This window comes from Danio rerio, chromosome 11 (assembly GCF_052040795.2).
Source record: "Danio rerio strain M-AB ecotype USA chromosome 11, GRCz13ab, whole genome shotgun sequence".
Classification (NCBI taxonomy): domain Eukaryota; kingdom Metazoa; phylum Chordata; class Actinopteri; order Cypriniformes; family Danionidae; genus Danio; species Danio rerio.
Window position 1 is genome coordinate 36,658,265 of NC_141031.1, and position 60,948 is coordinate 36,719,212.

General features: G+C 34.2%; 3 protein-coding genes and 1 long non-coding RNA gene across 15 annotated transcripts; 2 read left to right on the forward strand and 2 right to left on the reverse strand.

Annotated features, from left to right (window-relative positions):
- The first annotated feature begins 8,776 nt into the window (after positions 1-8,776).
- spoplb (speckle type BTB/POZ protein like b) lies at positions 8,777-34,870 on the forward strand. 4 transcript variants are annotated; one of them, XM_087272505.1, is made up of 14 exons: positions 8,777-8,958; positions 13,126-15,581; positions 16,047-17,616; positions 18,814-19,338; positions 21,681-21,805; positions 23,102-23,223; positions 24,816-24,967; positions 25,052-25,179; positions 26,774-26,951; positions 27,132-27,187; positions 27,378-27,500; positions 27,583-27,725; positions 31,255-31,308; positions 33,911-34,870. In XM_087272505.1, exons 5-14 carry the CDS (start codon positions 21,728-21,730, stop codon positions 34,053-34,055), a joined length of 1,179 nt encoding a protein of 392 aa, XP_087128631.1. In that variant the 5' UTR covers positions 8,777-8,958; positions 13,126-15,581; positions 16,047-17,616; positions 18,814-19,338; positions 21,681-21,727; the 3' UTR covers positions 34,056-34,870.
- Positions 34,871-38,749: 3,879 nt separating this feature from the next.
- On the reverse strand, positions 38,750-50,095 carry nxph2b (neurexophilin 2b). Its single transcript, NM_001326406.1, is given in 3 exon segments — positions 38,750-39,745; positions 47,816-47,937; positions 49,702-50,095. Coding segments are annotated over 2 exon segments (798 nt in total). The 5' UTR covers positions 47,867-47,937; positions 49,702-50,095; the 3' UTR covers positions 38,750-38,998.
- LOC147841836 (uncharacterized) lies at positions 38,917-43,408 on the forward strand. The gene is made up of 3 exons (XR_015502784.1): positions 38,917-39,864; positions 41,837-41,946; positions 42,079-43,408. It is a non-coding gene; the product is annotated as an uncharacterized LOC147841836 (long non-coding RNA).
- Positions 50,096-52,992: 2,897 nt separating the features above from the next.
- On the reverse strand, positions 52,993-60,734 carry si:ch211-227n13.3. Of its 9 annotated transcripts, none has more exons than XM_087273954.1 (7): positions 58,181-58,266; positions 57,946-57,994; positions 56,951-57,011; positions 56,251-56,821; positions 56,074-56,152; positions 54,339-54,449; positions 52,993-53,810 (listed from the first exon to the last, which is right to left on the reverse strand). In XM_087273954.1, the coding sequence occupies exons 4-7, from the start codon at positions 56,774-56,776 to the stop codon at positions 53,183-53,185; spliced, it is 1,344 nt and encodes a 447-aa protein (XP_087130080.1). In that variant the 5' UTR covers positions 56,777-56,821; positions 56,951-57,011; positions 57,946-57,994; positions 58,181-58,266; the 3' UTR covers positions 52,993-53,182. The 9 variants fall into 9 exon arrangements, with proteins under 9 accessions (XP_087130080.1, XP_087130081.1, XP_087130078.1 ...); XM_087273955.1 differs by having other exon boundaries at positions 57,867-57,994; XM_087273952.1 differs by having other exon boundaries at positions 58,154-58,266.
- Between the last annotated feature and the right edge of the window lie 214 nt (positions 60,735-60,948).

The following is a 60,948-nucleotide window of genomic DNA, read 5'->3' on the forward strand; positions in this document are numbered from 1 at the left end:
TTTGTCCGATCTAATTCGTACATTTTAGTACGATTTGCTCATCCCCCAATGACGGTTGGGTTTAGGGGTGGGGTTAGGTGCCAAGCCTCCTTTTTAAAATCGTACAATTTCTTCGAATTCGCACGAATTAGCCACTAAACTGCCAAAACGTAAAATACTTAAGTTTTCTCGTGAGATCAGGCTGCCAAAACACACACTTGGCCGACAGAACAGTTGATTTAGGATTGAAAACAATTATTATTGTTGTTAATGTTCTTTTCTGCTTCTAATTGTAAACAAAATACTATAAAATATGATTGTTTTAATAATGCACGAAAGACTTTTTGTAATTATTTACAAAAAAGTGTAGTACACAACGTGACTGTAATGCATTGTTATAAATTTTATTAAAAGACTGTCTGCCACAATACATTTATGGCAAGGAATCCTATCTTGGTGAGTGGTTTAAGAGTAATTTTTTTATAGGTGAACTCAAAAAAGAATTCAGTTTTAAATACAATCTATCATAGTTATACTACACGGCTGTATTTGTGTTAATGGCCTTGTTGTTTAAACTGGAAAAAAGTGTGGATGACATTAATCTTTCATTGCAAAAATGGTCGGTGCAGTTTGACTTTGTGGAATCCCTCTTGTAGACCGAGTGTTAATCACTTTTTTCTCTATCCTTTCCCCCCATCTCTCTCCATCCCTCTCTCTGTTGCCAAAGGTTTTAAAACTCATTACTATTTCCCGGATTAGAATTCAGAACTCAAACAATGGAGTTAATTACGACAGATGATTACGGCTGTAAGAGCTCTTGAGTTCTTAAGACATTAGTTGCCAGGGGGCTATTTTGTAGGAGTGTGCTGCAACTGAAACCACACAGCTCAGCTAAAACTACTCTCAACTATTTACTTTTTTCTCAAAACAGAAAAATATATATATTTAGCAGTAGTGCGTAATTAAAGATGACATATTTTTCACCGGGCTCAGTGGTTAGCACTTTCGCCTCACAGCCAGAAGGTCGGTTCAATTCCCAACTGTGTCAGTTAGCATTTCTGTGTAGAGTTTGCATGTTCTCCCCATGTTGGCATGGGTTTCCTCTGGGTGCGCGGGTTTCCCCCAGAGTCCAAAGACATGTGCTATAGGTGAATTAAATAAACTAAATTGGCCACAGTGTATGAGTGTGAATGAGTGTGCACGGGTGTTTCGAAGTAATGGGTTGCAGCTGGAAGACTATCAAGTTGTGTAAAACATATGCTGGATAAGTTGGTGCGCGGTTTATTCCGCTGTGGCAACCCCTAATATAAAAAATAACCCTGAATAATAGGATTAAGCCAAAGGAAAAGGGATGGATGAATGAATGAATGAATGAATGAATGAATGAATGAATGAATGAATGAATATTATTCACCATAAGATCTGAAGAAACAAGCTAACATGGGATGGTCGTTGGTGTCTGATGGGCTGGTCTGAATATTTTTGATCTGCATTTTCACACACAACTGTTCTTAGATTTGAAGCGAGTTGTCCAAAAAAGAGATCATAGTCAGAGATAAGCAGTTTTAGGTGAAGCTATGCCACTGGTTTGAGCTTGTTATAACTATATAGCATAACTACTTCCAGCCATAGTCTAAATAATAGCATCTCTAAATGCACAACATGTCAAAACTTGAAGCAGATGAGCTACAGCAGCAGAAAAACGAGGCAACAATTCAAGCTCACCTAAAGTGTACAGTAGAAGACAGTAGTACACTGTAAAAAAAATCTGGTAGTTAACAGTTTCTGTATTTTTTTTTATTCACAATTGTTTATTTATGGTTGTGAATTGCATTATGGGATGTTCTCTGCTCTGTTGGATTTTGATGTTGAAAATACAACTCTACTGTTTAACAAAGAGACTTCTAATGGCATTTTAGTAGTTTTAAATAATACAATCAGGGCTTTACATTATCCACAGTTCTGCTGCTCTTAAGAGCTCAAGATTGAAATGTATATATATATATATATATATATATATATATATATATATATATATATATATATATATATATATATATATATATTTGTAAGCAACAGCAACAGTCACTGCTTTCTTTTTAATTATTTTCAAGCACGTGATCATCCTTTCATTATCACTCATGGTATATGTTATCTGTTTCTTTTGCTTACAGTTATTTTTGTTAATATAGTTTAATTATCATCCTTTACAATAACATTTGTTTATTATGAGATTAACTCCTTATTTGTGTGTAGTAACTGCTGATCTGGGACCTTTAGCCAGGACAGATTACTGTGCATATTTTAGATGCATGACAATAGATATTTTTAAATGTTAATTAAAAAAAAAAAGTTTTGTTGAAAAAAAAGTGCATGTATACAGCTATATATTTGCTTGTTTTGACACATTTAAATATGTGGCTAAGAAATAATTATTTCTTTTTGGTGTGGTTAGAGATGAATTTGGTAAAACCTTTATTCTGAGCCTTAAAAAGTCATGTGAAATAAAAACCAATTGCAACACATTTGCTCATGCACAGTGAGCAAGCTCATACACAACACACACAAACAGTGAAATAAATGAGGAGGCATGTGGACAACACAACATTTAAATCAAGTCATTTTAGCATGTCAAAGTCACATTTATTTATATAAAATATATTTTCCAAACAACAAAATTGTGGCTAGTGAAAATTGCAAGTGGCTAATAAAGTTGGAAATCTACTAGCCACAGTGGCTGGTGATCAAAAAAGTTAATGTAAAGCCCTGAATATAATGTATACAAATGTTTTTATTGTTTTTTATTATTAGTGAAATAAAATAACAGAAAATGTTCTGCCAGATTATTACAATGTTTTTGAGAGTAATATACTGTACAACGTCATCCCAGACAACATATCATTTTAAACTATTAAAAGTGCACATAAAAGTCTGAACTTTTCAAAGTTAAAAGTTATTAAGAAGAAAGATGACGATCCAATAATGCACTTCAAAAACAAATACAGTAAATGAGCAAAAAATAAAAACATGAATCACAAAATAACACAGCTACTTTACAGATATTTTTTCTGTGTAAGCAACATTTTTAATTACAGACCTGTGCCAAGAATCGAAACCAAAGTTCTCAACAAGATTTCATCTACAATTCTCGGGAGTTGAATTAAATAAATTAAATAAATCGGGCTAAAACCCTTGTAATTTGAGCCTGACTGAATAGTACTTTTACTTGAGTGTGATTTATCAGTAATCTTTTCACCACAGCGTAAGTGGGCATATTTAGGGTGTATCTGCCTGCACACCCCTACAAAGTCAAAATTCCCTGTTTGATGCAGCATTTCAGCTGTTCTGTCTGATGAAACTGGCCGATAGCTGTTTCCCAGTATGTGAACATCAGTGCTTTAACATAAACCTGACAAAAATGCAAAAGAAATGCCAATTATAGCAAGCTTTCAACTATTATGGATGTAGTAACAACACTGATGCTGGAAAATGTGATCAAGCATCTTTCCCGTCAGTCTCTAGACTAGCAGAACATGTGCCCACTTCCTGACAGGGAATTTCTGTTTCATAATTGGGAAAGCCAGAGGGGTAAACTCAACAGAGACACCACAGAAACATCATAGAGTTGTTTCTCGTTACTCTCTTCCTTCTTTTTCTCTCTATCTCTCTCATTGGCTCCCGTTCTCTTTCATGTTTCTTACTTAGTTTCTTGTTTTTAATTCATGGAAAAGAAGAAAAAACTGGTAGATATGCTTGGGAAAAAAATCTGTTTAAAATCTAATGATGTTTTAAGCATTTCTAGAAGCATTTTGGTGCCTGTGTATGATGTACTTCCAGTATGTGTGTCAGTAAAGTTTGAATGAAAGACAGTTGTAATGTTAAAATTTTATTCTGATATATTAAATGACAAAAATTTAGAGTGGAATACATTATTGGTTGATCTCATGTGAATGACAGGTAAGTTATTTTCTATAATGGTTATGAGGACACATTAAAAAATAATTATGTGTACAGATAAATGTAGATAATAAACATTGTAATATTCATTCATTCATTCATTCATTTTCTTGTCGGTTTAGTCCCTTTATTAATCCGGGGTCGCCACAGCGGAATGAACCGCCAACTTATCCAGCAAGTTTTTACGCAGCGGATGCCCTTCCAGCCGCAACCCATCTCTGGGAAACATCCACACACACACATTCACACACACACTCGTACACTACGGACAATTTAGCCTACCCAATTCACCTGAGATCGTGTTGCAGTAAACAGAATAAATGTTTAGAAAAAATGACATATCATCAGAGAAAATTTTATCATGAGTGATTATATTCCGGAAAAAGTATGTCCAAATTAACAATACTACCCTGCAGACACAGGACATGAACATGACGTCAGACCTCAACGTTGTGGAAAATTGAGTTGACATCAATGTCCAACGTTCAACCTAAAATGAACCAAATATAAAGATTCTATGATGTTACAGCTTGACGTTGTGTAGACGTTACCACTATGACGTCTATCAAACGTTGGATTTTGGTTGCCATACCAGACAAATAAATTTCAGTATTTGACGTCAGTATGACATTGGTTTAGGATGTTGGCTTTTGGATTGTGGTCACTTTCCAACACAACCAAATATCAACGTCATTTAATGTCGTCATTGGATGTCAAAATTCTTAGAGGCTGGCTAGACATTGATTTTTGGTCACCATGTCACAACCTAAATCTTACCTAATATTAACGTCCTATGACATTGTGTGGCTGCTGTGCTACTAATACTAATAATAATACAAATATGTATGCTTCCATGAATTCAGTGATTTTGACTTTGAAAGTGTTTAATTAAAAATGATTTTTGCATGATAAATAAAAGAGGGAACTAATATTTGTGCCAATTATTGTAACTCAAAGTAGCCTTTGAACTTGTTTATACAAAACCTCTGTTGATTTCAGTCAATATAATGATTTGTATGCAGAGCTGTTGAACATGTAATCCAGATCTACATTTTACCACTGACACTGAATTATAAAAAGGCTTTTATTAGACTTTGGTCTGCGTTTGATAATAGAATATTTTTTCCACACAAATACCAGTTCATCCACTCTCATCTTTTTCATTTAGTTGATAATCCTCTTACTTTCAAACATTGATAGTGCCATGCAGCAGGTCACAGGGCATTGAGACTCAGGTTTTGTCATGGTAATGAAGCAAGTGAGACAGCTTTTAATTCACAGACGATGAGCTCACATCTTTTAACAGAAATAATAGCATTTTTTTTTCTTAAACTATTCAAATTGGCAAGTCACTTTTTCATCTGTTATTATTTCCATGAAGTATATCTCCCCTGGCTTAAAGGAACTGCCTTTCATTTTTCATGGAGTGAAAGCCTGGATTTGTTGAGGATCATTACCATTACAACAGCCCCTGCAAAAATACTGTTATCTTCTCCTGAGATATCAAAGGATGATATGTATTGGCATCTCATTCACTCTCACAGACATGATACAGATCAGCGAGGATATGCTAATGATGGAAAATATACATTTAGGTTAAGTTGGGAAAGGGGAATTGAGTAGTCATGCCTTCATCATGTACAGTTGAAGTCACAATTATTAGCCCTGCTGTGGATTTTTTTACTTAAAAAAAATAATTAAATCCCAAATGATGTTTAGCCGAGCAAGGAACTTTTCACAGTATTTTCTGTAATATTTTTTCTTCTGGAGAAAGTCTTATTTGTTTTATATATATATATATATATATATATATATATATATATATATATATATATATATATATATATATATATATATATATATATATTAGGGTCAATATTACTAGCATTATTTGTTTCAGATTGTCTGCAGAACAAACAACAACTTGCCTAATTACTAGAGATGTCCCGATCAGGTTTTTTGCTCTCAAGTCTGAGTAATTTAATTTGGAGTATCTACCGATACCAAAACCCGATCCGATACTTCTATAATACATAAAAAAGAATAAAGAAGAGCGAAGAAACAGATCAAGGATGTTCCTTATTTTTTTATTTAATTCACCTTATTTTAATATTCAACAACTCTGTTAACAAACAGAGCACTTCTTGAAGCTTGAACAATCAAGTAATAAATAACATCAATTCTTCATTTTTGGACTTTTGTGCAACAGTGAATTTAAAAAAAAGTAATATAAACACAAATAGCTCCTCAACTTAAAATACCTGGCAGGTAATCACAAGTTTACATTTCTCCCATGCTATGGCAATGTTGTCGTCGTCAACTTTACAATCCAGACCGCAGACATACTCTCGCTTTCCACTTCAAGCTGCTTCCGTGTCCTACTTTGCCACAATTTAACCAATAGTGTATGTATGTATATATATATATATATATATATATATATATATATATATATATATATATATATATATACATATATGTATATATATATATATATATATATATATATATATATATATATATATACACTATTGTATATATATATACTATATGTATATATATATATATACTATATGTATATATATATATATATATATATATATATATATATATATATATATATATATATATATATATATATATATTCTCATTTTTTGACTTAAACTGCTTGATCAGGCCCGATTTATAAATCATGTGATCGGATCTGGACATTTCTACTAATTAGCCTAATCTGCCTAGTTAACCTAATTAACCTAGTTAAGCATTTAAATGTCGCTTTAAACTGTATAGAAGTGTTTTGAAAAATATCTAGTAAAATATTATTTACTGTCATCATGGCAAAGACAAAATAAATCAGTTATTAGAAATGAGTTATTAAAACTACTGTGTTTAGAAATGTGTTGAAAAATTTCTCTCCTTTAAACATAAATTGGGGAAAAATATACAGGGGGGTTAATAATTCAGAAGGGCTAATAATTCTGACTATATGTTACTATATTTAAAAAGATTTTGATTTCATCAAACAAATACACTCTCAGAATTAAACGTGAGCTGTCACTAGGTTGGTATACCTTTGCAGAAGTTTCAAAGTTGTACCTTAAAGGTCCATATTAATACCTCAAGGGTTCATATCAGTACCTGAAAAGTACAAAAGTGTTCCTCTTAAAATTTGTACTAATATATACTTTTGAGGTACCAATATGGACCCATAAAGTACAAATGTGTACCTTTTGAAAATGTACCACCCCAGTGACAGCTTGCGTACCTTTATTTCTGAGAGTGTACCAAGAAAATATTATTGCTGAAAAGATATTTAGACTATAGAATATTACTTAAGTGTACTTATCCCGCATTATGTTATGTGTATTATTTGATAAACTAGGGGAGAGCGGGGACGAAAGTAACGTGGGACAAAAGTAACAAAGTGATTTTTTTCGAAGCGCTGACAGCATTTACTTTCCAGACTAACAGCACATTCAGAATGCAACCCTTGATGGAGCTGCCAAATATGTGATTTCAGGACAGTGTCCTGCTGTTAGGTCTAAATTTCTGTTTTAAGTGCAAAAATTAATATAACATCCTTAAGTTTGCAATCTCTGAGTTTTTCAGTTTAAAAGTAAATCAGGTTCAAATGTCAAGAGTTCCTGTGGGGATGAAAGTAACACTGTTATTTATGTCCCTCTGCTAATAGACATGCATTATTTTTCACTTCCACATAAATGTTGTCATATTTGGATTAAGATGATGAAAAAAATTATTACATATTGCCAATGATAATAAAAAATATTCAAAAATTGTAGAACATTTTGCTTTTGCTGAATTGCTTTTGAAACACTTGATGAAAGTTTATTTATTTATTTATTTGTATTTGTAAAAATATAGGACAAAATATGCTTGCAGTTAATATTAAGAAGGTCATAGTCAGATTAAAAAATAAACAAGATTAAGCCAGCAAATCTAGCAAATGTTGTGTTACTTTTGACCCAGCTGTGTTTTACTTTCGGCCCTGCTGACTTTGTCAAAAGTAACAATGTGCAACTTTTATTTAAAGTGAAGTTATATTGGAGTTGTTCTACATTTGTTCAAAATATCATCTGATTTTGACAGAGCACTCTTGTGAGTTAGTAACCACAGTAAAAATACATTTCTGCTAAAAACTTTATCTTTTAAAATTAGTGGGTAGCGCTTTTGCCTTACAGCAAGAAGATCGCTGGTTCGAGCCTTGGCTGGGTCAGGCGTTTCTGTGTGGAGTTTGCATGTTCTCCCTGCATTTGCATGGGTTTCCTCTGGGTTCTCTGGTTTCCCCCACAGTCCAAAGACTTGCTGTACAGGGTGAATTGGGTAAGTTAAATTACACGTAGTGTATGTGTGAATGAGAATGTATGGGTGTTTCCCAGAGATGGGTTGCAGCTGGAAGGGCATCCACTGCATAAAATATGCTGGATAAGTTGGTGGTTCATTCCGCTGCGGCAAGACCAGATTAATAAAGGGACTAAGCCAAAAAGAAAATGAATGCATGTGTTTTTTTTATGAAAAATGTTCTGTTATCTATATTTTCATGTATATAATTATATGGATAATCATATCTGTCGCTCGCTTCATGGGAACTGCTAGCACTTTTTTTCTAGCAACCGTGTAAGCTAACTTTGCAGTGCATCATAACATGTACTGCTTTACTAATGTCAGTCTTATGTAAGTAGTGACGGCAAGCCTAATTAAAAACATAACCATGATAATTAGAACATCAGTAGTGGAAAATCGAATAAGAATTTGGTGTACGCGGCAAACTAACTGCACGTTATTAGAACAGATGGTTGGAGAGGAAGTTCTGTGCGCATGCGCAGTGCGCCTGCCTAGAGCTGAAGCGCAGGCAGCGCTATGAGAGACCGAGAGAGAAAAACACCCCTTATCTGTAGAGAAAGGCTCAAAAGTTCACTCGTTTCGCACAAAATTCTTTCTGCGACTCACTCAGGTCACATATCGTACCGTGTTTCTATGTCTGTGATGCGGAGTGTCTGAGAGGTTTGTAAAATTATTTTTTCTTGCATTTTGAACACCGCTCTGCGCACTGACACAAAGACAGATGCTTACTCGATCTGCACTATATTGTGTTGCTCAGGGACAAACAAATCAGATCCGCGCGAGCTTTAGTAGAAGGACCTTTCGTTATTTCGGCCGTTAAGCAACATTGTTGGCTCGGCTTTGTTATGGTTCTGTCTCTTGTTTGGGCCGAGCGTGAAATGTAGGCCAGACGAGACGAGCCTTGCTGGGCTAACTTGGTTTCCTCGACTCTTTTTCTCTTCGTTTTCCGCATCAGTCGCACAACGAGCGAGTTTAACGGAATGGCGACAAGTGTTCGGCGTTCACATGTGTCTATAAAGTTGTTCGAACGCGGTAAGAAACACGGTTATCGATATATAACAAAAACTTGGGGCGGATGAGAATGATTTCGTAGCGCATTACAGCGATGTCTGATTCGCGAACGAATCCTTTCTTCTGAGTCGGATCTTTTCAGTGAATCCGGTTCGCATAACTCGTGCTAGGTTTCTTCGCTTACTATCGAACTTATTATCGAATTGTTTTATAGCGGTTCGCAACAGCTCACGCGTAGGGGTAGTTGTCTCAAAAAACGAATTGTGCTGTATATTTACTTGTCTCCATGTCATTCGACATGTAGGTGACTTTTATTTTCTTATGTAACGTAAACGTAAGTTACAACATTGAAGATTTTTAGCTGAATCCGGTGTCCTTTGTGTTTCCTATAAAACAGTTAATGACTACCAGTACTTTGAGAGTCAAATTAAACATATAAGTTACAGGCAACACAAAACTGATAACTTAACTGTTCATTTCATTGACCCTTGAACATTTCCTACTTGCTATCAAATTATTTCACTAACGTTATTTTCAACTGTTACAAGAGGTTAAAACACCTATCATAACGTTTTTTGTCATTATCTGGACCTTTTTGGATTCTCTGAAGTTATGGAAATTAAAAATGTAAAACAGGAAATACATTAGGACCACTGTTATTGTTTACATTCCTCAATATGGTCTACAGACATGTGAGCTACGTGTGTTATTTATATATTGTCTGTATATGTTTAAATGTATGGCTTCTGGTGAGTTTTAGGAAGCAAATCAATCTCTTGCAAGATGCTGAACATTATTACGACATTTATGACATTATTACCTGTAATCCTTAGCCTTGACAAACAGGCCTGAATGCATTCAGATGCCTGTCACATGACGCATAAACTAATACAAACTCATGCAATTGGATGCTATTTGTTTACTAAGGGGAGGGTTTGTTGTATTGTTAATCACGTTGATACTTGAGGTTATCCTGGATCCTTCAGTCTGTTTTAAAAAAGTGGGGCAAACTAGAGAAAACCCACACGAACTCTGGGAGAACATGCAAACTCCACACCAAAACGCCAACCAGTGACCTTTTTGCTGTGAAGCGACAGTGCTTACCACTGAGCCACCGTGACGCCCCGTATATAATTATATGTATATTATAGTTATATCTGCCTTGCTTTATGGGAGCTGTTAGCGCTTTTGCATCTGACTGAGTAAGCTAACTTTGCAATGCATCATAAAATCTACTACTGTACTAATGCCAGTCATACCCAAGTAACTGATTGCTGTCATATGACAATTACGCTGACACAAACTCCAATGCAAGCGGATGCTGTTTGTTTACTATGGGGAGGTATTGTATTGTTTATCATGTTGATACTTATGGATATCCTGGATGCTTCAGCCTGTGTTTAAAAGTTGTAAACAATCATTTGTTTGTCTGTTTGCACCCACATGTGTCAATGTGACAGAAAGCTTGTGCTTCAGACTGTTGTGAACGATCAGGACTGATCGGAGAGGCTATGGATTAAAGCTAATGACATTGTAAACATGTTCAGGTTTGTTATAGTTAACCCCAGTGTACCATCATGAGCCACAGATATTATTATTGTTTTGTCTTAGTTTTTTTTTACTTTAAAAGTGCAGGCGATCCTTTACTTTAGCTTATAGTTCACCACAGTTTCAGCTACAAATAAATAAATAAATAAAAAATCACTCGTGGTTAAATGATGGGGAACAAAAGTCAGCTACATCTAGTCATGGGTCGGTATAAGATTCTGGCGGTAGGATAACCTTGGATAAAAATATCACGATTTCACAGTATTGTGATAACTGCTCTAAAATATGTTCTATAATATAATGTCTGGGTAAAAACAAAAACTTTTTGTCCCCTTTGGAAACAATATATTTTATTTTAAGAAACATTTAAAATGTTCTGGAACAGTAAACAAATCAGGCTAATTAATTAAAATAAATCAATGACTTCTGCAGTCTTCATTAGTTTAAAAAGCACAGATTTCTTTACAATTTGATACGGATATCTGTTGCCCTAAAAAAATGTAAATAAAAAATCTTACACATACCTTAGGAACAGTATTGCACAATTTTTTTTTGACTGTTTTATAATCTTGACTTTTTCGAACTGCAGTATACCTTGAAAATGGTTATCGTCCCATGCTTAGCAACATCTTATGTTAAAGAAAAATTTCAGAATTGAGTATAAACCATGCCTTTAAATTTGACTACAGTAGTCCACATTTGAAGTGGATTCAAAAGTTTTTTAAAATCTACCAGTCAAGACAAGAATGGGTGTTGTTCTATAGGTTTAGGACAGCTTTAATGAAATGTTTTTCGCTATTTAGCTGTTGCCATTGCCTATAAATAGTGCATTTGCAGAGCTAGTGTTTCTTTCCATACCGATATACTTCCGGTGAATGTTTAATGTGACTTTTTCAATTTTATACAGTTCCTTTTACAGCATCGATGTTGCAATCTGATTAAAAGTTGATCCGTTAAAAAGACTTCATCATTCATTTAGTTGTTCAAGCGTAAACCGAGATAAAAAGCTGTTTACTCTCGTCCGTCAGGATCAGCAGACTAGCGCAGAAACACCACTGGAAATACTGGAGTAAAATACATTTAAATACTTTAAAGACATAGCGCGGGAAAAAGTAATTTAATGCAGCACTTCTTGCACATTCTGAGACTCACTTTATAGCATCATTAGGCAGTGAAAATTGTTGATTTTTAAAAAAAAGAAAACAGACCTTAAACGAGCCAATTTGGTAATGGCGTACAGTTCACTGGAATCGTTTGACCCAGGTTACTGACAAATTAAAAGTCCTTCTGCATGCTTCTGCATATACCCTATTGTACTTAACCAGTTAACCAGTTTTTCATTTTGAGGGATGTAAACAATAACAGTGGTCCTATTCTATTTCCTGTTTTACATTTTTAATTTCCATAGCTTCTGAGAATCCAAAAAGGTCCACATATTGATAAATAATGTTATGATAGCTGTTATTATGTTAAGATATGATTGAATTGCGTCTTGTTATGGTTGTGAAATAGTTCGACAACAAACTTCATGGGCCAATAACATCGTCACTTTGAAATGGTCTATAAAGGACTTTTGGAGTGGCATGGTAGCTCAGTGGTTAGCATAGTCTCCATACAGCTAGCAGGTTGCTGATTCGAGTCCCGACTGGGCAAGTTGACATTTCTGTGTGGAGTTTGCATGTTCACCCTGTGTTCGTGTGGGTTTCCTTCGGATGCTCCAGTCGAAAGACATGTGCTATGGGTGAATTGAATAAGCTAAAGCAGAAAATGTGAGTGTATGTAAGTGTGTATGAGTGTTTTCCAGTACTGGTGTACTACGTCCAGTACCGCTGCTTAAAACAAATACTGAAATAGATGGCGGTTCATTCCGCAGTGGTGACCCCTGATAAATAAGGGACTAAGCCGAAGGAAAATGAATGAAAAAAAGGACTTTTGAAAAAGCTCCTTCCTCAACTTCATTGTGTGTGTGTGTGTGTGTGTGCACGCGTGCTTGCGTGTGTGTGTGTTCTCTTCAAATGTTTTACAGTTGGCTTGTGTTTGTTTCTGCGTCGTTTCACCTTTCAGATGACAGAACGTTCCCAAACACCTCTTGTTTATTTTTCTTATTTAGTTCTAGATCATCTTGTTCACCTCCCTCAAATCTTTGATGTCCCTATCAGCATTTTGATGTCAGTAGTCTAAGAGAAACACGGGTTGCAGAGCAGTTGGGACAGAACTTGACGCTGTGCCAGTGTAGATGTGGTTTTAAAATGCAGTTCTCCCTGCCAGGGTTCATCGAGTCTGCTGAGAGTGGCATCCCACAGAAGCACCCTCATCTGCCAAGCTCTCCTCTCTGGAAGGCTCGCAAAACTCCCCCAAGTGAGATTCAGCATTCTTACTGAGGTCAGTGTGTGTATGCGTTTTCATACGGTCAGCTGGAGAGTTTAAATGAGTTTAATGAAGACTTGATTTGAAGCTCATATTGTTGATTAATACAGTAAATAACTTATCAGTAGGCCCACACAGAACTGTGCGTACAGAAATCCGCAGATTTTTTTGCACATCAATGAGTGTATGTAGTTACTTGTGTAAATGTGTGTGCATTTACATTTATTCAGTTTAAATTAAATTCAATAATAATATTGAATAATATGAAATGTTCATATGATTTATTTACAATACAGTTTGTAAAGTAACATTCTCTTTATTTTTGTAGATATATTATTATATGAGAGACTTTCTTTGTTTACCAAATATGTGGATCTAATTGGATTTGCATTGTAAACATAAAAGTTTAAAAGTTATTACTTTTTATTTCATATATTAATTTTTTAGTTACAGTACAATTTTTAAATTTTTATTTTTACAAAATTTTCTGCAAAAAAAGCAAAAAATGTCCGCAGATTCTGTCTGGCCCTACTTATCAGTAGGCCCAAACGGAATCTGCGCACGCAGAATCCCGCAGATTTTTAAATCATTAATTCTGTTTATTTACTTGAGTAAATGTGTGTAAATCTATATTTTTTTAGTTTTTAAATTAATTACAGTAATCTTATTGACTAATATGACGATGTTCATCTAATTTATGTATAATGCAGTTTCTACAGTAATATTTTCTGTCTTTAAGTAGATATATAAGAGACTTGCTTCGTTTACCAAATAAAGTGAATTTGCTAATTGGATAAGCATTGTAAAAATTAAATAAGTTAAAAAGGTTTTTTTTTTTTCACATATTAAGTTTTTAGTTACGATTCTCTCTGAATAACTTTGCAGAAATCTGCAGATTTTTAGCTAAATTCTCAGCAGAAATAGCAAAAAACATCCACAGATTCCGTCTGGCCCTACTTATGAGCTATACAGTTACAAGGCAAAGACATGGTGTTTATAGCCTCACAATACTATAATATGTAGTAGTGAAAAAATAGCTCTCTGACCTTGTCTTTCTGAAGGTATTTTGTTTTGTAATGATGGTCAGTTGAAATTTGCACAACTTTATAATGAATGGTTTCAAAAAATAGCAAGAAATCGCAAGTAGTCAGTTAGCTTTATATATATTTCATTGATTGATATCTTTTAAAGCTTTTGCAACGACAAAAAGATTACTTGAGTAATTAATAAGTAACAGTTATGGAAGAATTTGTATGTTTTAAAGGTCCCATAAAATTAAAATAGTTTTTTAGATGTTAGTATCAGTATGTACGTCTTTAAGGATATATATTAGCAAGTGTGGTCCAAAACTAGGGGTGTCAAATTAATTGTTTTTTCGATGCAGCGCGATGTGGACGTAAACAATTCGGTATCGATTCTGTAGTAATCATCAATCGGTTATTATGTACTGACGTTATTTATCACAGATTAGTTATATTGCGGTAGCTTACTATGGCGAGGGAGGAGACTGTGAGTATTTAAAACACTCCAACTACCTAAAAAGCAGACAGCTGTGCACAATTCACTGCTTGTTAGTTTGCTGGATAGTCTTTCACTGACAGGGAAGTACATCAGAACCCAGCTACGATTTAATGTAAGCTAAACTCTCTCTCTCTGTTGCCCCATTGACCTGCTGGCGTGTTCATGAGGTTACGTTTTATCTCCTCTCTTGGCTGTTAGAACAATACCGTTAATTGTGGATCTAAACACGAGCGTGTCTGCAGAGTGAGTTTTCTCCACCGCGTAGCCATCTATAATGGATCAGCTAATCGTCATGGCCGTTTAACATCAGTCGTGTCTGTGTTTGCTAAACAGTGCCAGAGCTGACCGTTAAAGCCAATCGCAGTATTTTCTGTTGAGCAAGTGATCAATCATAGGAGTTTAACAACTCGCTCAAAAAGCAAGAAGGATAATATTTACATTTGTTTATTCGCTATATCTGCATGTATTTTTAGTTTTGTTATATACATTCAAAAAGAGTGTTTTCTTTGAGTAGGTAAAATTAAAGGTACAGTACATTTATCTGACAGCTTCTATTATAGGGCAAAATTGTATTACAAATAATGTATAAATATATTTATAAAACTAAAATTTTAATACAGGAATTATTGTTGCTGAGTGAAATATCAAATTGTTTATGTAAAGGATCATCGATGCACCAATATATCGAATTGAACCGAATCGATGACATAATCGTAACCAAACCGAACTGTGAGACCAGTGTTGGTTCACACCCCTATCCAAAACAGTGACACAATTCATGCTCAGAATTAACTGATATAAACATGACAAGCTTGTAGTTTGTCACCTTCGCCTTAGTGCAGGGGTTCCCAAACTTTTCAGCCCGCGACCCCCAAAACAAAAAAGCCAGTGACTCGCGACCCCCAATATCCTCTGAGGTGGTTATAAATACAGAAACCTTGCATGCAATGACGCAGACACACCAATTAAATTTGTGTCAGTGCTTTAAATGTGCCAGAAAGTATAACCTGATGTTATAAAATCAAAATGCATCTGATGCTATTGCTGCCTTTAATATAATGTAATTACCCCAGGGGCGCAATCCAATAGAACTAGTAACTATAAGCTACTATAGTAACTATATAGTAAATAGTAACTATAAACGACTATTTTTATTTTCAGTATAGTTATGGATAAAATATGTTAATTCTTATGGTTTAATAAAAATAAATAGATTTTTGGAAATCACCAGGCGACCCCTCTTCATTGCCCCGCGACCCCTCGGGGGGTCCCGACCCCCACTTTGAGAACCACTGCCTTAGTGAATCAGCGGTTTTATTCACGTCACATACTTCAGTTTCTCAAATCATAACCAATCAAATGCTGTCTAGTATCTGACATGCCCCGCCCCCTTCAAGACACTTCTAAAAGGGAGAGGAGTTACATTATGTCCCACCCTCTCTTCGTGTTTCTGTTGATATTACGTCAAACATCGAATATAAATGCATATTTCAAAGCATTTCACAGGACCTTTAACACAATAATGAATTAAAGATTTTGCTATTCTTAGGATTTATTGTTGCTTACATTTCTGTTTTTATGTATGCTTTTTGCAAACTAATGGACAAAATTAAACTGTTGGAGGCTTTATGCAACAAACATTGTTTTGTACAAATGATTTTTTTTTTTTTCAAAGACAAAATGTGTGTGGTATATATGTTTTTTTTATACACTACCTGACAGAAGTCTTGTCGTGGATCTCAGTTGTAAGAGCAACAAATAATAACTTGACTTCTACTTGATCATTTGGAAAAGTGGCAGAAGGTAGATTTTTCAAATGAATAATCTGTTGAACTGCATCCCGATCGTCACAAATACAACAGAAGACCTACTGGAACTTGCATGAACCCAAGATTCTCACTGAAATCAGTCATATTTGGTGAAGGAAAAATTATGGTTTGGAGTTACATTCAGTATGGGTGTGTGTGAGAAATCTGCAGAATGGATTGCAACATCAACAACATGAGGTATCAAGACATTTGTGCTACCCATTACATTGCAAAACAGAGGAGAGGGCAAATTCTTCAGCAGGATAACGCTCCTTCTCATACTTCAGCCTCCACATCAAAGTTCCTGAAAGCAAAGAAGCTCAAGGGGCTCCAGGATTGACCTGCACAGTCACCAGACATGAACATTATTGAGCATGTGAGGTAATTGAAGATTAATCCAAAGGATCTTGATGAACTCTGGGAGTCCTGCAAGAACGCTTTCTTTGCCATTCCAGATGACTTTATTAATACGTTATTTGAGTCACTGCAGAGATGTATGGATGCAGTCCTCCAAGCTCATGAGAGTCATACACAATATTCATTCTTATTCCACTGCACCATGACTTTATATTCTATTCTGTACATTGTTTCTGTTAAGTGGCAAAACTTTTGTCTAAGCAAAGTCAGACCTTACTGTCCTAATTAAATAATTAAAAATCAAGGCATGATCATATTTTATTTTGGTAAAATGAGCGTAATCTAGAGGCCTTTGCCTTTTTTATAAATCACTTTTGATACCAAATGATCAACTAGAAGTCAAGTTATCATTTGTTGTTCCTAAAACTTGGACAAGCGACCAGCCTTTTGTCAGGTAATGTATATAGATCATATTTAATGGGCTGTATGGACATTTCAGAAACACTTGTTATTAGCGGTGCTTAAGTGAACTGCAGCCAGCCAATTATAGTTTGCGCTGGTGTTCATGTTCACATATGTGATTTAGTGCCCTGATATAATTGCAACAAAATACCTTTTTGCTCTTTAATTAGAAGTAAAATGAGTTTGCAGCGATACAGCTGTGCTTTCCTCTCAATAACAAAACTGAACACTTTATTATTAAAGGGCCATGAAACCCCCTCGTTTCAGCAGGGTGTTTTCACACCTCCACTTTGGAAAAAGTCAGAAAAGTGGGGGTGTCCAGCTCTGTTTAGGGGGGAGTGTCGGAGGAACTAAAGTGGGAGGGTGTGGGAGTGTCTATTTGGGCACGCGCGAGTTTCAGTCAAAATACACACACAGGAGAAAGAGATGGTGTTTAACCTACATGGACATCTGTAGTGGAATTATTTGCCAAATTATTAACTGGTGGACTTTAACTGCAGTTTGGCTCTTTCATTCAGGGAATTCATTCATGTCCCTCGCGACAAACGCGATATTTGATTCGAGGATCTGCTCTAAGCGTGTATTTTTCATGCAATGTTTGATACCGCACGGCGAATGAGAGAAAAAAACTCCGCATTTCCCGGAAACTTAGACGCACACGGCAGGTAACGTCAGAAAGCCGCGTGTGTTATTCCGGTCACAAAATGCGGTGCTAACATGTTTGCCCTCAGTGCAATAGTTAACTTAATTCGATACGAACAAACTGAATAAACAAAGAGCACTGGTCGCTCACTTACCAAATCTGTAGAGACAGGACAATCACCAGCAACTAGAGCCGCGTCTGAAGAGAAGACTACATCCGGAATCCGGATCTCAGCGTTTGCAGATGAGAACAGCTCTCAGGTAAACAATAATCCCCCTTAGACACGTAAGTTATTGTTGTCGCGCGTCGCGTACACTGTTAATCCACACGTGAGTCTGAGCTCTCACAGAGAGAAAATGAAAACGAAACTTAACTGCAGCAAAATTTAAAAGCAACACTTCACGCTTGTTTTGCCAACACAACGTGGCGTCTCTGTGGTGTAAAGACGGTGACACTAATGAATATTAATGAAGTTGCACAATAGAGCGCGCTGATTGGTTTGAACCAAGGCTTACTCATGCATTAATGCAGCACACTGTAAGACGTAATAAGGCACACTCTGGCACAGACGCCCAGTCTGCACGCTGGAATACAACGCTATTATGTCATGACCGTGACGCAGCTTCAAAAATTCGTTTCAAACAGGAAGTACGAATTTGCTTGAAATAACGCAAAAACAACCAATTTACACTTTTTAGTGAAATATAGGTGTCCTAATAGTGTTTTTAGCAGTGTGGGACACATATACGACTGTCAATAGCTCAAAAAATGTGTTTTGGTGTTTCGTGACCCTTTAAGGTTTAATTGAAAGTATACACTGTAGAATATATAGAGAGACAGACAGACAGACTACGTGCAGCTATAGTTAAACTTTCAAATACAGTTAATATATTTATAGATATATATAGTAAATATAGTTATACTTTCAAATTAGCATTCAATTCTTTGACACAATGTTCTACAAATTAGCTGTGTTTAGTGTAAACATACTCTACAGGCATTCATAGACAACCCAATAAGTCTGAGAAGCTCTCTCTCTCTCTCTCTCTCTCTCTCTCTCTCTCTCTCTCTCTCTCTCTCTCTCTCTTTTTTTTTTTAACAAGCTGTTCAAATTGCCCATTTAAGTGCTGTAGGTTTTGCTGGTGTTGATGAAATGCGTGTGTGTGTGTGGTAAGTTCTGTGTCTGTGTTTCTAGGATGGCTTGTTTAAAGGCTGAGCTCAGTATGTACTGTTAGTCATTGTTTCCAGTCACTGACGGCTGTGTCTCTGAGCTTGAGCACAGGGATGACATGGAAACACAACTTGCTGATCTCTGAAAACAAGGTATTTTTTGATCTTATACATTTTCAATGACTTTTGGTTTTGCTCTCCCTCCTTTCAATACAGTTATATACAGTTATATTTCTGCCACCGTTGGAACTTTATTTTTGACATAACCATACTAGCCTATATTTTGCAAATGGCAGCGGATATGTAGGGTATAGATTAGCCTTTTGAAAGAAATTAATATATATTAAGGATAAATCAAAGTAATCAAAGTGGCAGTAAAGACAAAAATAAAAATAAAAGAGTCCTAAAAATGTTTTGTGGGTTCTAAGTATTAAGCACCACAACTTTTTGCTGCATTGGTAATAATAAAACGTTTTTTTTTTTTTTTTTTTTTTGACAGCAATTTAGGATTTCTGACGAATCATGTGACATTGAATCATGTGAATCATGTGAAATTCAGCTTAGTCACCACTAGAATAAGCTGTACTATATATTGAAAGACATCTGTAAAAATATCCACTCACCGGCCACTATATTAGGTACACCTTACTAGTACAGGGTTGGACCTTCTTTTGCCTTCAGAACTGCCTTAATCCTTTGTGGGATAGATTCAACAAGGTACTGAAAATATTCCTCAGATATTTTTGTCCATATTGACATGATAGCATCACACAGTTTATGCAGATTTGTCGGCTGCACATCGATAATGCCAATCTACCATTGCACCACAACTCTATTGGATTGAGATCTGATAACTGTGGAGGCCATTTAAGTACAGTGAACTCATTGTCATGTTCATGAAACCAGTCTGAGAAGATTCACACTTTATGACATGGTGTGTTATCCTGCTAGAAGTAGCCATCAGAAGATGGGTACACTGGTCATGAAGGGATGGACATGGTCAGCAACAATACATCAATACTAGGCTGTGGCGTTGACACAATGCTCAATTGGTACTAATGATCCCAAAGTGTGCCAAGAAAAAAAACACCCCCCCCAATATTCCCCGTTCACTGCATATTTTTTCTTTTTCGGATCATTCTAGAGATGATTGTGCGTGAAAATCCCAGTAGATCAACACTTTCTAAAAAAACTCAGACCAGCTCATCTGGCACCAACAACCATGTCACGTTCAAATTCACTTAAATCACCTTTCTTCCCCATTCTGATGCTCAGTTTGAACTGCGGCAAATTGCCTTGACCATGGCTGCATCCGAAACTGCCTATTACTCAGTAGGTACTGCATTTGAATTTAAACGTACTACTCAGCCATTAGAAAAGTACGGTCTATACAGTATGAATGTGAAAAGTATGAATGGAGTTCGGACCTTCTATATCCGCCATTTTGTCATGGTCACGTGACCTACCTGCGTCAATTGCGTCGCTTTACTCCCATTCATGAATTCTCTCGCGGAGCTTCATGGGATAGCGCAGCATGTGGGGGATGCACACTCCAGAATCTCGCCGGAAGTAGTAAGTCATCCGGGTACTTCTCGCATACTGATTTTTAAATTCTCTGAATTCGGACGTACTACTCAGCTCGCATACTGTTTTTAGCGTACTATATAGTATGGAAGTATGCGGTTTCGGACACAGCCCATGTCTACATGCCTAAATGCATTGCTGCCATGGGATTAGCTGATTATAAATTTGCGTTAACAAGCAGTTGGACAGGTGTACCTAATAAAGTGGCCTGTGAGTGCATATATTTATTCAATTTTTTGGACAAAAATGGAATATTCTTAAAAAAAAAAAAGAATCTTACCAACCCCAAACATTAAACTGTATTGTGAACTTGGATCAAGTCAAACTATTTTCTATTGCTTATTTTGAGAGATTTTTTGACTTTGTGATTGGGTTTATGATTTCATCCTAATGAATAATAAAATAGCCACAAATTCAGTAGATTTACATAATTTAAGGGAATATCTTAGTAGTTTTGGAATAAAAAAAAATCCAATAACTATAGTAAACAGTGTTTTTCTGACTCTGTTCTTTGCTCCTGCTTTATTTATAACTTTTTTTTAGCAACATGGTGTCTAAAGTCACTTAATATTAAAATCTTGCTTGTTAAAATGTTTTAAAAAAACAATATTGCCAGTTAAAAATTATGGTAGAAGATTAGACATCCCTAAAACATCCATATATTATGCCGAAACACCATTCCTATTTGTTCCTTTTCTTCGTTGTAATTTGCATTGGTATAATTAAACACTTGCCTTTAGCAACCACTAAATATAAACTTTGACCTAATAGTCAACCTCGCTTGTGATTATTTATAGACATTTGAGCACACTGCCTTATGATTGTAACCAGTTCTTGAATTGGGAAATCATATTGACTGAGTGGCCTGTTTTGACTGCAGTTGTACAGTTTTGACTTAAATCTGTGTGTAGGCCGAGCAGTGAGCTAAATCAGGGACGTGGAAGGGTGAAAGCAGGCCATGTCACGGGTTCCCACCCCCCCTCCACCGGGGGAGATGACATCCGGACCTGTGGCGGAGAGCTGGTGTTACACACAGGTAAGAGAGCAAGAGACTGGCACTACGTGTGCTTGCATTTTAATAGTGTTTTAAAGTGAAATCAGCCTTTCAATATTGCCAATGTGTGTCATAAAACTTCTCCATCCACTAGGGATGTAACAAAACACTCAGCTCGCGATACAATGTGTATCATGAAATGTATCACGATATTTGGAATAAAAAGTGAAAATAAAATTGAAATGCAATAAAAGATTTATTTAAAAAAATACCAAGTAAACTGTTTTCAATGTATTTGTTTTGTTTCAACTTTTATTTAAACTGAACCTTCTTTAAAAAAAACAAATTAAATAGGCCTGTCTCTCGAAAATAAAATAATTTTCAACATAACAAAATATTTTTGATTGCAAAGCTTTGACACCAAATAATCATGCATTCTTAATTGTTGAAGGTTTTTCCTGTTGGTAAGAGGTTAACTAATTTTTCCTGTTGATCATGAGTTGGCAACTTTGAACCTTTAGATAGGCCTCTGCAAAAACGTCTGTTATATGGAGTTCTACAGAGTGTAACAGCAAATTATAGTGTGCATAAGTACACTTACAATGTTGTGAGAGCTGAGCTGCTTATTTAGATTTTCATAGATAGTCGTGTGTGTGTGTAAGAGTGTGAGACTTTGCACACTTACCTTGATATGTTATCCATATATCTCAATAAAAAAGCCAGAAACCAAGCTGTTTTGATTATGATGTTCAACAGCAAAAATGATCAATTGTATCCCCCCCCCCCCCAACAAGGAAAACCAGCAAGAATCAAGAATGCATGATTATATGCTGTCATGGCTTTGTAACGAAACTCATATCATTATAATAGAAGTTAGTGGGGCAAAAACAGCCACAAACCTAATGTAAGGGTAGTAAATTTGCCCAATGCAAAGACTTTTAAAAAATTTTCAAAGCATTTTTGTTACATTTATTATAAAATAAAATTATCACCAAAATCATTCCATTTGCTGAAACACAGAGACAGTTGCTGTCAAATTATGAATTACCTCAGAGTGGATTGAAACATCTCCAAATGCACACAAGAGTTAAATCTGATTCTACTCTTTGGCTTTTAACAGCATATGATATTCTTTGTTTGTTGCTGTATGTTTGTTGTACATGTCTTTTTGTTTTTGATTGTGTATGCTTTTACAGCACTTTGGTAAACACTTGTTTCTCTGAAAGCAAAACAGACTAGTGTTAAGAGCCTGAGCGAATAGAAAATGGATATTTCTTATCTGAGAGCGTGACTCATGAATATCTTTTTTTTTCCTGTTGTTATTCTTTTAATCTGCAGGTGAAAGTTGTAAAATTTTCTTATATGTGGACGATTAACAACTTCAGCTTCTGTCGGGAGGAGATGGGAGAAGTCGTGAGGAGCTCAACCTTCTCTTCAGGCCCCAACGACAAGATGAAATGGTGTGTTTCGCTGCGTTCAGAGTGTTGTCAAGTGGCCTCTCAAGTCCTCTCTCTAATGCTGTCAATCCTGCCCTACCAAACACACTCGCAGACACGCTCAAATACAGGCTTGACCTTTCCAAATATCATTGTCTGTGGATCCACAGTGGCCCATGTTGATTTAGGTTGGGTTCACTCTGAAATCTTCTGGGACACATTTTGGAGATGGCAAAAGATGTTTTACACTGACAACTGATTCATTGATTTTATGATGAATCCTAGTGTCCAATAAAGTTCAGACAATATCTAATATTTTTGCTCACAGTCTTGCCGCAGTGTCTTGTGCAGTCCTTAAAAAATGATAGATACAGTGCTCAAGATGTACAAATATCTCATTGACATTAATGCTTTCTACAGGAAACTTTACAATGTTATACAGTTAAAGTCAGAATTATTACCCCCCCCCCCCCCCCTTTAATTAATTAATTATTATTTTTTTTATTTCTAAATATTTCCCAAATTATGTTTAACATAGTAAGGAAATGTTCACAGTATGTCTTATAATATTTTTTCTTCTGGAGAAAGTCTTATTAGTTTTATTTCAGCTAGAATAAAACCAGTTTTCAATTATTTAAAAAACATTTTAAGGTCAATATTATTAGCCTCTTTAAGCTATATATATTTTTTCGAAAGTTTACAGAACAAACCATCGTTATACAATAACTTGCCTAATTACCCTAACCTGCCTAGTTAACCTAGGTAAGCCTTTAAGGTCATTAGATTAATCAGTACTGAAGTATTGGAGCTAATCTTACAAAATAACATATGATAGCAGTCCAAAATGAGTACACCTAAGTTTATATGCTGGGGGAAAAATATATTAAATAAAAAAATGTAAAGAGTAAATTTCAAGAGAAACAAAAAAATTATTTTTTCCAATATTTTGCATGAATTTGAATGCATTATCTTTCTATTTCTAAAGATAAAATAATATTTTAAAAATAGACCTGTTTAATAAATCTGTTTTTTTTCAAATACACCAAAATACATGACCTATATTCACTGAGAAATGGATAAAAATTCAAATTTTTTATGTTGAGCAGATAGATGGATTGACAGATGGATAGACGGATGAACGGATTAATAGACAGATGGATGGACAGATAGATAGACAGACAGATGGATACATAGTTGGACTGATGGACAGACCCAGACAGATAGATAGATAGACAGATAGATGGATGGATGGATAGATAGATTGATAGATATATTGATTAACAGATAGACAGACAGATAGATGGATGTACAGATTAATAGATGGACAGATTGAGAGAAATATGGATAGAGAGATAGATGAATAGGTAGATGGATGAACAGATGAATAGATTGATGGATAGAAATATGATCTAGTTTTATGATTTTCTTTTCTGATAGATGTTTTCTTATTCTTTTTAAGTGTCTGTATATATTTATGTCAGTAGTGTTTTTAGTAGTGTAGTTGTTTTTATGATTTTTCACACAAATCTTTTATTTCATATTTTAGTCAGTTATATTTTAGTTATTTTAGAAATGAAATGTTGTTTTACATACTATAGCTTTTTTTTTCTCTGCAGGTGTTTGCGAGTGAACCCAAAGGGTCTGGATGACGAGAGTAAAGATTACCTCTCACTGTATTTACTGCTTGTCAGCTGCCCAAAAAGCGAAGTAAGAGCAAAGTTTAAGTTTTCTTTACTGAACGCCAAAAGAGAAGAAACTAAAGCCATGGGTAAGACTTTCCTGGACATTCAGAGAATTGAATTTGGTTATATGGAAAAAGCCGTTTTAATCTTATTCGTGCATCAATTCTCAGAAAGCCAAAGAGCCTACCGCTTCGTCCAGGGAAAGGATTGGGGCTTCAAGAAGTTCATTAGGAGAGACTTCTTGCTGGATGAAGCAAACGGACTTCTTCCTGATGACAAGCTCACTCTGTTCTGTGAGGTAATGGATTGTTTCATGTAAACTTGGGCGATGGCTACATTAGTGTGCTACTGTTTTAAAATCCACCACTTTTAGTATTATTATTAGTAGTATTAATAGTAGCAGCAGTAGTAGTAGTTGTTGTAATATTATTATTATTAGTTGTAGTAGTAATAGTAGCAGTAGTAGTCGCAGTAAAAGTATTATTATTAGTAGTAGTAAAAGTAGTAATAATTATAATAGTAATAGTTGTAGTGGTTATAATAATAGCAACAGCAGTAGTAGTAACAGTAGTAGTTGTAATAACAACAATAGTAGTAGTTGTAGTTATAATAGTAGTAGTTGTAATAGTATTAGTAGTAGTAGTAATAACTAGCAGTAGTTGAAGTAGTTATAATAATAGTAGTAGTAGTCGTAGTAATAGTATTATTAGTAGTAGTTGTAGTAGTTATGGTAGTAGTAGAAGTAGCAGCAGTGGTAGTAGTAGTCAGTAATAGTATTATTAGTTGTTGTAGTTATAATAATAATAATAATAATAATAGCAATAGTGGTAGTAGCAGTAGTAGTCATAGTAATAGTATTATTATGAGTAGTAGTTGTAGTGGTTATAATAATAGTAGTAGTAGGAATAGTAGTAGTAGTCGTAGTAATAGTATTAGTAGTAGAAGTTGTAGTAGTTATAATAATAATAAGTATAATAATAATAATAAGTAATAATAATAATAATAATAAGTAAGTAATAATAATAGTAGTAGTGGTAGTAGCAGCAGCAATAGTAGTAGTAGTCATAGTAAGAGTATTATTAGTAGTAGTTGTAGTGGTTATAATAATAGTAGTAGTAGTTGTAGTAATAGTATTATTAGTAGTAGTTGTAGTTGTTATAATAGTAGTAGTAGTAGCAGCAGCAGCAGTAGTAGTCTTAGTAATACTATTTTTATTAGTAGTAGTTGTAGTGGATATAATAACAGTAGTAGTAATAATAGTAGTAGTAGTTATAATAGTAGGAGTATTGCAGTAGTAGTAGTAATAATAATTGAATTAATTTTGGGTAGATGTTTATATGCCTAGTATTCATACTCGACCTGTTTTTTTTCCTTATTTTCTGATTTGTTTACTTTTTATTTTAGAAATTTATTTTTAAATTCATTCATTAATTTCATGTTATTATTTTTAATACTGGTAAAAATGAGAACATTTACTGTCAACTCGAACCTGACATTTAAAAATAGACGTGTGCTGTTGATGACATTATAACAGTCAGATTTGTATTCAGTAACAGTGCACGATTTTGTACTATAATTAAACAATCACTAATATTTTATTATTTTATCTTGTTCTGTTCTGAATACAGGTACCATTTAAAGGCTTTTAACTGTCAACTTAAATGTGACACTTCTTTTTTATCGCAATTAATGCTTGTTTTTGACAACTTTCTATTTTTGTGTGTAGGCTACAGTTTTGTATTATACGTTTATACTTTTCAGTAGTGTAGTGTCGTTTTTTTCAGAAACTCTGGAAATCTTAGGGTCGTCTTAATTTTCTAATGCTGTAATAAAAGGAAAGTGTACCCTGAAAGTTTAGCCTCAGAAACATCCTTGCTGACTTGTTTGTTTAGGTGAGCGTGGTTCAGGACTCTGTGAACATCTCTGGCCAGTCGAACACAAACATGCTGAAAGTCCCCGAGTGCCAGCTTTCAGATGATCTGGGCAATCTGTGGGAAGGCTCCAGGTTCACTGACTGCAGTCTGTTTGTTGGAGGACAAGAGTTCAAAGCGCACAAATCCATCCTGGCAGGTGAGTTCAGTCACCGACAGATGCTCGAGGTCCACAGATTTTTGCCTCTCTAAAAAAGACAAGCTGCACAGACAACAATGGAGAACGTTCAGTCAAATGATAATGAGGCACATGATGAATTTGGCTGCACTTTACACACATGATTCACTCCAAACTGATGATTCATGTCTGCTTTCACAGCGAGGTCGCCAGTATTCAATGCCATGTTTGAACACAAAATGGAGGAGAGTAAAAAAGTGAGTGATAAGATAAAGTTAATCTCCATTCTTTACGATTACCGTTTACTGCGTTATGGATTGATGTATGGATGGATAGATATGGATGGATGGACAGATAAGCTGCAATCAATACTAGGATATTTTGTACAATTTTAAATCAGATTTTATTTCTGTCAATACACAAATCATATTCTCCACTCTTTCGCAGAACCGTGTAGACATCAGTGACGTAGAGCCAGATGTGTTTCGGGAAATGATGGTATTTATTTACACTGGTAAAGCTCCCAACCTGGAGAAAATGGCAGACAACCTGTTAGCTGCCGCAGACAAGGTTAGTGACTCTGAAGAGCTGCGGTTTTCTTCTTGTTTCTGCTGTCTGTGGTAGATCTGTAGTGTATTGTGTGTGTTTTCAGTACGCTCTGGAGAGACTGAAGGTATTGTGTGAGGAGGCACTGTGTAACAGTCTGTCTGTGGAGAACGTGGCTGATGTCCTCATTCTGGCGGATCTGCACAGCGCAGAGCAGCTCAAAGCACAAGCCATAGACTTCATCAACCGGCAAGTACACACTCGTGCTCACAAACTGAAAAAACAATCTTTTGTCCACTGGGGCTGGGCTGTGATATAGTCAATCAACAGAGATTGTTCAGTGTAGTTCATTTGCAAACATATCCATGTGCAATACCACAATGTTATACATGCTGTATATATCCATTAGAGCAGGGGTTTTCAAACTGTGGGTCGCGACCCACTACATTTACATTTAGTCATTTAGCAGACGCTTTTATCCAAAGCGACTTACAAATGAGGACAAGGAAGCAATTTACACAACTATAAGAGCAACAATGAATAAGTGCTATAGGCAAGTTTCAGGTCTGTAAAGTCTAAGAAGGAAAGTATTAGTAAAGTTTTTTATTTTTATTTATTTATTTATTTTTTTGAGTACAGTTAGTGGTATATCCAGAGAGGCAATTGCAGATTAGGAAGTGAAGTGGAGACTAAATAGTTGAGTTTTTAGTCGTTTCTTGAAGACATCGAGTGACTCTGCCGTTCTGATGCAGTTAGGGAGTTCATTCCACCAACTGGGCAGATTAATTGCGAGAGTTCGGGAAAGTGATTTCTTCCCTCTTTGGGATGGAACCACGAGGCGACGTTCGTTCACAGAACGCAAGTTTCTGGAGGGACATAGATCTGCAGAAGTGAGAGCAGATGAGAAGGGGCGCAGCCAGAAATCGCTTTGTAAGCAAACATCAGAGCTTTGAATTTGATGCGAGCAGCAACTGGCAGCCAGTGCAAACGGATGAGCAGCGGAATGAAACGTGCTCTTTTAGGTTCATTAAAGACCACTCGTGCTGCTGCATTCTGGAGCAGCTGAAGAGGCTTGATAGAGTTAGCTGGAAGCCCCGCTTGTAGAGAGTTGCAGTAATCCAGTTTGGAGAGAACAAGAGCTAGTGGGTCGCACAGTGAACAAAGGTGGGTCGCGCAATGTCACATAGCTGCAGCTATATTTACATTGCGGTGAATCAAAACCAGTACGATTGACGGCAATAACTCAAAAACCTCTTACCCTAAAAAGATCTAAAGTGTGTTTCCTACCAAAAGACAAAGCTGGTTATGTTTCACAGCTGTCTTTTTCTTTTTTTTTCGCTCGACATTAAGAGCACTGCTTTGTTTGAGTTCTCGCAATCTGCATTTAGCCGGTAGAGCTCGCGCAGAGCGGAGCTCTCAGTAAGGGGCCGTCGGAAAAGTGCTTTTTTTTTTTGTTTTTTTTGCTCTGTCCTGCGTGTTTTATTTTAAACACTACTAATTTTCTCTTAAATGAGCACAAACAGTTATTAAAGTAGTCAAATGCTTCATTATAGATCTATGCATTCTTACATTAACACCTCTGTTATCAAACAAAACACAATGGGAGATTCATTTGCTGTTCTTTACTAAATATCTATAGTAACTTTTATCAATATTTAAATAAAATTAAAAGAGATGTAGATTTTATAGCTTTATTTATTTAATTTCTGGATAGGCCATTGATTTTAATAGGCTAAACCTTTTATTTTATTGTCAATATTTTCTAATGTTTGCTTTGTATTCTATCAATTAAAGCTATTTGATGTCCCATATTTTTTACATCCCAACGTTGACAGATTGCTAATCAATAAATAGCTATAGTGCTATCTGTTAGTTTTAACGTCAGCTAATGTTATGGAAGGGCATAGATGTTATGGAAAATAGTAATAGTAATGTAACTACCCCCATCATTCCTTCCTCAAGCAAATGTGTAAATATTAGATCTATTCAGCTATACTGTTAATTGCATTGGCATATTTATCTGACGTTTTCCCAGCTTGTAGTAGTCGATCAAAAAGCTATTTAGTTTCTTATGACTATACACTAGCAGTGGAATTTACTGTGATGTGACTGGGCTTGATCATAATCCAGGGGCTTGATCAAAGGTTGATCATATTCTCTCAGAAAAAAAGAAGAGTATCTTTTTCAACAAAAACATGATCAGAGTTAAAGCCAGCATCCCACCAAAAGCACTTCGAATCTCATTTTGTGCATATCAAATCGCAAAATCCAAAAAGCCGCACACCATATATTTTTGACTGCTTTGAATGGATACTTTTTTTTTTTTTTACCCATTTTTCCATAATAAAATATTATTGTGGGTCTTAAGATTGAATTACTTGCCTAGGTGGGTCCCGGAATAAAAAAGTTTGGGAATCCCTGCATTAGAGCAGCAAAGAAACATGGATGGAAAGAGAGAAAAAGTCAAAATGCAGAAGATTGGTGTAAATAGTTGGTCACTTCTAAAGTGAAAGTGTTTAGACACATTATCTGTGTATAATGACAGCAGCATAACAATACACCGTGTGGTTACTATTAATAAAAGATCTAAACAGTGGTGCCCAACCATCAGGCCGCGGACTGGTAGCGGTCTGTGGATCAGTTGGTACCGGGCTGCACAAAACATCATTAAGTATTGGCATTTTATTTATTCTGAATATCTGAATGAGTCTGAATGAACTTTTATTTTGAAAAATGACCGCATTCTCTCGATTACATCTCGGTCACTCGAGCGCCCAAATTTAACCCACAATCAGCAAAATGAGCTAGAAACAGATGTCTTTGGTAAAGGGAAAAGGCAGAGGGAAGGACCCGCAAACAGCCAAGAAATAGATCCACATTTGTCATCAAATCAGGTGAATCCAGCATGTCTGTGCAAGAAGATCAACTGCTGGGGATCGCAAATGAAAGCGGCCGTTTAGGGCCTGTTTGCATATCACGTCTTTTCTAGAGTTCGCAAGTTTCTTATTTCCAATGAAGGTGTTCGGCTTGCGCTTCCAGACGCACCCAGTTGAAAGTGCCTCAAGCACACTGCGAGTCACGTGAGAAGAACTGACCAATCAGCTCCACCTTTTGGTACCCTTTCTCGTGTTAGGTACCCTTTCGAAAGGGTCCCGAAAAAGTGGTATCCGCACAAAAGCTGAAAAGCTTTTTGAACCTTTTGCTGACAGCGATGAATGTTTGCGCCTGACAAAAGGTTTTGATCTTTGGTTTCATTTTATAATACTGGATTTTTTTCTACAAAAAGTTTGAACTTTGAGAGTGTTAATGCCTGTAAATGTTAATGCCTGTCTGAGAAAAGTGTGTAGTGAGGGGTTTTACAGCCTTCAAACATTTATAATAATTGTGATGAATAAAGCGGACTTCTTTGCAGATTTCGCCTATTGCAGGTTATTTTTGAGATCGTAACTGCCGTGATTAACAAGGGACCACTGTATCTATATAAAAAGAATCATCCTGTTATATTGATATTAAGGTAGAAGGGTTAAAAGAACTGTTTGTGAACTGTAATGGAGTTTGACTGTAATGTGAACACAAACACACACCTCCTAAACTAGAAGCAGGATTTCTTGAACCAGGACTAAATGTGTCATGTTTACCAAAAGAACCAAACTGAACACTCTTAGTTTTGATTTTTTTGTGGGACAGATGATTGGTTGATGAATGTTCTGATGGTGACGGGTGTAGCTGCAGTGCATGTTGGGATATCTTTCTAACGTTTGCTCTGTTCTCTCCTCAGATGCAGCGTTCTTCGACAGCTTGGCTGTAAAGATGGCAAGAACTGGAATAGCAAGTACGTGTGCCAACATGCTACCATCTCCCACAGTCCTCTGCAAATAAAAATCATGTCTGCGTTTAACAGGAACTCTAGTTTGCACAGCAATTCTGTGACTAAGATCTGCGACGCTACATGAGTCATAGCACAGTTTGGGCATACTTTATTTATTTAGTTTTAGTTTTTTGTGCATGATCCTTTTGATATGCAATTTTTTTTTTTTTAATTTTTATTATATTATTAATAAAATAATAATATTATTATTAATTGTATTAGTATTATCTTCGAAAGAAAAAACGTATTCGATTATATTTATTATTATATATTTTATATCAATTTATATTATATTATAGTATTTTACATTATATTATATAATTTTATTTTATATTAGATTATAATCCATGTGTCTGGCACAGTTTGAGGATTTTTAAAAAAATATATTTGTGCAAATTTACTTTTATGCAAAACTTTATTTTATATTATTAATAAAATAAAGCTGATTTCAAATTATATATATATATATATATATATATATAATTTGATTTTTTAAATAAAATAATTATTGTTATTATTATACATTTTATTATTACTATAATTATCTTTGAAAGAAAACATACATGTATTAGATTATATTTTATTATATATTTTATATTATTATTCATGCGTCTGACACAGCTTGAGTATTTTTTTTTAAATATATTTTTGCATTTTTACCTTTTTTAAGAAGGCAAAATTGTATTGAATTGTAATATTGAATTGTATTATTATTTTATATTATTAATAAAATAAAAATTAATTTTATTATTATTATTATCTTTAAAAGAAAACATTATATTATATTACATTATATTATATCATATTATAACCCATGCGTCTATGGTACACTGTAAGAATTTTTAAAAAAACATTCTGGCATAAGATATTGTACAATTTATGACAAATTAATAACAATTAATGTAATTGTTTATAAAACGAAGACTATACAGTATTATTTTACATTTGATTATTCAATGACTGTCTACCTAAATACAGTTCGGCTCCATAGAAAAAAGTCTAACATTGTTCATTTCCTTGGCATATTTTTCTTTATTGAATGTATCTGTGCTTGTAGATGGTTTATTATATTGATGCACTCCCCTACAGATTCTTCCCAATCAATCTAAAATCATAGACTCTTAACAAACGTTTATAATATAGAAGACAACACTTATAAAAGATTTACTCATCTAGTGAAATTTTATACATATCGCAATATATATCGCATAAAAAAATGCAATGTGGTTTTTTTTTCAATATCGTGCAGCCCAAATATATTGTATTTTATTTTATTTTAGTCCATACATCTATGGCTTAAGGATTTAAAAAATATATATTTGTGGGTGTTGCTTTTTTTATAATATTTTTTTTATCAGTATTATATTATTGATAAAATAATAATTATTATTATTAGGGTATTTTGTATTATTATTTTTTTAAGGAACTGTATTGTATTATAACATATTCAATTATAAATTGTATTATATTATATTATATTACATTATAATCCATGCGTCTGGCACAGCTTGATAATGTTTTTGTAAATATATCTTTGCATATTTGCCTTTTTAATGCAAGCAAACTTGTATTATTATTTGAATTATTAATAAAGTAAATATTATTATTATTATCTTTGAAAGGACATACATGTATTGTATTTTATTATAATCCATGCACCTATGGCTTGAGGATATTTGAAAAATATTTGTGCATCTTCCTTTTTTATGCAAACAAAATTTTATTATTATTAATATTATTATTTTCTTTGATAGAAAACATTCATGTGTTGTGTTTTATTTTATTATTATATAATATTATATTATATTATAATCAATGCGTCTATAGCACAGCTTGAGGATTTAAAAAAAATATAAATTTGTGCATAGGTTTGTGTTCCTTTTTTTCATGCAAACAATTTTATTATTATTTTATATTATTAATAAAATAATAATTATTATTATCATATTTGGAAAAAACATGTACTTTATTTCATTATAATCCATGCGTTTATGGCATAGCTTAAGGATTATAAAAAGTAAATTTGTACAATATATATTTTTTTAAATGCAAGCAAAATTGCATTATTATTATATATTATTAATAAAATAAATATTAGTAATATTCTTCTTATTATTTTTACTATTATCTTTGAAAGAACACATACATACATGTATTGTATCAATTATTTTTGTTTTACACAACCAAATTTAAGCATTTAGTTTATTATGAATATGAATATTATTTTGTTAATTTTGTTTTGTTTTTCCAGGGAAATAGAAATATACAATTTATATTTATTTGTTATTTTTATTATTATATGTATTTATTTATTTATGGTAAAGCTGCATTTTCAGCATCATTGTGTCAGTCTTCAGTGTCAATCATTTATTAGTCTTTGTAATAAAATGGCAGTAAATTGTCTGTTGATTTGCACATTACTATGCAGAATGTGTGAGAATGTTTATTTTGATAAACCTCCTGCCACAGATCCAGCAGATAAAGCTTAATCCCCGATTATTTCCCGTCAGTGTGACCAGTGTCATGTCATTTACACATGGTAACCTTGAGTCTTGTTTTTTGACAGTCACGCCGCAGACATAATGGAAACGGCAGGTTGGAAAGCCATGATTCAATCCCATCCTCACTTAGTAGCCGAGGCGTTCCGCGCTCTGGCTTCAGCCCAGTGCACACCATTCGGCCTGCCTCGAAAACGCCTAAAACAATCCTGACCTCCGTCCTCACAGACTGCTTAAAAACCAAACGCATGAGGAGGCAAAAGCGACCCTTCTTCCCCTCCGTTTTCACTCGCCTGTCGCCCCTTCCAGAGACACGATGGAGGAGCTCGTTCAATCCGAAGAAATGGACTTCGCCATAATGTTTACTACGAGTGGCATCGGAGAAAAGGCCTTAAAGGATCCGCCTGCTGCGACTGATCCCAGACCTGTCTGGATTGCACTAGCTCCCACATAATGCAGTAGTTTTAACATGGTGGTGTTTAGGACCTTGTACGTTACGTGTTGTTGAGGAGGGCGAAGGTTTGCGTTCGCCCTTTTTGTGAACTCATGGTCTGATTTTTTTCACCAAACACTCACTAGTCGCAAAGCCACACACACGCATCGAGTGCAGAGACACTGACACTTTTAAAGTGTTGACGTTGTCGGCAGAATGTCGCTTTGTATGTTTATCGTCGTTAAAAAAAAACGAAGTATTAACTGAGGTCGCGCTGTTGGATGCTTGGTGAAAAGAGTTTCACGTCGAGTATGACACGAAAGAAAACAAGCGGCGGAAGATGTCGATATTTTGCACCAACTTATATTATTGGTAAATATGAAGATTTGTTTACCGTGCTGTTTACAGAAATTGTTTTCCTTTTTTTTTTCCGCACAAGAGTTAGTTCGGACTTTTAGTTGGACTTATTTTCCATGGTTTAACGTACTCTGTGATCTGGAGAGTTCTTTGTGTTTGGGGGAAGAAAAAAATGTATTGTGGTTCAAAAGAACTTTGATTTATTGCTTTGGAAATAAAACTGGTCAAAACTAACAAAGTTGTGTGTATAACTATTTAAAAAAAAACACTTTTATTTTCAAGTGGTGATCAATTATGCTGAAATAATATGCAGTTAATTAAAGCACTTTAGTCAAGAACTTCTCCAAGTACCATTTCAGGTTTAGCTAGTGACTAATAAAGCCCACGTAAACCAGAAATTGCCTTTTTTAGTATATTGATGCACCAGCCTGATCTCGTAAGTATTTTACGTTTTGTCAGTTTAGTGTTCGTTGTTCGAGTTCAGTCAAACGAAAATGTACAATTTTAAAAAGGAGATGTGGGACCTAACCCTGCCTCTAAATCCAATCGATAGGCATGTGACGAGATCTCTGGCTACGAGACTTAATCGTGTTGAGATTTCTCGTCGAGGTGGTCCTGTAAGTTGTGATGTTAGGATGGAGCGTGAAGGCTGATTTATACTTCTGCGTCAAGCTTTCGCGTATTCTTTGGCACAGCCTACGCGTGGATGCATAGCCGTCGCTAATGCGCACCTCTCAAAAAATGTAACTAGACGCTGCAACAGTGCATAACACAAGCTCTGTGATTGGTCGGCTTAGTGAGATCCATGTAGAAAAGAACCATAGTGACCGTAACCGTGGAATTTGTTCTATGATAATAAACAGAACATGTTTGCACTAACAGGACTTCAATTTCAGATTTGGATTTTTTGTGTGTGTGTGTGTGTCATAGAAATTTGGATATTGGTGCGTGTTTTTTTATATGCTAATGATCTTAATTAGGGGGAGTTTACAAATTATGAATGCCACATCTGAAAGTTCGCCCCAGAAATTGCACTTTGTTAATACATTTTAGAAATAATTCTGAATGTTTCCTGTCTTTTTTTTTTTTTTTTTTTTAGTTAGTTACACTCGAGTTTGAGCATGTGCAATTCTGTCGTTTGGTGGCATGATTAAACAAGATGATTAGACATTTAAAAAAAAGCGAGCGATTGGTCTATTTTAAACTTCTGTACAGAGAGGTCATGTTTTGATCTTCAGTTGGTCTTACAGAGCCATGTGATGCGATTTCGCAGGTCAGAGTTCACCAAGCTTGAACTTTTCAACACCATAAACTGCCACGCTTGACGCACATGCTGCGTTTCCGGTCTGCTGCATTCGCGTGTGTATGAATAGAAGTCTATAGAGAGAAAAGTGCAGCGTGACCATGGCTTTAAAGATTTACTAAATTTAATTTAGTTTACCTTAATCTAAAATCAGTTGTCCACTATTTGTTTTTATATATATGCCTAAAATATTGGTCATCAGCTTCCAAAAATAATTATTAGTTTCTGACAAAAAAATTAAATAAAAATGTAATCAGTGTTGGCCATCTCTAATTCACGTTTTATATTCTTTCATTTTTAAATCACCGTTTTCATGATCAACGTCAACGTTTTGACATTTTGTTTTGTTTTTGTTTTCTTCCCAATCGATATATATAAATAAATAGTATAATGTAGGTAGTGTTTTATGTACATCGCCAAAGGACAGTGAGACGTTGTGAAGGCTCCACATTCTCTTTAGCTTCAGAAGTCATTTAAATGAACTTTTAAAAATCTTCCCTTTTAGTCTTTAAACATCTGGAGACGACTTAAGCCGAGATCAAAGCCAGCGAGCAGCAAATCCTCAAACGCTCTGTTCATCAAACCATGAGATTACACAGACTCGCACCGACATTATATGTACACTTTTCACTTCAGAGTCTGAGTACACGATCAGACCTTCGCAAATGAAACGCATCATCCTGCATATGACAATGTTTCCTTTTTTCACCATTTACAGAGGTTAAACTGGCTGATCCGTAATGAGATTCACCGGAGGAAAACTGAGGCTTTTAAGACAATTTTGTAACAAATGCAGAGCAGATTTGACTTTGTTTGTCTGAAGCACAGTTTGTCTTTGTTCACAGCATCTGGGAGAGGATTTCTAAAGTTGTGAAGCTACAAATCTGCTGACACTCTTTGTAGTCAATGAGAGAATACACAAGGGAGCATTCTGGAAACTCAAATCTCATCTTTTTTTTTTTTTTAATAACCGAAACAAAATACAAAAGAACTGAGGACACAGTGGAGCACATTATGGCTTCAACATCAATCTTAGTTACTGACACCATTTCTGTAAAACAAAAACACGCTGGCATGAAAAGGAGAGCGTCACAAACGGCTGCAATACAAGATGATTATTATTATCATTTTTTCTGTTATTGAATCCCAGTTTATGTTGATTGTTACGTTTTTTTTCTGGGATTTTTGAAAACTTCACACTGATGACATCACACAAGTGTCACTGAGAAAGGGTCACAGTGGAAACTGTAGATGTGTTTGGCTTTGTTCAAGTTAACTACACTGTAAAAAAAAAAAAAAAAAAGTTTTTCCAGCAGCTGGTGTGCCAGGAAAAAAAAAAAAAGCAAAATTACGGCTGTTAAATTACAACAATTTAAAGTAAAATAACAGCCATTAAATTACAGAAATTTACTGTAAAATAACGGAGTTACATTACAGAAATTTACCATAAAATAACAGCCGTTAAATGACAGAAATGTACTGTAAAATGACTGCCGTTACATTACAGAAATTTACCATTAAAAAAAAACAGATGTTAAATGACAGAAATGTACATTACAGAAATTTACCGTAAAATAACACCCGTTAAATTAGAGAATTTGCCCTGAAATAACGGCCATTACATTACAAAAATTTACAGCAAAACAACAGCCGTTAAATTACAGAAATCTACCATAAAATAACACCCGTTACATTAAAGAAATTAATCGCAAAATAACACCCTGACCATAAAATAACAGATGTTACATTACAGAAGTTTCCCGTAAAATAACGGCCGCTAATTACCATAAAATAATGACCATTGCATTACAGAAATTTACTGTAAAATAACGACCATTAAATGACAGAATTTTACTGTAAAATAACGGCCTTTACATAACAGAAATGTACTTTAAAAAAACAGATGTTATATTACAGAAATTGACCATAAAACAACGAGTTTTAAATTGCATAAATTTACTGTAAAATAACGGATGTTACATTACAAAAATTTACAGCAAAATAATTACCGTTAAATGACAAAAATTCACAGGAAATTTAAATTTAAGGAAGTTTGTGTGATTTAATGTCCATTATTGTACAGTAAATTTCTGTAATTTAATGCTTTTTTTTTGCTTAAAAAAAAAAAAAAAAAAAAGTAAAATAACAGATTTTTCTACAGTGTGACACTAATCAGCCTTCAGAGAATCAACATAGATTAGTTCACCCAAAAATGAAATAAATTACAGTGTCTTCACATTGTCAAAATTTTGTTCGCAAAAGAAGTCTATCATCAAAGGCGTAGAAATGTATAAAGTGTTGCTGTGTAAAACATGCGCTGGATAAGTTGCCGGTTCATTCCGCTGTGGCGACCCCAGATTAATAAAGGGACTAAGCCAAAAACAAAATGAATAAATGAATTTCAGCGTCTTTTTTGATATAGTTTGTAAAACGATTAATACATTTCTTCTTTCTTGGGTGAACTATTCCTCTTACCAACTGTGGTTGCACTTTATTTTAGGGTAGGTGTACTAACAGTGTACTCAAGTAAGAAGGTACTGAGTTATACAAGTTAACAATATAAGGTAAGGTTAGATTAAGGGTTAAAGAGATTAAAGTTCACCCAAAAATTATGCTTTTTTTTTTTTTAGGTTTAATGGATTTCTTTTTTAGTTGAACACATAAAACAAAGATATTTGGAAGAATGTTGGTTGCTGGCACCCATCAACTTCCATAGAAGAAAAAAAAAATGACTATGGAAGTCAATGCATGCCACCTACCAGCATTCTTCAAAGTATCTTATTTTGTGTTTAATAGGAGACAAATAATAAATGAATAAAATAAGAAATGAATACATTTTTGGGGTGAACTATTTCTTGTGAAACAGAACTGTAAGATAAAGTGCAACCTCAACCTCCCTAAAGAAGGACAGGTCATGTACGTTTGGAAAGAGTGATTCCTCATCTGACCTTTCTTCCATTTATCCCATCCTTTATGAACAGGACGAGCAAACTACAAGACAGAGAGGCTGTAACAATGAAACGGCACCTCACATACCTCCACAAACCCAAAGCAGGCTATATGCTATCCCACTGAGGTGTATGGAGTGTCACTGTGGTAGTTGTAGTCTGGACAGACCTTCTGTACCAGCTTATAGTCTGCACTGAAGAAGTCAATGTAGATGCAGATCACCTTGAAGGGCTTGGAGCACAGCCAGGACACATGACTTTGGGTTTGCTCCTGAAAGCAAACCCTGTTAGGGAAGTCGCTGCAAACGGACGTCCTCTTGCTGCGGTCCGTCTTCTCGTATTCCACTCGACAGTTGAACGCCTTATTGTCTTTGGGCACCTCGATGGTCTCCTGTTGAGTGATCTCAAAATCGACAGCCTTGGAAGGAGGGACCAGACTAACAGACACGTTCCCTAGACCGGTGGAATTGTGACGGAAATAGACACTGAAGGTCCCGTTGCCGTGGTCGACAATTTTCCCAGTAATGAGAAGGTTAAGCTTGACGGTTTTGATGTTGGAATGGAAGTCGCCCCAGCCGAACATCTTCTTAAACTTGCCGGTTTTCACATAGGGACGACGTTTGGCCCTCGAGAGGGTTCCCTCGCTATCGGTGTGGTTGGATAACCAAGCCCACAGATCCAGTGCCCCAGGGTCCGGAGCTGTTTCATGGTTTGGGCTGTTAGATTGGGACGTGTGGGAGAAAAGCCGCAGGGATTTGAGAATCTCAGAACGAGAGGCGTAAGGAGAAACACTTCCCTCTTTATCATTTTCTGCCCAACCCAGAGGAGCCACAGCAGCTCCGAGCTTCGCTCCACATGTCACCTTTAAAGACAAAACCACAGAGAGCACTGTTAACGCAAGAGCTGGAGGATGCTGATGTGGATTTTGAAAATAACAGAGATCCCATCCAATACAGTGGACAAAAAGAAAGGTTTTTGTTGGTCAGCCTGAGGAAAAAGTCGTTTCCATAATGCAAACTTTTACTATTATCAAATGTAATGAAGGAACCATCAGATTTTCACCAAATTAAAAACAAAAACTGAATAAAAATATTATTACTTATTAAATAAAAAAAACACTTATTTCTTTCTTACTACAATTATTAAGCGAAAAAATGTTTTTATTAAAAAAAATTAATTATAACAATAAAAAATACTGATTAGAAAATTTCAGTAGTGACCTACTCATGATAGTACTGCATTTCTTCAGCTAATTTGTTTGGTTATTTAATTTACATTAGATAGTTAAAAACTATTTTTGGGGTTTCTAAAAAAAATCAAACATGTACTAAGAATAAAAGTTGTTTTTTATTATAACTTTAAAGATTTAGCAAACTTTCGTTTTTAAATATTAAGAAATACCATTAACAGCTCGGCACATTTACACTTGCAAAACTCTACATGAATAATGTACTACTGTACGACATGACTAAGATGACAGCTACAGTAGAATGTACTGTAGAAGAAATCACATGAGGTGCATCACTCCATAAATAATAGCAACATGAATAAAACTAAAATTAAGCAGAAAATGTTTTTGTTAAAAAATTATTTATAAAATCAATAAAAAAAAAAACTAATTAAAAAATCATAATAGTGAAGTAATTTCTGAAACATTTCTTAAAAATCCATAATTAGAATAAACAATTTACAAATTTAATTAAAAATCAATAGGAAAAATTAAATAAGCACACAAATTAGCTGAACAAATACAGTACTATCATGAGCAGGGAAAAAATAATTAATTATTTCCCAAAAACACAGCCTTTCTCCATAATATAACTTTTCATAATATAACAAACTAAACAAATTTAAATAAAAAAAAAGTTAATTAAAAATCGATAGCAAAAATTAAATAAGCAAACAAATTAGATGAACAAATACATTTTTACCAAATGAAGAAAAAGCTAAAAAAAAAAAACCATTGTTACTAAATAAAAATAACACTTATTATTTCCTGCTAAAATGTCTTATTCTTATTATTAAGCTGTTTTTTTTTTTTAAGCTTAAGCTTTTTTGATTTTCTCACCTTTTTAAAATATTTCCCAAATGATGTTTAACAGAGCAAGGAAATTTTCACAGAATGTCTAATAATATTTTTTTCTTCTGGAGAAAGTCTTATTTGTTTTATTTCACCTGGAATAAAAGCAGTTTTTAATACTTTAAAACCCGTTTTAAGGTCAAAGTTATTAGCCCCTTTAAGTAATATTCTTTGATAGTCTACAGAACAAACCACTGTTATAGAATGAAGTACCCTAACCTGCCTAGATAACCTTATTAACCTAGTTAATCTTTTAAATGTCACTTTACGCTGTATAGAAGTGCCTTGAAAAATATCTTGTCAAATATTATTTAGTCATCAAGGCAAAGATAAAATAAATCAGTTATTATAAATGAGTTATTAAAACTATTATGTCTAGAAATGTGTTTTAGAAAAGAAAAATCTGTTAAACAGAAATTGAGGGTAAAAAATAAACAGGGGGGGCTAATAATTCACGGGGCTAATAATTCTGACTTCTACTGTGTTTGCGCAATCAATTTTTAATTTTAGGGTGGGGTCCCATGAGGAGACCATGTCCCATGAGGGGTCCCAAGTCTGTGGAACCTAAAAGATTTAAAACCCATTAAAAAAAAAAAAAAACTTTCTTTTGATGTCCTATAGTGTGAAATCAATTAATTTCCCTTATAATGGGATTCTAACAGACATTAGTGATTAAAGTGTTTAGAGTCCTTACAATTTTGTACAATAATAGATTATAGAATAGAACCCCTCAGGTTCTCAACCAGGAATTTGCCAATGTATAAATCTGAGGACATGAAATAACACCTCAAGCATCTAAAAATGTGTCATTTAATAAGGTCTTCAAAAATCCAAATCTCAAACGTGCACTTTGCTTTTATCATGACTTTACAGATTACAACATCTAGAGTTCTCCAGCCTCCAGCACCTAGACTGCTGCTCTGCACAAGAAGTTTGGCCAGAGGGGAAATGGTCATGCCCCTCTGAGCCTGGATTCTCTCAAGGTTTTTTACACTTTTGTCAATTGGTGAAGTTTGTTCCTCGCTGTTACATTCCTGTGTTGAGTGATTATTGTGATTTTTTTTTCCCGCTGGTCTGTCTCTCTCTGTCTCTTTCTCTCTCTTCCACTCATACAGTGGCTCCGATTGGCTATACCCTAACGTCATCACACGGTCTCCAATCCAGCTGCTGCCATCGTGGCGTAGGCTAAAAGTGGTGACAGGATGCTACTCGCGAGGCCCCGGGACACTTGAATTTCTGTGTTGTGTTGTGTGTCAGTGAAATTTCTATCCATTTTCAGTGTTACAATTTGTTATATGTCCGTTGTTATTTGTCTGTTCTCCATTTGTCTACCATTAGTGATACGCGGATCTGAAGTTGGAGAGTGGGACAGGTAAGAATGTTGCGCGACATACACTCTAAAAAACATGGGGTTATTCTTTCTACCCAAATCTTGGCTTGAGGCATTTGGGTAATTTTTGGGGGTTATTTTCAGAGTCTTGAGTAGTTTCAAGCCAGCTCTTTGGGTCAAATCAACTCATAGCAGGGGCTGACTGGGATTCCACATATTATGTACTAATTTGTTTAAATGCAATGAAAATAGTGTAACATAAACGCAGATTCCTTGCGTTTTCAAATGATTAAAATGAGATTTATGCTCATAGCAGCCCTTAGTCAGACCTTTCTGAATTTTAAAATGTCTTACTAGCACCTTTTGTACACCTGTAATCAAAGCTGCACACCCCCACCGTACTTCAGTGACGCAGAGTCAAAACAAAACAATTGCCAGGTCATCTTTTGCAGGCATTTTTTGGATCAAAATAAGCTATTATTTAAATAAAAATAAACAATTATTAGGTAGAAAAAAACAACCCATTTATGGGGTTAAAAATAATAACCCAATTACTTGGGTTAATTTAACCCCGGATGTGTTCTGTCCTGTATTTCCCCAGCATTCATTCATTCATTCATTTTCTTGTTGGCTTAGTGCCTTTATTAATCCGGGGTCGCCACAGTGGAATGAACCGCCAACTTATCCAGCAAGTTTTTACGCAGTAGGGTTAAAAACAACACAATTTGGGTAGTTTTTAACCCTGTGTTTTTAAGAGTGTACTTTGTGCACATGTAGCTTTGAATATCACTGCTGTTAGACACACTAGATAAGGGCTGTGCTCCACCCAGGTTAGATGCGGAGATTTTATTTTCAATAACTGATATATATTTTCCTTTGGATAGTTAGGATAAAGGTTGGGCCAATAGAATAGATTGTTTTATTTATTTCTATTGTTTGGACGCCGTCCGCGTCTCATCTCTCCAACTCTCCCATCTATCTGTTCAAACATTTTGCGTCCCATTTGTTGTCTGTAATATCCAATATATTCTTGTAAATATTTATTGTTCTTTCTATATACATATTTTTGCACTTATTATTATCACTACCTTTGTAAATAAAAAATTTAGTAAGTAAATATTTAGTTAGTCGTGGTATTTTGTCCCTCACTTGTTGATATTGTGTGTTTGCTTATGAATGTTACTCTCCTTTGACTGACCCATTTTTAAAATCATAACACTCGCCACCGGCTTGCTTGGTTAGGACTTGTGGAGCTGCTTATCGATGGATTTGCTCTTCAGTGTTTGGACTTTCAGCGGTGAAAATTAAACCACGCTGAACTGATCTGAACGTCACCTCTGAAAACTGGATTGATAGTTTCAATTTACTAGAACTTCTATGTTAAGCTGCCTTGACACAATCTACATTGTAAAAGCGCTATAGAAATGGAGATGAATTAAATTAAATTCAATTAAGTAGAAATTAAGTAGAAATACTAAGAAATACCATAAACTGCTGCGTACATTTACACTCAGATCGCAAAACTCTACATGAATAGTGTACTACAGTACGACATGACTAAGATTACAGCTACAGTAGAATGTACTGTAGAAGAAATCAAAGGAGGTGCATCGCTACATAAATAATAGCACATAAATAGGGAATGAGAAACTGAAAGCTGCATTAGACAGACTTGTTTTAAATGATGCAAACAGGATGTAACATCTCCAGAGTATGAAACCCTTCACTGCAACGTGAGATTATTACTGACACCATAAACGCTACAAACCTCAAATCTAAAACAGCGACACCCTCAAACAAACCCAGCAAAACTGGATGCTTAAAAAAAACCATGCGACTACTAACGGTTTGAATCTAAAGTTCCATATCAGTTCTCCAGCCTATCAGTGTGAATCCTTTGTTTTGCAATGTAGGCTTGGTGAAAAATGAATGAACAGAAAACAGCGCAAAGGAGTGAGATAAGGGAGGAGCTGCCCTACTCTTCTTCTCTATCTCTCCATCTTTCAGAAAAGGCTCAAAAGACACTCGCATATACTTTCAAAGGGATATTTTGATGGAATGAAAGAGTGTATATGTCCCAAAAGGCTGTTTAGTCTCCATCTCCCCGATCTTTTTCCGCTTTCTCCAGCATTTCCCATTTATTTTCAGAGATAAAGAACTCAAGGAGGGCAGATATTTAGACGCCACAATTCAAAGCAGTTCTGATGAATGAGAACTAAAACTTGCGCATTAACACATACAATTTCTTATCAATATTGTGCAAATTCATGATTCAATCGTGAACTACAGACATCCTCTATAAGAATGCAGAGACGATCTGCAGGTTAGAAACGATGTATAGGAAAACAGGCCCGGCTCCAGCTTGGAACTTTAGGGTGGGCCAAGACACATTCCAGTTGAAGTCAGAATTATTACCCCCTTGTTTATTTTTTCCCCCAATTTCTGTTTAAAGGAGAGTTTTTTTCCAACACACTTCTAAACATAATAGTTTACATAACTCATTTATAATAACTGATTTATTTTATCTTTGCCATGATGACAGTAAATAATATTTGACTAAATGTTTTTCAAAACACTTCTATACAGCTTAAAGAGACATTTAAAGGCCTAACTAGGTTAATTAGAGTAACTACGCAGGTTAGGGTAATTTGGCAAGTTATTGTATAACAGTGGTTTGTTCTGTAGACAATCGGGAAAAAATATAGCTTAAAGGGGGTAATTATTTTGTCCTTAAAATGGTTTTTAAAAAATTAAAAACTGCTCTTATTCTAGCCGAAATAAAACAACTAAGACTTTTTGCAGAAGAAAAAATATTATCAGACATACTGTTAAAATTTCCTTGCTCTGTTAAACATCATTTGGGATATAATTTAAAAAAAGAAAAAAATGTTCAAAGGGGGGCGAATAATTCTGACTTCATATATACAGCATTGTTACGGTCAATTCGATTACAATTTGGTAACTACCCATAAAAAATGTTCTTGCTATAATTCCTTGTTATTTCTACACATTACTAAATTCATCCATAACAGAGTTGACAAACAAAATAAAAAACAGTTTATTTCTCTAAAAGTAAAACATAATCATTTATGTTTGTATGTAACTTTTTGAAATGTCAACTGTACATGCAATAGAATCACCCATATTGCTTTAAATGCAGATAATAATCTTTACAATAACTGTAACTAAAGTGCTCACGATGCTGGAATTTCCAACTTCAAAATGATTCCTTGAAAAAATATTAACATTCGATACCATTTTCAATATTTTGTGATTTTAAAAATCTTAATATCTTTATTAATTATTATTTAATGCACCAGAGCCACTATGGACATTAGTATTTTTTTTAAAAACTAATTTTTTAAAAGCAGATCTTTGCGTATTAGCCTACCTGTTAGAGGTAGATAGTTAATTATAGCCTAACAAAAAAAAATTTCTGTGTTTATTTCACATATAAAACATATAACATGTTTTAATCAATGCACATATGGCATTTAGCGTGCTTTACAATAGTGTTTTATGTGTGTGAGTCGACCTGCTCACTGAAACATCTTGAATTCTCAATATTTTTTCAATATTCATTATTCAATCCTGAATTTCCAATATTGTATTGCACTACTGTTAAGCACAACAGTGAACAGAAACAGTTTCAGATCTAGTGTGTATATGTTTTTGACGTTTTCCCTTGTCAGCTAAAAAGTTCAATAACTGAGGGAGATCACAAATTATAATTTCAGAAATTTAAAGGGAAAAATCGACAGCACTTTATATAGCTGTATTATTTAATAGTGTCAGTGATGTTGATATTAGTTAAGTTACTAACATCTCAATACTGTATATTGTATTTAAATTATTCTGTACTTTTTTTTTCTTTTTATTGGTATTGTGCTGTTTTTGTTAAATATCTTAAAAATGTAAATAACAGAAAATGACTAATAATGTGTAATAAAAATAAATAACTAAATAAATAACCAAATAAATAAATAAATAAAGTTAAAAAAATAAACAAGCACAAATTTGTTTAAAAAATATACACAATTTATTTTTTACTTTCAAACTTATGACATCAGGGACTTGATCTAAAGTAAATATGTTTCATTTAAGTTCAAGAATGATAATAAATTGATTTTATTTAAAAAAAAAACAAATAAAAAGCTAAAAAAAAAAAAATCGGGCTTAGCGATGGACATGAAAAGAAAAGTCTCTTGAGAAAGGGCACAGATTGTCATTTCATCTTAAAGTAGTTTCTGGGCTTTAAAGCTTCAAATTAAAATCTGCATTGGCATTGGGTGAAGGCAGTTTATACGCATTCAGATTAATCTTTGGAAATAATAACAATCACAAGCGTTTCGTTCTCCTTTGAGAAATAAGTCAAATTGATGGATTAAGAGGCCCTGCAGAAACTGGATTATCAGAAGATTTATTGAGGAAAGGAGACAAAAAGCTGTGGCATATTTGAATATTTGAATCCTAATCATTTTGCCTTATATGTAATTCAATGACATACAAAGCAATTCAATATTTTATTTCAAATCCATTTTTTTCCTTAGCTGGGTGTAATATTGAGGAAATTGTTAAAAAAAAGCTAAAAAAAGCTAACATGTTAATTTTTGTATTTATTCTTTAAAATGTCTGATTACATTTTGTTACAAAATATAAAATAAAATGTTAGCTTTTTTTCCAGAAAATTACAATTTGGTCAGAAAGAAAAAACTTTTAATCTGAAAAACAGGGTTATTCCAGCAAATATTGCTTTCTTAAATCGCCTTAAACTAAAACTTTGATAATTTTTTTTTTTAAATGATTATAAACATGCCTAAAAAATAAAAAAGTGCTCAGCATAAATAAGAACACCCCTCACAAATCTATCTTTTAAATTTATATTTGTTATAAAAAGCTATACAAAATTATATTTGTGCATATACATTAGATTAGTCAGTACTGAAGCCTCTGGAGCTTATCTAAAAAAATAACTTTCCAAAAAGTAGTACACCCAAATTTCTACGTTATAGAAAAATAATAAATTACACTTTAAAGAGGAAAAATCAAGAGAAGCAAAAAAAAAAAAAAAATGTGTTGAAATTTTTGTAGGTTGTAATTTTTTTTTTTTTGCAATATTTTGCTTGAATTTAATTGTATTATCTTTCAATTTCTATTTATGTTTGGTGACTAAAATATTATTTAATAAATCTGTTTTGTTAAAATGCACCAAAATACATTGCCAATATTCACTAAGAAATGGAAATATTATTTTTCAAAACGGGGTGTACTTAATTATGCAGAGCACTGCATACACCCACAAATTAAATATATTTAAATATAAATCAATTAAATATTTTTTATATTATTACTTATTTATTTTTAGACATATTTATTTATACTTTATAAAAAAATTAAGTACATTTTTTGTTTCGTTTTTTATTTTATTTTTGCCAATACATTTATTGTGAAACCATCAAAATAAACACTGCAACAGAAACATAAATTCAATTTAGCTAAAATAATTGAATTAACATTCATACCATGTGTAAGCAGAGCATTAGCAGGGCAGAGTAGCACTGGCACATCTTCATATATTTTGTAAGTCCAGCTCAGGGTTAGTAAAGATTAGGTCCACTTGTGGCTTGGTCTGGTATCAGTATGCCTAAAAACACAAAAATCTGTCATACTTACATGAAATCAACATAAAAGTAAACAACAAATAACATTAGATATTCTTCATATTTGAGTTTCACTGAAAAACTGCATGAATGTGTAAAATGAAGCATTCGTTTTGGTAGCTATATAACAAGTTGCCAACCGTTGAGGACTTCAAGGACAACACAAACACTTAATACACTTCATTAAACATGTAGACATCACCTATGTGCTATAAAATTGCAGATTAATAATGTTTGTATTTAATGACTTATATTTGATTGTACTTGATTTGATTGTAATGCGGGCGACATGATGGCTCAGTGGTTAGCGCTGTCGCCTCACAGCAAGATCGCTAATTCGATTGCTGGCTGGGTCAGTTGGCATTTCTGTGTGGAGTTTGCATGTTCTTCCCGTGTTTGTGTGAGTTTCCTCGGGTGCTCAGGTTTCCCCCACAGTACAAAGACATGCTGAATAAATAAATGAACTGAATAAACTAAATTGGCTGTAGTGTTTGAGTGTGCATGTCAGACTGCATGGGTGATCACCACTACTTGAAAGGCATCTGCTGTGTAAAACATAATCTGGATAAGTTGACGGTTCATTCCGCTGTGGGGACCCCTGATTAAAAAAGGGACTAAGCCGAAGAGAAAACGAATGACTGATTAGTTTTATTTTTATTTTTTTAACGCTGTGTTGTGAATAACACATCTTACAAATAACAAACCAAAGACAATAATAATTAGGTACTAAAACATGTTTTTAAAATACAATCATGTTGTTTAAAGTTTTAAATTCAGCCTGACATTCGTTACAGCACACAATTTCAAGTGTACAGAGCTAAATGATAATGATAATAAGAGATCTGCACATTGTAGAAAAAGTACCTTAAATTCAGAGTAAATTACTGGCTAATAATTGCATTACTTTCACAGTGAAATACTATATGTAAATTTACAGCAAATTACTGTGAGGTAGTTCACAGTAGTTTATTGTGATTTTGTTACATTAAATTACTGTGACATATAGTGTTACTTCACAGTAGATAGTAAAGTCCATTACTATGATTTCACAGTATAATCTTGTAGAATTACCTATATTTTACTGTGAAGCAGGCTTTCCTCAGCTATTCATTCTGACATTTACCCTGACTTTGAAATCATTTTGGGTGTTTAACAGTGTTTGGTTTTATGAATCAATTACTTTTGTTCCAGTTTATTATGTTTTTGGCTAAGCACAAAGTTATTTTCATTTAAAAATGATTTCATATTTCCATGTTAACCTTATAAAACTAAGGTTCAGTGCACCCAAAAATTAACAATTACAATGACATTCATGTCGTTTTAAAACAGGATGATTTTCTTTCAAGTTATTTTCGAAGATTGGAGCTGCAATGACATTGTTATTTCTAAATATTAAAAAAAGTGACAATACTGGCATAAAAGTTCATTTGTGTTAATATCTTTGTTGAATGAAATAGAGTTTGGATTCCTATAACTGACATGCAAAAGATATATTCCTTTTAATTTGCTGTAATCCTGCAACCTGCCTTAATTTCACAATAAAATTATGAATACAACACCATTACTGTGAATTTTTACAGTTAAATCCTGTAACATGATACTAATATAATTTACTGTGAAAAATTACAGTAACATGTTGTAAAAATCAGGACATTTTTACAGTCTTACCAAATGAATCACTAAACCAACAGCAAACTATGTTTATTATTATTATTACTTTTATTAAAGTAATTAATTTTATTACTCACCCTTCTACAGAAGAGTTGGAGCCATGCATTTCTGTGCTTTGAACATCCTTACAGTGCGCACAGAATGAGACTGAAACCCAGTGATGACGAACATCGCTCCCGGACAGTCCGAACTCAAAGTGACCGGCAATGAAAACTTCTTTGCATTTGATTAAAACAATATAATCTTCTTCTTTACTCAGCGTGGCTCGTGTCCAGCTGCATTAAATCCTCTTAGCTCTGCTCATCTGGGCTGCGCGCCTTTTCTCTGCAACACTCACATATCCTAACGCGATTATGTGTGGATGTGATTGTCTATCCGAAAGAAAAACAAATAACAAAACTGCTCTCTAAGCAGTCCCCTGGGTGAAAGTCCAGCTTTGCTGCATCCTCGCTCTCTCTTTGCTAAACTGATGTTGTGTGATGGATCAGTACGCTTTTAGGTTGTGACAGAGGAGTCACTGAGCCCAACCCCTAAACATCAGCACCAATAACTGCACACATCATCACACTTTACAGATTTTTATGTGTATGTAAAACTGTATGAACCCAGCAAGTGTAAAGAAACACTTTGTTGCTTCGTAAAACAGAAGGTGAATTTGCCTTGTGGGCAGAGTTTGTTTTCTGTTAAGAGACTGCAGGAATAAAACCTTTAATACATTAGATATGAAACTTGTTTATTCTAAGTATTATATTTAATAATAATAATGATAATAATAATAATAATAATAATAATAATAATAATAATAATAATAATGGGGGGAAAAATAAAATTTTTCTAGGTGCCTATTTTTTTAACACTGTCTTTATTATTTTAAGTAGCTTTTAATATGTACAACAGAAATCAAAATCAAACATATAAAATAATAATAATAAAAATATAAATAATAATAAATAAAATATTCAATTCAATTCAGCTTTATTTGTATAGCGCTTTTACAATGTAGATTGTGTCAAAGCAGCTTCACATAAATGGTCATAGTAACTGGAATAGTGTGGTTCAGGTTTTAGTGTTTAAGTTCAGTTCAGTTCAGTTTAGCTCAGTTCAGTGTGATTTAATCATTACTGAGAGTTCAAACACTGAAGAGCCAATTCATCGATGCGTAGCTCTACCAATCCTGAACCATGCGAGGCAGTGGCGACAGCGGAGAGGGAAAAAAAACTTCACCTATAAAACAAAAAATGATATAAAACAAAAAATATATAACGATGGTTTGTTCTGTAGACAGTCAAAATATAAATTAAAGGGGCTAATAATTTCGTCCTTAAAATGCTGTTTAAAAAATTAAAAACTGCTTTTATTCTAGCCGAAATAAAACAAATAAGAAATACTAAATAATATAAATATAAATATTATCAGACATACTGTGAAATTTTCCTTGCTCTGTTTAACATCATTTGAGAAATCTTTAAAAAAAAAAGAAAAAAAAATATTCGGGGTGGGGGGGGGGGCATGTAATAATTCTGACTTCAACTGTATTTGCATATACAATATTGAGGTGCATCATATAACAACAACGGTATATCAATAGTTATACAGAGAAAAGATTCCTTCAGGAAACCTACAAAGGGATCCCAAATTTTGAAAAACGTTTCAGGTTTTCTCTTGACTATACAAGTAAATTTTTCTAAAACCAAACAATAATACAATTCTTGCAAACATTGTGCAAAATGCGGGCTTTCTGTATTTTTGCAAAAACGAGCTGTTATAAGCTTTGCATTTAATAAACAGAAAGTTAACAGTTTATTTTCTGAACTAGTAAAAGTGCTTGTAATTGGAAAAATAGCTATTGCACTATATGAAAAATAACAAATTAGATCCAAAAACACCAAGAATGAAAAAGGTAACAATAAAATATTCAATCATTGTTCTGCCAAACACATTCTATAGGTGACTTGCATAAATGTATAACAAGTAAAATTACCAGACATTTAAAAAAAAAAAAAAGGCCTGTCACGATTTCTATTTTTTGTTGTAGGATATATTGCACCAAAATATATTGCGATAAATTATATTATTGTCTTTTTATCACAAGACCATTTTATGCACTCATTATATAATGCTAGAATGCAAATACACTCTCCGCATAATAGAAGACATATTTTATTCTTAAGAATATTTAATTATAGTCATTTTAACTATTGAATAATTAGACATTGGGATCGGAATGTATGCTGAACAAATTAATAAGGTAAATATAGTGTTTATTTGTCTATAGTGTTTTTCTAAACCATACTGACACTGACACCAATAGAGATAAAGATGTTGCCCAATCAGCTAAAATGTTGCTATTGTTTCTTTTTATTTATTTATGGACGATTTCCTATATTGCATAACCAAAAACGATTGCGATCATGGCCATGTAAAATAATAAGTTTGTACGATGACATTATTTAAAATAAATAAATAAATAAATTATATATATATATATATATATATATATATATATATATATATATATATATATATATATATATATATATATATATATATCTATTGTTCAGTGCAAGATATTTTGCAAAAAATAAACTAAACATTTCTGACACTTGCTGAAAAACTTGTTGCTGACAAACGGGAAAATCCCAATAGGTTAAAAGATAGTGGCCATGTTTAAAATTATAATTATTAATCAGTGGTTATCAATAATTCATTAGTATTTTGGGTTAGTGATCTCTTAACAAATAATCAACTGATTGTTGTTTAGAATATACCTGACAAGACTTTTCGGTATACTTGATGGTATTTTAGTGGATTTCTTTGGTTTATCATAAAAATTGATTAATTAACATTTGTCCATTATAGTGAACAAAATTAAATCACTTAAATTCAATTAATCAGCAAAAGTAATTCTAAGGCATTCGAAAAATGTGGAAATTGTTTTAGAAAGCCCTAAGTGGCTATTCCAAGGCTTTTTAATATATTTCCACATGTTTCGAGTCCCTTGGATTTATTGGGTTATAAGTACACCCCTCACAAACCTGTCTTTTAAACTGATATTTTTTTAATAGGAAGCTATACAATATTATATTTGTGCATATATGTTATATTAGTCAGTACTGAAGCCAGATCTGGAGCTTATCTAACAAAATAACTTACGATAAAAGTGCAAAAACTAGTATACCCAAATTTCTGTCATAGAAAACTATTAAATACAAACTTTATATATATAAAGAAGTCATTTGTTATAAGAATGTTTCTGAAAACTAAAACGAGACTACAGAAATGAAATTATTTGGAAACAGCTCCGCTCTGTGGTTGTAACAGCGACTGCAGTTCAATCCTCTGTGGAGTCAAGCGCGCAGACAAAGAGATGTGTTAATGCAGGATTTATTTACTCAAGCAAAGAGCCGATGTTCGAGCACAAATAAAAGAACAACACAATAAATATCAGAACTTACAGATCTATCATTTATAAAATGAACAAAAACTCGGCAGCAGCGATGCACGTTTCTTCAATCACAAAATAACTAACAAAACTACTTACAAAGCTTCTCTGCAGACTCATTTGCAGGACTCCCTTATAATCTGGTTCTGATTCTTCAACATTGTTGCCAACAAGGACATGAAGTTCGGTTTCTGCACATTAGGTTTTGGGTCAGAGATTTTCTTTTGATTCCCCTGTTTAATCTTGGGTTTCACACTGAACAGATCTGTGGGCGTCCTGAACCAATCGGAATCCTCAGACGACTCTTCCTGCAGCTCAATCTGGGCTTCATGAATCTCTCCATGCTCATGCTGCTGCCGTGGGCTTTTCCTCTGCTCCCCGGTTTGCAATTGTTCATCAAACTTCAGCACCCGGCGTGTTACGTCTACACCATCAGACACTTCCAGCTCCTTCATTTTGCCCTTGGCATTAGCGCTCTTCTGATTGCTGGAGTTCTTTTGGTTTGATTTTAAAAGCTTTTCTTCTGCATAGAGTTCATCCTCCTGTGTTTCTCTGACACTGAGGTTGAATGGAGAGAGCTGCTGGAGAAAGGTGTTGTTCACTGAAGGCCTTCTTTTTACAGAGGAGTTCCAGCCGGCAATGGGTGGAAAAACCACTCGCGGCCTCTTCCGATGTCGTGGCTTTGCTCTGGTAATGGACAGGTCGGACTGAATGGAGGTCAGATACTTGCAGCGACGCAAAATCCTAAACATGAGTACAGAAAATGAATTTAATTATCACTGTATGCTTATTACTGGAGTAGTTGACGTCTTTCATTGAATAATATAAATGTAAGTTACATTGTGCTCAGCTATTTGTCTTTTTTTACTAAACAAAAAAAAGTTTTATCATGATGTGATGCATTATCATAATATGATTATATAAGCTTAGACATTCAGCTTTATTAAAAAAAATGACATTTTAAAATACAATAAAGCGTTAATAATTTTGAATTGTAATTATGATGAAAATAATAATAATATTAATTCACAACATTACATATTTTACTGCATTTTCTCAATTAATTGTGTGAAAGCACCCTAAAATCATTGCCGGTTCCTGCAGTGTGAACATACCAAAAACTGCTTAAAATTGATCCATTTGTCTAAAACATTTATGTAGTGTGATTTCATTCCCTGTTAATCTTGCAACTCTGAGTCATAAAAAAAAAAATAAAAAAAAAAGTTTTTATTTTATTTTATTTTTTTTTTTGATAATGGCTTGTTGACTCACCTCTGCAGAAACACATGAGGTCTGGAGCACTTCATCTGAGTTCTGACAGCTGAAAAACCTGAGCCTTGTGCTAACATCTTCCTAATGTGACTTAAGCTGGTCCACAATAACCTGAAGATCAACATTCACACAGATCAACACTCAGGACTATTATTATATTATTATTAAATTAAAATTATAAAAAGAGTAATTGACAGATGGCAAAAAGATTTTTTATTAAAACATGGCTGATTACACTTTGAAACGGATATTTTTTAAGCTGGTCCTACAGTATGTGTAGTTTTAATAATGCATGAAAGTGCATTGGGTGATGCGTGCTAATGAAGAAAGAGAAAAGTTGCTCATTTACACATCCTTCTCATTTAACAATATTAAATTAGTTAAAAATGGCAAACATATTTTAAAACACTGATGTACAATGCTCTATGTTTATCTTTCAGTTTCTCCTTTTTAGATATTAGACTTCTCAATTTGGTCTAAATACTCATTGGGCCTCATTTGTGAGACATTTACAAATAAATGATAAATTGGTGTATAAAACAAACCTCCAGAAAACTCTCCGCATGGATTCATGAGCACTTTGTAAACATCAGATTCGATGTGTATGCTAATGCATTCCACATTTATTTATAAACAGGCTGCATGTGCACACGCATTCACAATTAGCATAATCCCCGTCTGTTGCATGCACAAGTGAGGATTTTCTGTAAAGCAATCAACATTCAGCAGCAGTTCTAGCTCCACTCTTTTGGTTCTGTTGTGAAAAGACCCCTTAAGTCGCCTTTCCACTGCACAAGACAAACAACAAGCGACAGACCGGAAGTCATTCATTTCCAACGGAGAGCAGTCCGGGAGCTGCGTTGAGTTCCAATCATCTCCGTATGCGGAAAAGTCGGATCCGAATTGAGCTGTGGATCCGTCGAAATATTTGAACTCCTGCAACTAGACCACATGCGACCTGCCGACCGGATATGATGTATTCCAGTGTTGTCCAAGCAGGTCCGTGCGCACGAGATGAGAAATAGGAGTTTATTTGGGTATTTTTGGAATTATAAAAAGTCTATATTAAAGAAAAACATTTCTGTTCATAAATGTAAGTAAGAAAGTAATAAAAATATATATTTTTAATGTTGTCTCCACATTCCCTCCAATATTTTAGAGGTCTATGAGTTTCTAGTACTCATTCATCCATTAAACTATGTAATCGCACAGAGAATAAAGACTATTGCTTTTGCAGTTCTATATTTCGGACACCGTGAGAATCAGCTTCTCCCCCGTGGTGCACGACAACACTGAAAATACCGAGCGGCTGCCAGAAGGGGGCATATTCCGACAGTCGTGTCCAAATGTCGTGTGCAGTGGAAAGGCGGCTTTGGTAAGGCAGGCCCTTAGCCAGCCTGGTAAAAGGAGTGGAGTTTTTTTTTTCTCAAAAAAGTTTTTTTTTTTCAGTTATTTGCCTCATTTTCTATTTAATTTTGAGATTTATGTACTGAATTTTAGTGACATTTAAAGCACTACTTTGAGCTGAATTAGCTTGTCGGATGGTCTGCAAGGATTACATTGCGATATCAATGATGAAACGATATATTGTGCAGCCTTAATCGGTGCTGCAAACAAAAACTTTATAAAATTGAAAACAGTCCCATTAACCTTTCACTAAAAGTTTATCAGTGGCTGAAAACTCTAACTGTGCATTTAGCCTATTGCAATGTGACATCAGTTTATAAAAACATACCCCTTCTCTCGATGACGCCGTCTCTGAGGATGACGCTTTTTAAGCAGAACCCACATATCACAAGATAAAGATGCTGGATCTAATAAAAAAACAAAAAAAATCATTAACACAAAAAAAGCACTTTATATTAAAGAAAAAAAATATATATGAATTTAAATATAAAGTTTCATTTCTCACTTTTATCTCTGCTTTTCTTATTAGTGCTCGGCCATCTTCTGACTTTGGTGAAAAGTCTCTCACATTCTCTGCATCTTATATTATCAACAGGCCGAGAGGGCGAGCTTGGGCCTGAATTTACAGTATGATCGCTACTGGAATCATCCGATACAACAAGTTCTTCTCGTGAATGAACAGGACTTGTTGGCCTCAACTCGGTCTCACATTTGTTTGACATCAACCTGAGTTTCTCTAAAGTGTCCTCAGCCATAGCACCAACAGCCAGCGAGATCTTCTGAACCGTATCCTGCTGTGATTCTACAACAGAAAGCCTCTTTTTACCTGCTCGCCTTGAAGCAGCTGCTTTATACTTTCTAACTGGCCGCTTCATCTCACGAATAACAGACACTTGGTCTATTATTTCTTCAATACTCTCTGATTGGCTGGAGTCGGTGTCACTCAACAGCACAGAGATGCTCTCAGAGCCTTTCACATTTTTAGGCTCTTGCTGTCGGCCTTTGAGGATTGTGGAGCGACGCAGATTCATAGAGACAGACTTGGTAGTGATTTCACTGAGAACCAAAATGTTCACCTGTGAAGAAGAATTAGGACACTTCATTAATTAATCAAATATGTCATAGACATGTTACAAGATCTGTTCCAGGAAATAGCTTCTGACTTGTATATATATATATATATATTTAAAAAAGTGATTTTCTACCTCACTGTAGCATCCTGAAACTTGTCTTTGAGGAAAGTTATTGAGGTAGTAGTCATTTGCCCTGAAAGAATAGTCAGCAGTGACTAAATGTAAACTAACTAATCCTTACAGTTTTAAGTTCAATCTAAACAATATAAGTAAAAATAGCACATTAGATGGCCTTAAAGCTGGACTTTTCACCCTATAGACTTCCATTCATATGCACGCAAATGCGGCAGACCGGAAACACAAGCTCATGCAACAAGTTTTGCATGTCGCTGCATTCCAAAGTACAAGCTTGATGATATTTACAGAAATTTAAAATATTGAAAATCGCTCGCTTGTCCCATCATCTTGTTTTATCCGGCCCACTTTAGGACAGAATTGTGCTAACTCAAGTGCAGGGGTGACCAAACTTTTTCTTATAAAGGGCCAAAAGCCAAACTAGATTGAGACTCGCAGACCGAAGGTAAATATAGCTGACATGGGCATGTCCTAATTCATTTAATAATGTTTAAATATAGCTTGAAAACATTGCTTTGTAAAGAAAGCTTTACAGACTACTATTGGGCTCACCTGATTCCAAACATTTGATTTCAGACTTTGTACATGAGTTTTCTCAAGAACTGAGCTACTCTACACAATGCATTTGAAGAATGCTTGGGAAGAGCAACTGGGTATAGAGATTGAGATTGATACATGGGAGGAAAGTCTTAATAGAATTGGATCTTGTTTTATTAATTCCAGGCATCAGTTAATTATTACATAATTTGCACAACTTAAAATTTAATTACACATAATTTTTCCTACCATTGCCCCTACATTTGACCGGTGTAAGTCTGTTGAAGGCTCCCTGACCCACCTTTTTTTGGGGTGTCCAAAACAATATGATTTCTGGTGACATATTTAAATGGTTTTCCGATATGTTTGGTTTTACCTTTTCACCCGACCCAGAAATTGCTCTATTTGGGTACTCTAGTTCTCTGCAGAATGGAGTTACACTAGAGAAGCTGCACCTGATTTTGCCTTGATTTGCTCAAAGACGTCTTCTGCATTGTCCACTATCTGTCGAATGACAGTATTTACATTTTTACAAAGTATTTATTTACATATTTGCAATTAACATTTAAATGAAATATGTAAATTTTAGTTGGCTTTTTTTCCAATAAAACAAATAAAAAAGACTATTTTAAACTAAAAACAATCTCTGTTAAAAGCATTGACCCCAACCCTGCCATCATATGTACATACTCCTTTCTCAGATGTGATGGTGGGCCAAATCAAAGATTACAATGGGCACACTTTGGCCTGCGGGCCCTAGTTTGGGCATCTTTGCTCTAGTGCACAAAAAAGTTACACAATGATTCACAGTGGACAAAAATGTTTATGCAAACAAACAAACCTTTAAACTACCATGTTTTAATCTATTTTTAAACTTTCACCGGCATACTGCATTTAGCATCAGTCATGATGTTTCAAATATTTATTAATTCTAGGGATTTTAAGCCTATAAATTACCGTTTGACTACATAATGTCATGTTGTTATTATACAATAAAATCTATTAAACAAAAATTATAAACAACTCGAATTTTTCATTTTATAAAAGCTAAGATTTTATTTTCATTAAAGAAATGGAAAAGTCAATAATCAAATACATTATTTGCTCTAATGCATTATTTTTTATGCTGTCTCAACTCACACACAAAAAATTCAGTGTACATAAAATCCCACGGACATAACTGTAATCACATAGTTTTAATTCACTTAATTTGCAGTCCTTTTGAAACAGAAAACAGAAAAACGTTAGCTCTTCCATATTTTAACAATATGGAAATTTATTAAATAAGATGGATGCCTTTTTGCTTGCAAATGGCACTGGAACTTAATATTAAATTTGTTTAATAATGGGATATGTGGGGATGTTTCTGGGAAATATTTTCACACCTATCTAGTGTACCATTAGATTAGGGCTGCGAGATATGGTAAAAATACAATCTTAACAATTATTTTTCCTATTGAACGATAACGATAAATATTTTCATACAAGTTGTTAATGTTTCCAGATTTAAGAGTACCCCAACAATGACTGAAGCCACAAAAATTAGTGTTCATTAAATGACATAACATATTTTCAGCCCATAAATTTTCAGTTGCTGAAAATTCGATACATTCTTAATATCATTGCATTGATGCACATTTCTGCTACGTGACTGGCTCTTATATCAATATAGAGTAGCAAAGTGCAGAGCCTTTCATTGTTATAGACATAAATTGTATCGCGATGCGATATATCGTTTATAAGCCCAGTCCTACCATAGATTTATGAAAGAAACAAATAACAGTGATCAAAAAAGTAAAATATAGTCATTAAGGTAAAGTTGGTTTTATATTCGCATATTCGTTCAGTGACAACTTGTTACATGCTCCCTATATTGTTTACCATGGTACTTTGAATATTCAGCTTGAAATCACATGACTTCAAAACAATATTAGCACTATTTATTTGACTGTGAACAATGTTGTAATTTGATAGTCATTGGCTGCTAATATGATTTCAGTAAACTGTAAAACCCAAATAGTTAAGGTAGCTCAAACCATTTGAGAAAATCGATTGCAACAAACAATTGGAGTTCAAAAATTAATCATAATGAGTACTGTGAACCTAATCCATTTGAGTAAATGAAGAAATACGAGCACAATAAAGCCTGGTAAATGAAGAGAACTCCAACTGAGTACTTACTCCATTAAAGTAAAGAGGTATTCAAGTAACTCTTTACCTTCAACACTGAGTTTAAAACTCCTTTCAAACGAGTAGATTTACCTTTCAGTAAATTTTAAGTTAACGAACGTTACACTCTTTTTATTTGATAAAGTTGACAGTTGGGTTTAATAGTGTACTTTAATTTTTCCAAAGAAAACTTTTCTAAAATTATATTATAAAGGAGAAAGTCCAAATGTGCAAATATACACCTTTACATCAATAATACATTCTGCCTGAACACAGCCAAAATTGTAAAATAAACCATGTAAGTTACAAAGAAAAAGATAATAATTAATTCTTTATTTGGGAAGGCTCTTTTACTGATTGAGGTAACTTAACGTTAAGTTGGTTTTATATTCGCACATTCACTCATTGTAACGATCCCTAACTTAACGTTATATGGTTTACTATGCCAACGTACTTTGAATATTTGGTGCGAACCCTCATGTAATTATTACTTCAAAACATTATTTAACTGACTGTGAACGATGTTGCTAATGTGATTTACTAACAAAAAATGTTGAAATAATACTTTTATGAAAATATAAACTTTTAACCAACTTTACCTCAATCTTTTACTGTGAGTTACATACAGTGAACCGAGGTCGTCGTCAGTACTCACTTAACTACAAAAAACTTAACTGAGGTAATTATTTTAAGTGTGACGCTAACCTGTTAATAAGAAACGTAATCAGTTTAGAAATACTAATGTTAACATCATCTAACGTTAACCCAAACATTTCATGTCTGTTTGGCATCTTCACGGTCACGTTGACGAGAAGCAATTGAATAAGTAAGTTGTTATTAGAACAAAATTCTAACGTATTTTTCTTACTCAGTCTTGAAATGTCGACAGTCCGTTTGGTCTAACATATCCAACAAGTCCATAGAACCAAAGTAGAGTATGAAGCGAATTAAATAAAGCGAAATTGCAGTTTCTCTGTTTACCTCAGAACTGCTGAACTCACTCAGTTAGCGCGCGATCACATTTGTCTCGCGAGAACTGTCAGCAACCAGAGACTGCAGTTTCACCACATCGGCCTTTAGAGGACGACAGTGTGATATATTTAAAGGGCACATATGATGAAAATGCACAGGCAGGTAAAACCAGCTACGTGTAATACTATAATAACAGCTCAAATCTGCGATATTTAAAAAGGTATAATAAATAATCTTTTGAGCTGAAACTGTACAGACACATTCTAAGACAAATTATTTATTTTAAAATCTCGAAAAAGTGTCAACATAGGTGCTCT

Excerpts from the sequence above, each read along its gene's own strand:
- spoplb (XM_087272503.1), top strand. The coding sequence starts at position 21,728 with ATGTCACGGGTTCCCACCCCCCCTCCACCGGGGGAGATGACATCCGGA. Across the intron at positions 24,968-25,051 it reads AGAAGAAACTAAAGCCATGG|AAAGCCAAAGAGCCTACCGC; the intron begins GTAAGACTTTCC and ends ATCAATTCTCAG. Across the intron at positions 27,501-27,582 it reads TGTTAGCTGCCGCAGACAAG|TACGCTCTGGAGAGACTGAA; the intron begins GTTAGTGACTCT and ends GTGTGTTTTCAG.
- si:ch211-227n13.3 (XM_087273948.1), bottom strand. The coding sequence starts at position 60,580 with ATGGACTTGTTGGATATGTTAGACCAAACGGACTGTCGACATTTCAAG. Across the intron at positions 57,012-60,527 it reads TGTCGACATTTCAAGACTGA|GGCAAATGACTACTACCTCA; the intron begins GTAAGAAAAATA and ends CTATTCTTTCAG. Across the intron at positions 56,822-56,950 it reads TTTCAGGATGCTACAGTGAG|GTGAACATTTTGGTTCTCAG; the intron begins GTAGAAAATCAC and ends TCTTCTTCACAG.